Source organism: Macaca thibetana, chromosome 11 (assembly GCF_024542745.1).
Source record: "Macaca thibetana thibetana isolate TM-01 chromosome 11, ASM2454274v1, whole genome shotgun sequence".
Lineage (NCBI taxonomy): Eukaryota > Metazoa > Chordata > Mammalia > Primates > Cercopithecidae > Macaca > Macaca thibetana.
The window spans coordinates 88,732,103-88,804,191 of NC_065588.1; the positions used below are offsets into that span (position 1 = coordinate 88,732,103).

Consider the following 72,089-nt stretch of genomic DNA (forward strand, 5'->3'; position numbering starts at 1 on the left):
GTGGGCATTTCAGCCTGGAGAGTAGGACCCCAGAGCCCTGTTTCTTAACCACTATGCTCTCCTGACTACCAAAGAGTACAAGTAGATGCTAAAACATAAGCAAACTAATGACTTTCACACTTAATTTTAGTTCATAGGCCTGTTCGAACTTGTTTTTCAGGTCACATTATTTTGAAGATATGAATAAGCCTGGTGTTCATCCATTTCCTTCATTTGAATCAAGTCAGTCAGTCGCTCATGGAACTCAACCTCGAGTCTCTCAGATCCCCAGCCCATTCATGGGCTCTGAGACCTGAGTGCCTCTTTCACACCCAAGAACATATAAACGACAACGACATATGACCAGACCATCCTGAGCCTGGTGTCCCTCCTCACAGGCCTGCCTTTCGCGAGCATGCCTGGGGAGAGATGACTAATGCTGTTTCTCCAATTTTGTCCTCTTCTAGGTCATGGGAATGATTTATTCTTACTCAGCAAACCAGTAATTATGTGTTATATGTGAGTGGTAAGATTTTTAAGGAGATGTGGAATCTGACTGCCTGATGTGATTCTCAAATGGCCCCAACATTTTACACAATTGTTTGTAATTACATAAAACCCAACTTACATTTGGGATGAGGAATGTATTTTTTAAGTTCTTTTGTGTTTGGAAGGACAAGCAATTACCATGGCTGTTTCTGATTCATTTACACTTAGCTCCTAAAAATGTTGCCCTCAGGAAGGATGGCTGTTTGTTTGCCATGTCAAGAACATTTTATTTGGTTTCCTTTTAGAGAAAAATCCACATGCAGCCAATTTTAAACTGACTAGAATGTCTCAAAGATGTTTGGAAATTTCAAAACTCTGTTTTGCACCAAACACCTTCAAAACCTAAGTGGGGGCTCTGGAGAGAGATGCAAAGGAGATGGAATGTGGAGTCTCATGAAGAGAAGGTGCAGAAATCAGAAAAATACAGTGAAACTCAGAGAAACTCATGATTTCTATTAAAAATGTTTGTATTAGTTCATCTTGTGTTGTTATAAAGAAATGCCTAAGACAGGATAACTTATAAAGAAGAGAAGTTTAATTGGCTCATGGTTCCACAGGCTGCACAGGAAGCATGACTGGGGAGGCCTCAGGAAACTTACAACCTTGGAAGAAGGTGAAGGGGAACCAGGCACATCTTCACATGGCCAGAGCAGGAGGAAGAGACAGAGAGCCGGATGCCACACACTTTTAAACAACCAGATCTCGTGACAGCTCTATCACACTAACAATACCCAAGGGATGGTGTCAAACCATTCTTAAGGACCACCCCCATGATTCAATCACCTGCCACCAGGCCGCACCTCCAACACTGAGGATTGCAATTAAACATGAGATTTAGGTGGAGACACTGATCTAAACCATATCAATGTTCATACTTTCTGAGGACCGATTTTTAAGTTGCATCTGAATTATACTTAATTTTAGTGACTATTAGTACTCTCACCATATAATATACATATACACTTACAGACTTTTTTTTAACAGACGTTAATCACTGTGCATTGGTTTTGGCCTACAGAGTACTGGAAAAAAAAATAACTGCACTGATATGACAACTTACTAGTTTATTTGATCCTGACTTTGGGGTTGAAAAAGGGTAGCTATGATTATCCTCTTTTACAGATAGGAAAATGGATCCCCAGAAAGAATATGTGACTTCCCCTTGATTATACAACAAATGTATAGCAAAATCAGAACTGGAAGCTAGCTGTCCTTAATTCTCAGGAGAGTTTTCTCCCCTGTGACACCCACACATTGGCAGACAGTTTGGAAAAAGAGGCTGAAGGAACTTTAACATGCAAGATTTGTCAGTGTAAAGTTATCACCTTAAATATTTAGTATTAATTAACTGAACTCATTACTGCAATAAACTATAATGCCTTTATAGAAATCTGGATGGCTTGCAACAAATAAACCAACTGGGTTCTGCAATCTCTAAAATGTCAACTGCAGTGTATTTCACAAGACAGCAAGAACTGCAGATAAATAATTGTCTGTGGTTAGATGACACCTGTCAAGTTCAAAAAGGGTAGAGCTTGCAGGAAGGTAATGTTCCCTCCTCTCTAAATCTCAAAACCATGTGGTTGTTTCTCTTATTTCTTTGTTTCTTTTCTAAGCAGAGAACCTAGAACATCCTGCTATTGTGAGCAGAGACTACAGCTGGTTAAGTACCTTCATTACAGATTCCCCACTAACTTAGTGTAAGGTTTTATGTTTATCCGGCTAGGAGTTAGGCTGTGGTTTTACCATTTGCTGTAGCTGTGGTATCAGGGGCTAATATTACCCGTGCCCTTGCTTTTGTCTCCCCTGTTGTGCTTGAATTTTCCTAGAGACTCCTGACATAGGGACTGAGGCTTGCAGTTCTTCGAGCTGTAATCCCTTGTTATTTATGTGGCGCATCATTGCTGTGTTGGTACTGTATGCGGGGAGAGAAAGAATTCTACAGGCCTGTGATTAGATTTGTCTTTTAGTGAGCCTGAGTTGGGTATTTCCCTTTCCCAGGTCTGTGAGGCCCCTGGTAAAACACCTGTGGGATGCGTTCTTGTAAAGTACTTTCCCTTGAAGGAAATCCTTCTTAAGGAGAACAGAGAGCTCTGGGCTTATTTCAACACAGAGCTCTGGGCTTATTTCTCCACGCCAACCCCTCAACCCCAAAGGGAAAGAGGAGAGGATTTTTCTTCAGGTTCCATAGTGGAAATCTGATGTTACTCCTGGAGGTACAACTCAGGAAGGTATGGGGAGGCCCCTGCGATCGGGCCCCCTGGGAGTTTTTAAGTCTCAAACTTGTCCACACACAGCTTATAGCAATTTGTCAATTACTGTTCAGTTTCCTGGCTTCTGCTCCTGGTAAACTGAAATTCTCTGTATCCATCCCTCTGACTCCCCTGTTCTCTGGGAGGCAGTTTGGTCTGCGACCTCAATTCTCTGAAGGTTCTAAGAAGAATTGCCGGTTTTCAATTTGTTCAGTTATTTTTGTTTTGTTTTGTTTTTGTTTTTTTTGTGTGTGTGTGTGTGTGTGTGTGTGTGTGTGTGTGTGTGTTTTAGATAAGGGTGACAACTTCCAAGCTGTTCACTCGTCAGATCTGGAAACTAGAAGAGCGCTCAGTTTTTGTGCACATTTCTTTTTCTCTGACTTCTCCTGAGCCTGAAATCTTTCCAAATGGTAGTTGTGGTCCCAAGTCGGAGAACTGATTAAAAAAAAAATAGGAATTAAGATTTTAGATAGAACAAACCGAATGAACCACAAGGCAGGGCCCCAACTTTGTAACTGCCTCTCTCTTCTCAAGGTGTTCTGAAGCCAGACAGGTCCGTTGAGGGCAGCCCTGTCCTTCCAAAGCCCACTGCTGAATTTGGGTGATGCTAGTAACACAGAACGGTCTCTTATGCTCAGGTCAGGCACATTTACACATAGGCCAATTCTTTAGGACTGCCTCCTGGGAAGGCAATTGAATTGTTCTATGTTGTAGATATTTGGGTACAAAACACATTTTCTCCACATTCTCAAGTGTGACATTCACAGATCAGTGAGTACCAGTGAAAAGGAAGAAGCATGACACACAGAAGTTTCAGAAAGAGGATGTTGGGTTTTAAGCAAAGCAGCAGAAAGGGAGCACCACGAAAGGCCCTGAGTTTACCAAGAGCCACCTAGGCCTCTACACAAAGAGCCGGGAGAGAAGGGAAAAAGAGGACAGAGTGGCAGAAAGAAGGCATTCTAGTCCTCTTCGGCCTTATTTTGGTATCTAGAGGAAGAAAAATGAGAGGAGTGAAACTACTTGTTTAAGGAAGTTCTCAAACTTTCATTGTGCCTCCAAATCACATGAAAAACCATGTAAAAATGCACATTCACATCCAGTGGATTGGGTGCAGGGCTCAAGATTTCTTCCTTCCTTCCCTCCCTCCCTCCCTTCCTTCCCTCCCTCCCTCCCTTCCCTCCCTCCCTCCCTTCCTTCCTTCTTTCCTTCCTTCCTTCCCTCCCTCCCTCCCTCCCTCCCTTCCTTCTTTCCTTCCTTCCTTCCTTCCTTCCTTACGTCCTTTCTTCCTTTCTCTCTTTCTCTCCCTTTCTTTCTTTCTTTCTTTCTTTCTTTCTTTCTTTCTTTCTTTCTTTCTTTCTTTCTTTCTTTCTTTCTTTCTTTCTTTCTCTTTCTTTCTTTCTTTCTTTCTTTCTTTCTTTCTTTCTTTCTTTCTTTCTTTCTCTCTCTCTCTCTCTCTCTCTCTCTTTCTTTCTATCTTTCTTTCTTTCTTTCTCTTTCATCTTATATAGAAATGAGGTCTAGGCCGGGCGCGGTGGCTCAAGCCTGTAATTCCAGTACTTTGGGAGGCCGAGGCGGGTGGATCACGAAGTCAGGAGATCGAGACCATCCTGGCTAACATGGTGAAACCCCATCTCTACTAAAAATACAAAAAACTAGCCGGGCGTGGTGGCGGGCGCCTGTAGTCCCAGCTACTCGGAGGCTGAGGCAGGAGAATGGCGTAAACCCGGGAGGCGGAGCTTGCAGTGAGCCGAGATCGGGCCACTGCACTCCAGCCTGGGTGACACAGCGAGACTCCGTCTCAAAAAAAAAAAAAAAAAAAAAAAAAGAAATGAGGTCTTACTGTGTTGCCCAGACTGGTCTGGAATTTCTGAGCTCAAGCAATCCTGTCACCTTGGCCTTCCAAAGTGCTGGGATTACAGGCTTGAGTCACTGTACTCAACCAGATTCTGCATTTCTAACAAGCACTCAGGTGATGGTGACAGCACTGGTGCTCATACCACGCCTTGAGGAGCAAGGGTCTAACACACCTTCCAAAGGGGCATTTCTTAACTCTCACTCTATGCTCACCTCTGAAATAACAGCAGCCACAGCCACTCACTTTGTTTCCTAAAAACAGCATGTGTATTCTTAGCTCAAGGTGATCTGTCTTCTGGGACAGCTGTTGGCCTCTTCTCCACATCTGTAAGTCCTCAGCTGTCTTTTCTAAGCCCCACCCAAGTCTCTGTCCTTCATGAGAACTCCTCCACCACGTGGAATCTTTGTAATCAGTGGCTCCTTTGGACTTCTGTACCTTTGTTGGGCTTAGCATTTTTGCAAGCATCGGTTGCTACTACTGACCTTTTAAATTTGTCTCCTAACTAGATTTTAAGCCTCTTGAATACAGGACACACACACACAGAATACATCTTGTCACTCATTCCTCAGGCCAAAAACAGAGCCCTGCTCATTAGGAGATTGTGCAGTGTAGTGAAAACAGCCCAGGGAGATATGATTTCAATTATCAGCTCCACCACGCAACAGCTGCTGGACCCTACATAGAGTATTGCTCCTTCAGTCTTCATGGTAATGGTGGTGGTGGTGGTGGTGGCGGTGATGGTGATGGTGGTGGTAGTGGTGGTGGTGTGCAGGTAGAATGTTTATACTTCACAGGTTTATTGAGAGGAATGAAGAAAATAAAGTTAGCCAAGTGGGAAACCAAGTGCCTGGTACAGAGTCAGAATCAACCCTCAGCATGTGTAAGTCTTCTCTCCTCCAATTTCTTTTGCTTTTCTCCTTAATGTGGGTTGTGAGGGTACATCCTCACCCTGACAGACTCTTCTTGAAAAATATTATATCACGTGTGACAATATTGGAAGATTTTCTTCCATCTCATTTAAAAGGCCCACGGACATTCAAAAGAAGAGTCCCTATATCATTAAAAAAAAAAAATACTCAGACTCATAGCTCAGAATAGCAACACATACATCAATTTCTGATCTGATCAGGAAAAGGGATGTTTTAAGCCAGTGTAGTCAAACCACAAGAAGCCAATTTTCCACGTGTTTCCCAATGTTTGCCCTTTCCATCAAAGGTTTTCATCTGTGTGGTAACTATCAATGTACCCAGTTCTCTCAGGTTGGTGTTTATGCCCAAGCAACGGACTCTCTTACTTTCAGTGGTAAGAAATACAAAGGTATAGCCACACTGGGAAAGTAACCTGCAAAAGCAAATTGCCCTTGCTTGGGCTGGGACTCACTAACAATGTATGGGAACAAAGATTGGTATTAGGAGACCATTTTTGGGTAAGCTGTGCTGACAGACAGGCTTACCAGGTTGCAAAGGAGATACCAGATCAATCTCCTGACAGAGCAGAGAAGGTGAAGTGCATGTGAGATGATGGAACAAGTCTAAGTTTGGCAATCCAGACATGCAGATTTAAATGTCAGATCCTCTCTTGTTAGCCGTGTTACCTAGGGCAAATTTCTCAACCTCTTGAACTTAATCTATAAATATGGAAACAACATTGTCTACCTTATACTTTTGTTTGAGGATTAAATGGAACTATACATCTAAGCCATGTAAAGTACCAAAGAAGGTAAATGACTGTAAGAGGAGCCCAGTGAATGTTAGCCCCCTTCTAGCATTTCAGGGAGAGATGGCACTTGGATGTATTACGGGGATGGGAAATTAGAAGGGTCTTGCTGTCCTATATTCCTCTGTCTAGCAACACCTGAGATTGGGTGCCTGAGATGGAGGGAGGACTAACAGATCCACTTTTTGATTTCTTAACAGATGGTATCATTGTTATCCCTCTCCTTTCTCTTCTTCTCCTTATTTTTCCACTACCTCTTTTTCTTCCCCTCACCTCTCCCTCTCCTTCTTCTTCATGTTCTTCTTGTTTTTCTTCTTTTTCCTCCTTCTCTTCCCCTTCTTCTTTTCCTCTTCCTCTTCTTCAAATTTGATTTAAAGGTAGAATTGATTCCTTTCAACTGAAATACATGGCTTTTCTATAGCCATTAATGACATAATAAACCCAGAAAATAATCAATGATTACTTGCAAATTGAATTGGATTCTACTAAACTGTTGGTTCCTCTGCAATACAGTAGCTTTACTCAGTCTTTATGAGCAAACTTTCGTATGCTAGGCTTTCTTCACAGTTTGAAGATCTCTTTTGGTATAATTTAAATTCAGTTTATGAACTCCGGGCATCACCTCCGACAAAGCAAAGGAGAATGCATCCTTGGTAGTTTTTAACTTAAGGCAAGTACATATGGGAATTACAGTGATGAAAGATGACTACCAAAGTCCTCTCAGTGACAGGGGACATGAAAGCAGCAGTTAACCACACAGGAGAGGCTTGGCAGAAGTTAGGGAAGGAGTTTTCACATTTCCTTATGTGAACTTTTGTGCCGGAACCAACCATTTAGGTGACCTAGAAGTGTGCAACTAAAAATTGTTACTTGTTTTTTCATCACAAAACAATATACCCCGCTGCAACAAATTCAAACAGTATACTCTATTATGGTTTCTTTATTTATTTCTTCTGCTGACATAAATTGTTTGGGAGCAATCTCAGAGAGTTTTCTTCAATAGAATTTTAGTCAAAACTACATTACATCTGCTATCAAGCAAAGTATTCTCAGGCTGCAGGTCCCCTAGCTGTCATGGATAGAAGCAAGGTTATCACAGTGGAAACTATGCCCTTATTCAAGAGTAATTCACTTTATAGCAGCCGAGTCTCTAACTGCAGTCCAAGGATAAAGAAATCAGGAGCAGTGATCAGATGACATCCAAGGCTTGAGGCAGGTTAAAGATCTTCCAGCAAAGTCAGACTTTGTTGTGTGACTTCTCTCAAAGTCTTGGGGATTAGCTTCCAATGTGTTTCTATTAAAGGGAAATGTTGAGAAATAAAATAAAGTGGTGAAAGGTTGGGATTAAAGACGATTTTGTTCAATGTTGAGTCCTGTGAAAATATCACATGTCCAGATGAATTTGAAAGAGTCCAGTAGACTCTTAGATAAAAAAGAAATATGTGTAGATAGAGGTGGCTGATCAAATGGAAGCATTAATACTGCTGAGATAGATGGTGACTGATTAAATGGAAGCAGCCACACACCCATTCATTTCTCTGAAAATTAGCAGCTGTTGGCTGACAGACACCTTTCCTTCACATGCTCTTGCTGAAGTGATAAGAAGTGAAAAGAGCTTGAGGCAGGACTATTTTGAGTTCCAGGAGATCTGTGTTGCTATGAGATCTGAGATTAGTGGTTAGGTTGGTGCCGGATGTCATCCAGCAGCTGATCATGAAACCACTAAAAGTTAAGTTCATTTCTCAGAAATCATCTGAGCATGTGGGCTGTTCAGGAAGGTGATTGAATTGCTGTTTCTTGGGATTTCCCCACCCTCAGTCCAAGTGAACTAAAGGGATTAATGGTCTTGACCCTGTAAGCACTTTTTTAATGCACCATGTCAAAATGCAATATGTTCTGTCCTTTTGTTCTTTGAGATGCCATTAATTCAATTGTTGCCCAAAACTTTATGCTGATTACTTTGTAATTATATCAAAATACCATTTTAGCTTCTTATTAACCACTGAGTTAAAAGACATTTATGGAAGCATGATATGTCAAAGTCAGGTGAATTAGTGAAAAGTAGGCACAACAAGTTATGGGATTCATGTAGCCAGAGATTTACATCTGTGTAAACCTTTGGCAGTTTGGTAGCTAAGTCGGTAGCCTGAGGGTGGTAAATGGCAGGAACTATGCCCATGTGTGAATGGTAATTTGTATTCTATAGTTAGGAGTGCCTATTTATCTGCCTCTGGCACTATGTAATTTTCTGTGCCTCAGTTTACTGTTCAGTAACATGTGGTAGTTAGTAATACAGTACCTATGCCACAGTATGTTCCTGACTTGTAGTATGTGCTCAATTAATATTAACTATTAATATTGCTACTATCATTGTTGCTATTACTACATAAAAGGCCCATGCATCTGTCTCAAACAAATCATACCAAAAACTGACTTTGTAAATAAGACCAGGGAGCTTAAGGATTAGGCTTCAGAGTCAGGCTTTCGTAGTCACAAAGATAGTGACTGGGGGAGTAGTGATGACGGAGGAGCTATTAAGAAGAAAGAGTATCATTCTTGATCTGAAGAGAGAGTACTTAGAACGAGTATTTCAAAAAAAGAATGCTACCATTTCCTAGGTTGGTACATTGAGGCTTGTGGGGCTGGAATCTGCTTATTTATGAGATAGACTGTGAGAATCATAGGTTTGTAAGGAGCCTCCAGGGTCACCTAGTTCAGCCACTGCTAGGTGAGTTTTCTTCAATAAGAATTTTAAACCTGCCTGACGTATTATCTGTGGTATCCACTCACTTCTTTTGCCTTATCTTTGGTCTCCTGTCTTGTCCTTCTCAGCCCCACATAATGTGGCAGCACACACAGTGAAACTCCCTGTCCAAAAGGAGAAAAGGCTAAAGGAATTCACATTGAAATAGTTGTGCTAGTCTTCATTCCAAGAATAAGTGCTGGTGTATGTGTGGTTTTTGTGTTTTTTAAATAACTTCAAAAATAGAAAAAAATAAAAAACCCTAAACATCAGCTTAGTAAATTTCCCTGACATTAGTCATTTATAATGCCAGGGAAAAGACATCTACACTAACAAATGAGTCTTGATCACTCTCCGTGTGTTCTAGGAAGCTGTATTAGCCACCGTTAAGTAGTGGGAGGACTTCGAGAATGCAGTAACTGCCATTTAGATTGAAAATACAAGATCAAATAGAATATACTAAGAGTATATAGGCATAAGTATAACAATCTTCTCTTGAAATATAAAACCTTATAGCAATGCAAGAAATTTGGCTTAACTATTACATTTATATAAAATTAAAAAAAATTTTGTAGCAAGTAAGAACAGTGTATATTAACTGGGTGAAGTGGTGAGTGAAAAAAGCTAATGTGATCTTAGGCAGCATAGACAGATGTGCAGCTGCTGAAAATAAGGATGTTATAATTCTCCTGCTCTCTGCCCTGGTCAGAGCATATCAGAATCTTGTAGGCCGGGCGTGTTGGCTCACTCCTGTAATCCCAGCACCTTGGGAGGCCGAGGCGGGTGGATCACGAGGTCAGGAGATCGAGGCCATCCTGGCTAACATGGTGAAACCCCATCTCTACTAAAAATACAGAAAATTAGCCAGGCATGATGGCGGGCGCCTGTAGTCCCAGCTACTTGGGAGGCTGAGGCAGGAGAATGGTGTGATACCAGGAGGTGGAGCTTGCAGTGAGCCGAGATCGTGCCACTGCACTCCAGTCTGGGTGAGAGAACAAGACTCCATCTCAAAAAAAATAAATAAAAAATAAATAAATAAATAAATAAGTAAATAAAGAAGAAGAATCTTGTAATCTGGTAAGAACACCACATTCTTCAAAGGGCTATAGACATACTGGACCTTAGTCTGAGAATAGTGACCAGAATTGGAAAGGGACGCTAAATGAGATCACTTGAGGAACAGCTGAAAATTCTGGAAGATGCTTAGAATAAGGGCAGAGATACCTTTAAATATCCAAGGACAAGGATGTATCTCTATGAATACAACAGTTAAAACAAGCACCAATATATGGTACATTAACCACTAATGTTTGTTAAGAAGGTATTACATGTCAGGTACAAGCCGTGCAACACATGCATTGATTTATGAAGAAACAGACTCTGAGAAACAATTGTCCCAAGTTGACAGAGTTTGGATACAAACTCAAGCAGTCTGGCTCTAGAGCCCATGTCTTAAGTATTAGGTTATCTTGACAATGCAGCAAAACATATTTCAACTCAACAAAAGAAAAACTCTCTAACTGCCCAGGATGTTTAAAGGTGAAATATATGATCTTACTCAAAAAAGTAGTGAATTCCCTGTCACTAGAAAAATGTTAGGGGAGGTCTTATAATGACTTGGAAGGCTAAAAAGAGATAGCTAGTTTTCTCCACTATCTGTGTTCTCCTTTTTCCTGGTTGTACACTTGGCCTGCACATGCTGGTCTCCTTGCTGTTAGGTATGGGCTGGTGACTGAGTTCTGGTTGATGAAATGTGAGTGACAGTACTACCTGCCAAATCCAGGCTGCCCTTTAACTGACCCTTCCACCCTACCAACCCTTTGTGTGAGCCTCACCCCCTTGCCCCATCTGCTGGCTGAAAGGGGAATACCTTGATTATCTAGAAGAAGGAAGAGCCACAAGATGGAAGGAACTTGAATCCCTGAATGGCACAGCCTCTTCCTGCTAATCTGCAATGAAACAAGACATGAGTGAAAAACAAACTTCATTGAGGTGAAGCCAATAAAAGTGTGAAGTTTTTGTTAAAGCAGTCACTCTGTTATGATAAATACAGAGGGCAGAATTTAAGCACTTGATGAGAGATTAAACTCATTATTGTTTAATGTCTACTCAGTCTTGACATTCTTTGACTTTTGGATCAAGAAGCAAAGCAGATTTTGAGAATATCCTAATTTAAAAAAAACTAATAAGCCCCAATATATTCCTAGACACACATAAAAATATGTTTGCTATCACATGTAAAAATCAATGCATTGAAGGAACAGTTCCTCATTCTCCTTAGAGACTATTCTTTAATAAGTTCTCCTCTAACTGAATAGTCAACCCAGCTACAGTTAAATTAGGAGGAATGTGCATGGCTGAATCTGAGCCTGGCCCTAAAGACCTTTAGACAATGTCACTTGTCTAGTGAAGTTACAACTGAACTGGCAGGTCACAGTCTTGCTTAGCTTCTTGAGAAGTATTTGTAAACATGGGAGGTGTCTGCACCACATCTCCCAGAGCATCACGGCAGCTCTGAGCTCCACTACTTATCTACCTTTGTACCAGGTAGGGTTATTTGTCATAGGGAAGGGAATCTGACTCTAGTGAGCTAAAACAATAATGACAAAAAGGTTGAGAGGTAACTCAGAGAAAGGTGAATTACCAGGCTTCCGAAAGAAGAGGGACCAGAGCATATGGATACCATGTCTTCAAGATGCTACTATTGGAATGGATCATCTTCAAAATGTCTTGTTCCCTGTATCACATAGCTCAATATTCCAGTTCCTGGAAAAGAACATCTGACTGGCCAGCTCTTGACTGTATTAGTATTCTGTTGCTGCTGTGACAAACTGTGACTAACTTAATGGCATAAAACAACCCAAATTGACCACTTCAAAACTTCTGTGGATTAAAGGCTGAATGAACTCAGCTGGGTCCTCTGTTAGGGGCTCATATGGCCAAAAGCAAGTTGCCAGTAGGGCTGAGCTCCGTACTGGAGTCTCTGGAGAAGAATGTTCTTCCAGCATCATTCAGGTTGTTGGCCAAATCCAGTTTCTTGTGATTCTAGGACTGAAGTTCCCATTGCCTTGCTGGCAATGAACCAGGTTTTGCTCCTAGAGACTGCCGACATCCTTTCTCATGCATTAACTGTAATCCTCTCCAGCACTGGTGAATGAATCCCTTTTATACATTGGGTCTCTCTGACTTTTCCTTCTGCTGCATCACTCTGACTCCAGCAAGACAATGTTCTCTACTTTTAAGGGCTCAAATCATTATGTTGCACCCACCAGGTTATCCAGAATAATCTCCCTATCTTTGTTTTTTGTTTCTTGTTTTTGTTTTTGTTTGAAACAGTCTCATTCTGTCACCCAGGCTGGAGTACAGTGGTGCAATCTCAACTTAGTGCAACCTCTGCCTCCCAGGTTCAAGCAATTCTCCTGCCTCAGCCTCCCAAATAGCTGCAACTACAGGCATCTGCCACCATGCCCAGCTAATTTATGTATTTTTAGTAGAGACGGGGTTTTACCATGTTGCCCAGGCCAGTCTGAAATTCCTGATCTCAAGTGATCCACCCACCTCAGCCTCCCAAAGTACTGGGATTACAGGTGTGAGCCACCACGACTGGCCTAATCTCCCTGTCTTAATGTTTGCAATCACATCTGCAAAGCCCTTTTTGCCATGCAATGTAACATATTCACAGGGTCCAGGGATCAGGGCATGGACATCCTTTGGGGACTGTGCTACCTATCACACTCACCCTTTCACTGATAAGTCCAGCAAGCTGGCCTTCCATAAGCAGAAGTCAGTCCTCTAAGGGAAATCAAGGTGCCACTCCTAAAAGAAGAGTGCATGGGTGCTGAGAAGATGACAGCAATAGCTCTCTTTTACTTTACTTTCCAGTTAGAACTGACATCCACAGCCAATCTCTGAAATAAATAGATCCTTAACTTACAGGTATCTGAGCAGCTAGGCTCAAGACCAAACAATTAAAAAGTATGAAAAGATGAAAGACAATAAGTGATGGGTTTGCTCTTCCTAAGTCACTCTGAACAGTGAGTTGGGAAATTCCTTTCTTCATTAAATCATTAACCAACTCCACATCAACACCATGATGTAAGACACTTTGTTATGGACTATGAAGTTCCAAAAAATCCCATGCTCTGTATTTGAAGAGTTCATAATACAGGTCAGTGGTCTGCAAACTTTTGAGTACATAAAAATTATCTGGGAATTTGCTAAAAATGAAGATTCCTAGGCCCACTGCTATGGTTTGAGTGTGGCGTCCCCTTCTAAATATCATCAAGGTAATGATATTAGAAAGTAGGGCTTCTGGGATGTGATGAGGTCATGAGGACTCCTCCCTCATGCACAGATTAAGGCCCTATCTAACGGGGCTGCGAGAGTGAGTTGGCTATTTACAGCTTTTTCCATGTGGGAACACAGTGTTCCTCCTCTCTGGAGGATACAGCATCAAAATGCCATCTTGGAAGCAGAGCAGCCTTCCCCAGACAACCATACCTGCTGGGGCCCTTGATCTTCGACTTCCCAGACTCCAGAACTGTGAGGAATACATTTCTGTTCCTTATAAATTACACAGTCTCAAGTGGTCTGTTATAGCAGCACAAAACACACTAAGACATTCACCACCAGAGACATTGTCTCAGAAGATGTGGGGAAAGGCCCCACAAATCAACATTTAATATAATGTCAGCTACATAATAGGTGCTCAGTAAACAGTTTTGATGAATGAATGATTATAATCTTTTTTTACAGATGGGGCCTGGCTCTGTTGCCCAAGGTGGAGTGCAGTGGTATGATCATAGCTCACTGTAGCGTCAAACTCCTGGACTCAAATTATTCTCCCATTTCAGCCTCTTGAGTATCTGGGACTACAGGTGCATGTCAGCACACTCTGACTTTTTTTAAAAAAGTTTAGTAGAGACAGGGTCTCCCTTTGTTGCCTAGGCTGGTCTCAACCTCCTGGCTCCAAAACTGTTGGGATTACAGGCATGAACCACCATGCCTGGCATGGATTTAATTAATACATCCATTTATTCTAATGCAGAAAGTCCATGAAGCACCTTGTGGAGCAAAGTCGACCATCTGGGCAAAAACTCAATCAGGCAGTTAGTGGAGATCAACTGAAAAGGGTGCTTTAGCTTTGTCATTCAAATCGTTCAGGCAAAAAAAAATCAACACCCCTTATTTATGAAGTTGATTCCTGCTTCCTTTTAAAGAAACTGAATTTAGTCTAAAATAAAGTAAGAAAAAAATCTGGAAGCAGAGAGGAAATAAGAGACATATCCAGGAATTTTAAGCAGAATGAGGTCATAGGAAACTGTTGTTTTCCTGCATCTTTTTATTTTTTTTTTTTAAGCAGGAAAATTCCACCCAAGAAACCGATCAGTTGATCTTGCACCTGTGCTCCTGTATCTGGCACTTATCTGGGTCAAGTTGGGAGGGCAGACCCTGGTCCTGGAAATAGGCAACCAACCCTGCCACTGGGACACACAGCACGTACAGCCATTCTTATCGCCAGACATCCTCACCCAGCATCCGTCAGGGAGCAGGTTCCATGCCATTTAGGCAGCATACCAGATGGACGAAATCACACAGGGCTGTCTGACCGAACTGCCTTTCCCTTCACACATCCATCTCCCAGGCCCAGATCCTTGAGGTACCTCCCTTGATGTTCTTGTAAATGTATTGAATATGATTTGCTTTCAGAAGGGTTAAGAGAGCAGGCTTTGAATTCAGATGGCCTGGACTCTACTCTTATTGGAACGTTTCTAGGCATGTGGCTTAGGATAAATTACATAACCTCTCTGTGCCTCAGTTTACTCATCTGTAAATGGAAGATGCTAGCAATACCTACTTCATGGGGTTCCTGGGAGGATTACATGAGATAACGCATGTAAAGCACAGTGCCTGGTCTTCTTAAGTGCTACAGAATAGGTAAATGGTGGTGAGATATCATCTCTCAGGGTTCTAGCCTCTTCTCTTTCACCACTTTAGGACAAGCCCTGACTTCAGAGTTGCACTGGCCAGTTGCTATATAGCTAGAAATCCTGGTCTGGTGATGATTCTGTCCCACCACTGCCCACTGAAAAACACTGGGTACAGTATTTTTCACCATGCACTACCACAGGTGAGTACACCTAGGCTATGAGTGGCCCTCAGCCCACCTCATCATGGGCCTTTGTTATAATAAATATGTATTAATTGTGTTTTTTTTTAAATAGAGGAAAGTCCTGATGTTAGTTGTCTCGAAGTCAGACACCCAAAGAGAAGCACAGGTTTTCAGATTAATTCATCGCTTGATTCTTACCCCTGAAGTCATATCTTTGGGTCTCTGGTTCTCACATTGTAAATTTCAGTGATTCTTTTTCTATACGACCATGTCATTCCTATCCCGTGTAATATGGGGAAACTGAGGTATGAATGGCATCATTCAAAAAGCACCTGCAATTTTCTTTGCCAAGCACTTACAGCTTTTTATCATGCTGCTTTCAAAAAGCCATTGAAAAATTGTTGCATATATTTTACAGATGAGGAAATGAATATTCAAATGCATTAGGTATCTTGTCCAAGTTCTTACAGCCAGAAAATGGAGAAATGAATTTGAATTACAGATCTTCTACTTCTTGGCTTATGCTCTTTTCATGACACTGGGGAATTAATGTCTGAACAAGCATGCCTTCGTGTTTCAACTATTTATCAAATACCTCTTTTCTACTAAGATCTTGCACTCACTCAGTGGGATCCCCTAAAGCCTGCTGATTATTTGTCCTTTGGTGTTTATCACTCTCTGTGGGACCTTACTCTCCTATGGTAAAGTTTTATTGTTATTAAAAAGTATTATTTGACAATAAATGTAGAAATCCTACAGATCATACTCAACAACATGTCTAATGTCAGCACACAATGTCTAACAATCATTTATGAATTCTTTATTTCAAACATGAGCAATAACTTAATTAAGGAAGGTATTTTTAATAAATTGACTTTTTTTGACATAGCCATATTTCAAGTGGCTCCATTGTTTCACTGTTTTCTTTCTCTTTTCTTTTTTCTTTTTCTTTTTTTTTTTTTTTTTTTGAGACAGGGTATTACTCTGTTGCCCAGGCTGGAGTGTAGTGGCACCATCACAGCTCACTACAGCCTCGACCTCCCTGGGCTCAAGCGATTCTCCCATCTCAGCCTCCCAAGTAGCTGGGACTATAGGTGTGTACCATCATGCCAGGCTAATTTTTCGTATTTTGTAGAGACGGGATTTTGCCAGGTTGCCCGGGCTGGTCTCGAACTCCTGGGTGTTCCCCTGACGTTAGCCTCCCAAATTGCTGGGATTATAGGCATGAGCCTCAAGTAGCTACTTTTTAGGGTTGAAATTTATATTGACTGTCAACTAGCTTCTCTAGTTAGTATATGGGATCTGCTAACTAATTTCTATTACCATCCAATTTGTCAACATTTGTTGAAATATAACTGTCCTCACTTTTCTTGTGTCAACATTGAATAAATTTTCAGACTAAATTTGGTTTATTACTTAATGTCTTATTCTTTAGTAGAGTTAATAATATTTCTTAACACTTTGCCTTCCACAAATGAATGACCTGTTTGTGATGGCTATCTCTTTTTTCCCTTAGCCTGTCACAGATATTACGGATAAAAATTGGCGTGGCTGGGCAAAAACAATGAAAGAAATACACTTGCCTGGGAAAACTGGGGAGGGGGAAATGAATATAATTCAAAATAGCATGTATTGATTGAACACTGTTGGAATATATGTCCTGTTGGAAATGTAAAAGTGACATATGCTCTCTTCCTGGGTCTCAGACTTTTAGGATCTAGTTGAGGGAACTGGACTTATACACAAAATACAATTCAGCAACATTATGAGCTAGAAAATCCATGAGCTAAAGTCTTTGGCAAAGACATTAGGTATTATGAGGAGTCAGGAAAAGGAGAAATTACTGTGGGCTGGAATGGTCTGGGAACATGAGATGGGGGAATTGGCGTGTTACTGGAGAAAGGATGAGGTTCAAAGAGATGAAAAAAAAGGAGAGAAGGAAGAAAAGAAATGAGGAAAAACAGGTTGCCAGAAAGAACAAGGAAGAAGAGAGGCAGGTAAGCAGTGGATTTTGCCCTAGGGAAGGTAATATAACTAGAGGCGGCAGTTTCTAACAGGCCATGATGAATAAGATCCACTTTAGCCCTCATTGGTATGTGCAGAAATTCAAATTTGGAAATTCAAGCTTTCATGACAGTAAATACATGTTTGGAAAAAAAAAATAGCCGGTAAACATTTACATCAGCTCTTTTTCCTAAAGAGAAACCTATTCCATGCTATGAAGTATTTGTCACAATTCTGGTTTCAAAATACTTGCTCTACTTTTCCAAGCCACAAGAGGAAACATTTTCTCTGCCAACACTCTCTGACCTTAACCAGTTTCTCCACTACGTCTACTCTTAAGCTCTCCTTAGAGCTGTGTATCTCGGCTTTATGTAAACCTCCTAGATGATGTACTTACAGAGAGATTCAGGCAACTCAGCATCTACTTTTTCATGAACTTTACCAGGAAAGACATTTCTAACAGGAGAGCATGAATAGAAATGGACTTTTCCCCAGTCTCTGTTGGCTTCTGATGGTGGTCACTCGATAAAAAGTGTGTAAAGATCATGAACAGATTATTTTGTTTCCTTGGGGTCCCTAAAAATTTCGAGGTATCTGTATTAGCACAGGAAGATTTAAATTGATTTCTCAACACATTCAGGTTTCTAATGAGCTTTATTAAGATAAATTTCCTCCAGCATTCCGAAATTCATATATTACAGAATACAAAATAAAGCAGAAAATTAGAGTATCTGGCTAAAAATGAGAGCAGGGTTCTGTCTCATTTTGGAAAGTCACCGAGAGAGTAATAATACCATTAATCATAAAATGTTATCATTAGTTAATTATTAGATGTGTTTTTGTATGCCAGTCACATAATATATACCCTTATATGTACCACCTACATTTCTAGATGTGAATGTGAGGGAATTATAGTAGTATCTACCTCATATGATTGCTGGATGATTTAAATGAGCTGTTATCTCAAAAACTTGGTACAGAGAGCAGAAACTTTTAGTTATTAAGATTCTTACTATTCCAATGTTTGAATAAAACAGTGATCTGCTAAGAAATCCCAATAATATTTTGATACATCAGAACCTTCTGGCATTAGATGTTTCTAATCTAATATCTTCATATTAATTTTTTTATGTTTTGATTATCTACTTTCAGTAGTAAATGTGTTTCTAAACACTGGATGCATTTTTAACTAAATGTGTTTTGTACCACATTTTGACAACTTTTGTTTTAACTATGATTCAGCTTATAACAAAACAAAACAATGCATCTTCTCTCCACTGTTAATAAGGTTAATGAAAAGTTGACTTATGAAAAATATCCTAATTTATGCACGTTCTCATTGTTTTCCTTGCTAAGGACATTAGTACTTGATGATTCTGTAACAAAGAATTATCATGGGATGAAACTTTGATACAAATATCTTCAGTCAATACAATGTGCTTGATTTTACCTAGATGAGATTTTTCTTTTCTTCTTTCTTTTTTGAGACAGAGTTTTGCTATGTTACCCAGGCTAGTATCAAAACCCTGGCCCCTGGCCTCAAGTGATCCTCTCACCTTGGCCTCCCAAAGTGCTGGGTATTACAGGTGTGAGTCACTGGATCCAGCCTCACTTAGATGGCTTTCTTAGTGAATTATTTTATCTGGTTCTAAAACTTTTTGACAATACTCTCAAATATTTATGGATTTTATAGCATAATTTATGGATTACATAAATCATTATGAATTTCATAAATGATTTTGTGGTATTGCCATGGATCATCACCATTATACAAGATGTATAACATAACCATGGTTTAATATATTTTCATAAATTATAGACTAAACAAAGGCTGGTCAGGACCAGGGCGTGCATGCATTTTATATGTGTGGTGCCTTTTGGAATATGCCAGGCCTCCCGTGAAAAAATCAGTAAGTGCTTATCTCATAGGACCAACGGCCCGACATTCCTGAAGTCACTACCACACTTTGCACTTACCTCCATGTGGAAATAGATAGCCACTGTTAAATTCTGGTGAGAATGACACGTCTGAAATCTCTCAGCTTCACAACCCCTATTACAGCCCTCAGAGAATCTTCTCACATAGCACCAAACAACAACTTTAGGAAGTGATGTTCCTAGAATGAATCAGTTTCTAAAATTAAAAATGAAAACAATGACGAGGAGATGGGAGGGTCAGGGAGGAAAGGCTGAAGCTACTAAAAGACAAAAGACAGTATAACCTCTTATGAGGATGGTCCAGACACTCAGGGAAATGCAGGAAGAAATAAAAGATAGGAATTTGAACCACACTGTGATGGCTAACTTTATGTGTCGACCCAACCGATCTATGGGACACCCAGATAGCTTGGAAAGCACTATTTCTGGGTGCATCTGTGAGGGTGGTTTTGGAAGAGATCAACACTTGAGTCAGTAGACTGGGTAAAGCAGATGGTCCTCACCAATGTGGGTGCACATTGTTTAATCTGTTGAGTGCCTGGATAGAACAAAAAAGGCAGAAGGGTGAATTCCTTTTCTCTTCTTAAGCTGGGACATCCATCCTTTCGTGCCATCAGACATGAGAGATTTGGATTCTTGGGCCTTTGGTCTCTAGGATTGACACCGGTGGCCACCTCTGGTTTCAGGTCTTTAGCCCCAGATTGTTAAGTTGCACCATCAGCTTCCTTGGTTCTCGGGCCTTAAGACTCAGGCTAAAATACACCACCAGCTTCCCTAGTTCTCCAGCATAGGGACAGCAAATCATGAAACCTTCTGCCTTCGTAATCATATAAGTCAATTCCCATAAAAAATATGTGCTTATATATCTATAGCTTTCCTTTTGGTTCTGTTTCTCCAAAGAACCTTAATGTACACACTATACGACCTAACCCATAGTAATGATAACCTTAGGCAGGTTAGAATAAGATGATGGTATTCTCAGTATCTGGGGGGTATGAGCTGGAGTGATGAACCACCCCAGTGAGCCTAGGACTGAAGGTATTTCTGAAATGTGGAATATTTGGTGTCAACACCAGGAAATAATATAGCCATATGGAAAACAAATAGAACTACCATATGATTCAGCAACCCAACCACTGGGAATTTACCCAAAGGAAAAGAAACCAGTAATAAAAGAGAATCTATACTCCCATGTTTATTGCAGCACTATTCTCAATAGCCAAGATACAGACTCAACCTAGGTGATCAGATGAATGGACAAAGAAAATGTGGCATATGTACACCATGAAATACTTATCAGCTATAAAAAAGAATTAGCCAAAGCAGTGGTGTGTGCCTGTCATCCCAGCTCCATGGGAGGCTGAGGTGGGAGGATCTCTTGAGGCCGGAAGTTTGAGACCAGCCTGGGCAACGTAAGACTCGGTCTCTAAAAAAACATTAAAAATAGGCCTTCCTTAAAAAAAGAATAAAATCCTGTGATTCACGACAACACAGATGGGACGGAGGACATTAATATTAAGTGAAATTAGCCAGGAACAGCAAGTTAAACCCCACATATTCTCATTTATATGCGGAAGCTAGAAAAAGTTGATCTCATAGAAGTAAAAAGTAGAACAGACGATACCGGAGACTAGAAAAGGCAGGGAGAAGGAAGGGAGAGGGAAAGATTTGTTAACAGATACATAAACAAAATTACAATTAGATGGAGGAAATTAATTCCAGCATCCCGTAGCACTATAGGATGACTATAGTTAATAATGATACATTAATTAGTCTCAAATAGCTAGAAGGAGGATATTGAATATTCCCAACACACGAAAAAAAATGATAATGTATGAGATGATGTACATTTTTAGTATTCGAAAATTGTAAGTTTTAATAGGTTTGATTTTCCTCTCTATAATCTATGTTTTCTTCCTTTATTCCCTCAGTTAACAAATAAATAAAAAGGATAATAAATGTAAAAATAAAATAAAAACTGAATTAGTGTTCCATGCAAACCTGGATGAACTGGTCACTCTACGTCTGCCCATCTAGATGGCTGGTGAAAGTTTCCCAGGCTCCACGCCAAGTTCTTCCACTGCTCACTGGAACTTCCCTAGTCAGGTTGGGCAAATACTAATTTGCAGCAACGGTGAATTTATCACTGACGTTTCTTCAGTTCCCCTCTTTGGCATCTGCTTCTTCTTTTCTGTAATGCTGTTTGTTGAAATGCCCAACATTCTTTTTCTTCCCTAGAGCTATTCAGGGTGACCTTTCTTTTCACATTTTCCCATGCCACTTCCATTATGTCAAAATAAAACAGTCCTGTGTGAACACTGCTCATGACCTTGTTTCCTGCCATGTGAAGATAGGATCGCCTGCTCTTCCTTCTCTTCCTTTTTTTTTTTTTTTTTTTTTTAGAGACAGGATCTGTCTCTGTCACCCAGACTGGAGTGCAGTGGCACAGTCATAGCTTGCTGCAGCCTCGAACTCCTGGACCCAAGCGATCCTCTCGCCTCAGCCTCCTGAGTAGCTGGGACTACAGGTGCGCACCACCATGCCTTCCTAATCTTTTATATATATATACATATACACACAAACACACACACACACACACACACACACACACACACACACACACACACATATATATAGAGAGAGAGAGATGGGGTCTTGCTGTGTCACCCAGGCTGAAGATCAGCTGCTCTTTCTAATGTGTGGTTAGATAAGAAGATCTATCTCCCAGGGGATAAAATACTACCTGGAATAAAGGTATCTTTAAAATAATCACAGAGAAGAAAACATTTTTATAGTATGACAGAGGCAGAGAAAACAGAGAACATTTGTTAAGGCGGGACTTTCACCACTCCCAGTACAATCATCTGTCTGTTACCTGCATACCTTACACGGGTTGGCACTGCTGGGGGTACAAAGTAGATGCCAAACTTCACAATGGTTAGATTCATGTTTAAAGAGCCATTGGATCAAACCTTTGTGAAAGTTTCCAGCTTTTTTCTGTTCCAAATATGTGTCCATTATAAAAGAACCTCAAGAGCACAATTGCCAAGATAGTCTATGTCCGTGAGTATTTCAATGTCTCTCATGAAATCTGTTCCCATCATTACTCAAGATATTATATGAACAGTATTCCACACAAACTAGTCACTCAATAATGATTGATTGGCCAATGGAGGGTCATTATCTAATGCACTACAATCTTTTATGCAAGGGGCCCACAGGAATCAGTATGATCCCATAGGAATCCTTTTCTTTTCCTTTGAGAAAGAAACAGATAGTGGCTTGTATTAGATTTCCTGTGTGTGTTGTGAGGGGGAAAGATATAAAAAGAAACTTGATCAGAGCATAAATGTGAGCCCATGGGATAGGAAAGAATGATGGAATAAAGGAGGAAAACATAGATTATAGACAGGAAAATCAAACCTATTAAAACTCATATTTTTCGAATACTAGACATGTACATTCATTTGAACAAAAGGATGCTGTAAAGCAAGATTTCTCTGTTCTTCCCAGCACTAGCATGCCCAAACTACCTTAGGAAATGAATAGCAGAGTCAAAAGCACCTGAAATTTAAAACAAAAACCAATTTACATTTTATTTAAGAAAAGCAAACAGATGGGACTGCTAATAATGTCAAAGTCTAGTTTACAAAGAGAAAAACAAATCTGGAACCTTAAGTCAAATGAGTTCAAAATAAAAAGCAAACCAATAAACAGAAACCAACATAGACAGAAGTTCCTACCATCTCCCTCAGCCTGTGAAATTCTAGAACTTCTCTTTCCTTCTCCCCTTCTTCTTCTCTCACCTGGAAGATGAGCAGAGTGAACCCTCAGGGGTTGTCAGTTCCCCAGATGGCACCACATTCATAAACCACAAACTCCAGGAGAATGTAGGAAGCTTAGCCAAGGCCAAAGTTCTCTTTGGATCTTCCATATGGGCTTCAAGACAAAAGAAAAAAAAAAGTTTGCTTGAGAATATCTTCATATCTATTAGTTTGAACCATGCAAAATTATAGTTTTTATAGGTAAAATGAGTGTATATTGGCAATTTCAAATGATTGACCCTAATACATTATGCTTTGGGGTATAGAAATATTCAGATCTTAAATATACACAGTTAAATACAAAATCAGGTATATTCCTGTTTCCATAATTAAAGCAAAGAGTGTTTCCTTTGGTCACTACTCCCTCTGACAAGAGGTGTGAACCAAATTCAGAGGCCGGAAAGGTCCAGGTCTGGGTCATTTCTCCATGCCTCACTTGTCCTGCTGTCTTGGTCGGTCATCGTGTTAAGCTGTCTCATAAAACATTTGCTATGGCTTGACTTTCTCCTGATAGGGTGGCTTTCCATCCTTGGCACTTCGTTGGCCTTCTTGGTATGCTTTATGCACTGGTTCTTGTTTCCAAATTGGCATTATTGTTGTTATGATTCCTGCTGCTTTCCCACATTTCCCGTCTTTCTTCTGATCTCTCTCTCGCCTGTACATTTCTTACATTTTCTCCTGTGCTTCCTTCTTCCCATAATCATTGCCCAAGCGTGTCTTCTTTCTTCTCCTTGGCACATTTCCTTTGTCCACTCTCACATATGCAGAGATGGCTCTTGGTTTTCCTTCTGAAATCTCATAGTTTGGAGGTAAACTTGTTAGCAAGGCCACTAAGAGAACAAAAGGGAAACAAACGGGAAACCAAGTCACTATCTCTCTCATTTCCTGGTTTCTAGAAATAAGACCCAAAGAACTCACTGTCTCAGCACTTTCAGCTCAGGCCACACTAGGGTGATCAAACTGAGCTTCTGAGTGCTGATCAAAACCTATAAAACCAAGTAGACCATCTACAAATCTTCACTGGTAATACCATAAAGAATGAAAAGGTCACTAATTGGTAAGACTATATGTGTGATAATTAAATTTAGGTATCAACCTGGCTAGGTTAAAGGATGACCAGGTACCTGGTAAAACATTATTCTGGGTGTGTCTATAAGAGTGTTTTGGGAAGAGATTAGCATTTGAATTGGTGAACTTAGTAAAGCAGATGGCTCTCACCAACAAGGGCAGGCATCATCTAATCTGTCGAAGGCCTGAATAAAACAAAAAGGTAGAGGAAAGGAAAATTTGCTTCTTCTCTTCTTGGTCTAGCATATCATCTTCTCCTGCCCTTGGATATTAGTGCTCCTGGTTAGTGGGCCTTCAGACTTAAACCAGGATTTACCCCTTTGGCTTCCCTGGTTCTCAGTTCTTTGGACTTGGACTGAATTACACTGCCAGCTTTCCTGGTTCTCCAGCTTGCAGATGGCAGATCATGGGACTTCTTGGCCTCCATAATTGTGTGAGCCAATTTCCATTTAATTTACATATCCAGTCATGCATTGCTTAACAATGGAGATATGTTTCTGAGAAATGCATTGTTGAGTGATTTCATCATTGTGCAAACATCATAGAGTGTAATTACACAAACCTAGACAGCATAGACTACTATACACCTAGGCTACATAGTGTAGTCTGTAACATAATGATAAGTATGTATATATCTAACCATATCTAAATGTAGAAAAGGTACAGTAAAAATATGGTATAATCTTATGGGATCACCATCATATATGCAATCCTTTCTAGACTGAAATGCCGTTGTGTAGTGCATAGTTGTATGTGCACGCACACACACACACACACACACATACACACACATCCTATTGGTTCTTTTTGTCAGAAGAGCCCTAAAACAATATGTTATACATTTATATTGACTCTGTTTCAAAATTTATGGTTTTGGTGAAACATATGTGGAGATGGGGTATAGGCATCTGAACTGGGATAGTGTCCTGCTAAAGAATGGATGGGAGGCATCATTTGGGACAAACCCAGGATATCAGCTTATAGGTATCAAGAGCTCAACAAGAGCACTTTATGGCAAAACCCCCCACAAGATCTCTCAGAAGTTGTGAAAAATGTTTCTGCTAAAAGTTTCTTTATGACAGATGATGTTTATGGATAAAATAGGGATTAGCAGGATTCTTTAAATACTTTCAAACACTGACTTTCATTTCTACCAGGCAGTGGGGCCCCAAGTGCAGGGCCGTGGGAAGTGCTAGTCTGAGAGATATTAGGCTGCACTGTCTGTAGAGAATCTGAAAAAATAATAGAGTCAACTGAAATGTAGTTTGGTATCATTATTGCCATGCATCATAATTCTAAATCATACTAGTGGTCAAATACTCTGCCCTGAAAAAAACCTTTTCTTGGTTTGCATTCTAAATAATTGTTGTGGTCACCACTGAGCTTTCAAATATATAAATAGTTTAAAGTTTGCACATTTTTATTATCTGTTCCTTAACAAACATTGAAACTGACATGAAAATTATTATCGGAAACATCCAGGTATACAGTCCCTGACTCATAAGGACTCAGGTAAATACTTAGGGTAGTTCATGGCCCTAGTCTCTGGGGTACCACATGTTTCTTCTTCAAATCACAGATTCAAAATCAAGAATGATAACACAGTGATTGTATAGACAAAATAACTGAACCAAAATTTCTTGCTTCTGTCATTCTGTTGAAACACTTAGAGTTTTTACTAGTGCTTCAAATTCTGAACAGTAAAACAGAGTGTGAATGTCATGTTGGAATATTTTTGGCTTTTTAGACACAAATTTTAAGTATGTGAAATATTTTTACAAGACTAAGTAACATCATTGAAATTACAGCTTTCTTCTTTTTAAAACTGGTATTTGTTTTAAAATGGAAGAGTAAATCAAGAAAAATATAATTGTTACTGATTATTACAAGGTTATTACTGAAAAAGAAATGTATGGAATAGAGGAGGAAGGGGTTAACACACGATCTGGCCTGGGTGTTGAACATACCAATAAGCCACTGCTTCCAGGGAATGCCTAAGACAGAGCTGGCTCGGCGTGTTGGGTCACGGCATGTAAGGAAACTGCTGGGCTACATGCCACCGTCCTCAGTTGTCCAGATAAATAACCCCATAGCCCCTGGGGAAATAATAATCTTTAATTATGATATAGCTGACACCATTCAAAGCACTACACTAAGTCCTTTATGTGAATTAACTTTCGTCAAATTTATTTTTCACAAATAACCCAAATATGTATACCATTATTATCCTACTTTACAGAAGGAGAAACTGAGCTCCTAAAGTTAAATACCTAACCCAAGTTAAGACTGCTAGTCACCCTAGGCTATTAACTCAGGCAGTCTAACTCAGGTATGATAGCATTATGCTGCTGTCTCCAGCTTTGACTATGCCTGAATTATAGCATCATACATCTAACTAAAAAGCTAAAGGAATTAAAATGAGCCATAGGACTCAATTTAATAAAAGGAGAGAGGCCGGGCGCGGTGGCTCACGCCTGTAATCCCAGCACTTTGGGAGGCCGAGGCGGGCGGATCACAAGGTCAGGAGATCGAGACCACGATGAAACCCCGTCTCTACTAAAAATACAAAAAAAATTAGCCGGGCGCGGTTGTGGGCGCCTGTAGTCCCAGCTACTCGGGAGGCTGAGGCAGGAGAATGGCGTGAACCCGGGAGGCGGAGCTTGCAGTGAGCCGAGATCACGCCACTGCACTCCAGCCTGGGTGACAGAGCAAGACTCCGTCTCAAAAAATAAAATAAAATAAAATAAAATTAAAAAAATAAATAAATAAATAAATAAATAAAAGGAGAGAAAATATTGGGGTTAAGTGATAATGCAGAGTTTTAAATATTTTTGTGAAAGGGCCAGAGATTATTACCAGTGTGACAAAAAAATTAAAAGGTTGGGGGAAGAAGAAAAAAAAAGAGGGAGGTCTGAGAAACAGAAATATCAGAGGAAGGAAATAAAGGAGGGTGAGACTAAATTCTCTTTTAGCATCCAGATTCCACAGATTCCACAAATCACATTTCTTTTTTTACCAACTAAGGAAAAATAACACTTGACCTAACATTTCATTGCAGTTGGCTAAAGGATGCTAGAAAAACTGTATTTCAGTGGTTTGCTCTAACTTCTTCAGGAATAAAGAAAAGTGACAAAAAGATCAGAGAAGAGAAGAAAGGAAACTATCAGAAAAATACAGAATTGGAGTAGGATATGACATATTTGGGTTTAAGGTAAAATTTTACATTGTAATCTTAAGTATCTTGATACTTCATTTTGGTCCCTGGAACAGCAGCATCAGAATCTGCTGAGGGCTTGTTAAAAAGGCAGAATCTCGGGTCCTACCGCAGACTCACTGAATCAGAATCTATGTACTGACAAGAGGCCCCGGGATTCATATGCACAGTAGAGCTGGAGAAGTTGCGTTGTAGCCTGTGATTGTTTTCTGTAACTTAGTATTTCTGAGTTTTCCCAAGGAAGAAAACCCAGGCCTCAGCTTCTGACAGACTTGTGTTTCTCCTTTACTTACTAGCTGCATGACTCCTGAGCAAGGAAATCAATCTTTATGTGCCTCAGTTTCCTCATCTATAAACTGGGGACTATAATCATCATCTCCCAGACTTGTTTTGAGGATGCTCAATAAATGCTCCTTTCATTCCTCCATTTACAAACTTGCCGCAGACAATTCTGCTAGCAGCCTTTGTGCTATTATCTGTTTTCTAAACTTAGTAATTGAGTGTTATCTGGAGACTAAACTCTGAAATCAATAAGCTGATTATTTATTTATTTTCTCAAAACAACAGAATATGATTTAGCAAATTACCTCTTAAGATATTATTTTGCACTTCTATATTCTCCTACCCTGAGTTGATGTGTGAGCAATATGTCACTTCCACAAAGCCAGGTATATATACATTACGGACAGGTAAGTAAAAACATATTATTTATTCTAGGTTTTTGTCCAAGAGTTTTAAATTTCAACTGTTGTGCATGTGTTGGTAACGTAAAACAAATTCAGTACGGTAGTATTCAGTACAGTATTTAAGCCCCTGTACTTAAACATATTTCTTGTACCAGTGAAGTTACGTGAAAACCAAATTTGTGTGATATATTGTAGATGAAAGTAAATTAGTCTTTATGTTCCCCACAAATTGAAATGCATTTCAAAAACTCTGTGTTGTGTATGTGTGTGTGTGTGAGAGAGAGAGACAGAGAGAGTGTGTGTGTGTATGTGAGAGAGAGAGAGTGTGTGTGTGTATGTGAGAGAGAGAGTGTGTGTGTGTGTATGTGAGAGAGAGAGAGAGAGAGAGACCCTTTGGTTGCCTCCATAAGCTGGCTGCTATGATTAATAAGACCAAGTTTTCCAAAGAAAATGAGATCATAACAAAAGCCCTCTTTATGCCTATCTTTTATCAGGGGCAAAAAGGAAAGAGACAAAACAGCATGAGATGATGAGACCAAGTGATGAAAATTCATTCACAATGATTACTTTCAAGAGTAATTTCTCTTGGGTAATTCAGCAGCCTGTTACTATGGCTCTCTGGAGTGATAGCTAATGTAAATGAAGCCACTAAAAGTGGATTATCCTGACAAGAATATACTCAACCAATAATGCAACAGAAATCCATTCAAAGCATTCGGGAAAAATTCAAAAGAATAAATATTCCTTTTTTTTTTTTTTAAGTTAATGACCTATGATCCATTTCTTCCCTAACAAGCAGCAAGCACTTAAAAATATCCAGCCAGGATGAAATGGAAACCCACCTGACTTGTTAATATTTTTGTTTGGTTCCAGGGACTCAGATTCTAAGCCAAATTCTTTGACTGCACTTGGCAAACATCTCGAATTATTTTTGCCAACTTTTCTTTATCTTGGAAAAAAAAAATATTTCATGAATGGGTGTCACGGGACCCAAAATTGATTAATTTTTAAAAACCTTTCTTGCAGATACGTATGACACCCTAAAAAATTTATCAGAAACAAAGTAAGTACTGTATAGTGTGAAAAATTCTTAAAAGACATCCTCTTTTACAAACTCACAAAAACAGCCTTTGGAATACCCACATGAAGTAGCTGTTGTTTTTGCTTTCTATATACCTACATCTTGGCTATTATGAAAAGACTGGTTTTTGGCCAGGTGTGGTGGCTCATGCCTGTAACCCCAGCACTTTGGGAGGTCAAGGGGGGCAGATCATCTGAGATCAGGAGTTTGAAACCAGCCTTGTCAACATGGTGAAACCTAGTCTTTACTAAAAATAACAAAAGTTAGCCAGGCGTGGTGAGAGGCGCCTGTAGTCCCAGCTACTCGGGAAGCTAAGGCAGGAGAGTCACTTGAACTCAGGAGTCAGAGGTTGCAGCAAGCTGAGATCATGCTACTGCACTCCAGCCTTGCGACAGAGCAAGATTCTATCTCAAAAAAAAAAAAAAAAAAAAAAAAAAAAAAAAAGACTGTTTTTTCCAACAGCTATTCCAACCCCTCTGCATGGAAATATTCACCCAATCAATTGTTTTCCTAGTTTGGGTAAAGGCCTTCTGGGCAGGACTGGAGTGGGACACACAGAGGAGCAGCTGCAAACTATGTTTAGAAGCATGTCTGGGAAATGTCATGCCAGAAAAGACATATTCAAAGGTAGGCTTTGCATGAACGGAAAAGGAGGGTAATTCTATGTAGAGCAGAGCCTCTTATTTGGAGTGAGAGAAGCAGAAGTGGGGAAGCCATGGGAATTATGCTTTTCATTAGCCAAATTTGCAGGTAGGAGGATTGGCTAAGAAAAGGGAAGTCATCTTGGCTGAGGCTCATGAAACCAGGTGTAAAGAAAGCGGACTAGATCAATTTCATCCATTACAGGAAGAGGAGCCGTGAGAGATAATCCAGAAATTGTTGGGATTTGATGGTAGACGGTATTTTGGGACTATTCCATTTGAAATGAGAAGGCACCTGACATTCTTTGAATTCCTTTCAAGCAAAAGATTAAACTCACCCATGAGTTGACTCAGAAAAACATAAAAAGTATTGTTGCTCTGCTCAAAGTTTTATCTAACTCATTCTCACTTCTTATTTCATGATGAAATGACATAAAAGAGGTGTTTTTTGTTTGTTTGTTTGTTTGTTTTCTGGACCCAAGGCAAGGCAGCTACCTGGTCAGAGCTGTTTTATTTGTCTATGCTGTGGGGAGAAAATGGTTAACTGACTATGGAAGGCAGCCATTAAGATGTTCCCATGTGAGTGAACTTTCCAGGGTTCCCAGCTTCTGCATCCTTCCCCGTCCCTCATTTCCATTGTTGGTGATGACAAGGTCTCTCCCATTAGCCTCATGGAGTTCTCTCTCATTTATTAAAATTTGCTTTCAGGAAAAATTTTGAAAATGTGCCGATAATGCCTGATTGGCCCTTTATCCTAAAGGCTTAAACTGGAGGAAGGAAGCTAAACTGAGAAATTTTGCAAATCATTGAGCCAAAAATGTATTAATATCAAGATCTATCATTTATTGACTAGTATGTGGCAGGCAGTGCCCTTTTATTTAGGCAGGGAGGGTTGGTTGGGGGGAGTGGGGTTCACACCTCTTAAAGAGGTGCTATCTTCTCCTATATAAATCATGTAAGTCAAGAGAATAAGAAGTTGTCTTTGGTTGGTTGTATTCAGGACATTAGAGTATGCAGTAGAAGATCCCAAGAGATCTTCAGATCATTTTAGGGTAAGAAATGCCAATACCGCCGGGCACGGTGGCTCATGCCTGTAATATCAGCACTTTGGGAGGCTGAGGCGGGTGGCTCATGAGGTCAGGAGATCGAGACCATCCTGGCTAACATGGTGAAACCCCGTCTGTACTAAAAATACAAAAAATTAGCCTGGCGTGGTGGCGGGTGCCTATAGTCCCAGCTACTCGGGAGGCTGAGGCAGGAGAATGGCGTGAACCCGGGAGGCAGAGCTTGCAGTGAGCCAAGATAGTGTCACTGCACTCCAGCCTGGGGGACAGAGTGAGACTCCATCAAAAAAAAAAAAAAAAAAAAGCCAATACCAGTAGAAATAGAGCCAAATCACAAACATAAGCTAAACAAATGTTGGCAGTGTAGCCTGGTGGTTAAGAGAGCAGACTCTTAACTAGAACCCTGCATTCCATGTCCTCACTCCAGACCCTCACTGTGGGTTTCTAATTTAACCCCTGTTGCTTACCAGTGGCAGTCTTAAGGCATTCCTTAAGTTGGTTGTGTCTCAATTTGTTCATCTGTGAAGGGATACGATGACAGTAGTGTCTACTTTATAGGATTACTGTGAGCATTAAATGAGTTAATAATGTATTTGTAAAGTGCTTAAAATGCTGCTCCAAAAGAGTTTGTTAAACACTTAAGAACTGATTTACTTGCATGTAGACTGACAGTTCTCAATAACTGGAAATGACCAAGCATAGGCCCTGGAATATAAGCAGATCTCCATGAAGGCAAAAATGTTAATTTCTTTTGTTCAGTCCTGTGCCCAGATCAATACCTAGTGATCACACTCAAGAGATATTGTTGAATGAATCAATGAACCTACCAAGGTAGTTACATAAAAGAGTTCTGCATGAGTAGAAATCTGGGCAAAGTGACCTCCAAGGAAATTTCCACTTTTAGATTCTGTGATTTCCTTAAGGAACTGAAAATTGGTGTGATACAATATAAAAAATGTGCCTATATGATTTGAGAAAAACTTATTTTCTTTCCCTCTTTTTTCCTTCCTTTCTTCCTTCCTTCATTCCCGCCTTCCTTTCTTCTTCTTTCTCTCTTTTTTTCATTCTTTCTTTTCTTTTTCTTTATTTCTTTCTTTCTGTCTTTCTTTCTCTTTCTTTTTCTTTCTTCCTTTCTTTTTTCCTTTTAAGAAGAACATGTCTGTTAGATGAATGCCTGTTTCTAGTTAAAAGGTTAAACAGGAAAGTGAAGCACAATTATCAAGGGTCTCCAGTCATCCCCACATGTTCCTAATCATTATCTTCTTTTACAGTTTCATATCTCCAGTCTTTTCATTGGGTCAGGTTGGCATTTCACTGCCCTTTGTGTGTGTGACAAGTGAAAATAGGGAAAGAAAAGAAACTCAAGTGAAGAAAACCAGAATCTGTGCAGCAGATCCGAGATGTTTCAGCTGCTTCCCACGTACCTGCCTCATCAAGCCCCAGCATCCATCTCCTTGCTCATCTTACACCCCGTGTGCAGGACAGGCCCACTATTCGTTTATCAGAACAAAGCCTCTCCCACTATTCTGGTTCACCCTTCACTTAGCCAGATATACAAGAATATCTGCCCAGATGACCTGCCTCACCTGGGAGCTCAGAGGAGCTCAGATTCCATTACTATCACACCAATGACAGATCTCCCAGCAACAATCACAGAAAAGACTAACTGCCCCCAAAATCTCCCTTCCAAAACACAGTTCTCCTCATTCTCCCAAGAAACCGGAATGTGACTGCTCACTTCTCTAAGGACCTGAAAACAATTGGCCATTTCAGTTATTTAAATCAACTTTAAAAATTTCAACCCCCAAAATATTAAACCATTTTGGTTGGAATGATAAAATAACTAACTTGCTGACAGTTGCTTGGACTATTTGCAGAAATGGAAAAAAATACTTCTAATCAGGTCAAATCACTCTGCCTTTGGGATTCTAAATTTACTCATATTCTCAAAGAAATATATTCAGTCATAGTAGGGAAAATAGGATTATTCCTTTAGCTCAATAAGCAACCAGAAGTTATTTCTTCAAATCTTGACATTTAATCAATTAGAAATTGATTTTCTGGAAAACTGTTTCCTATGAAACTATCTCTGCCTGCAGGATTTTTCTTTTACAATCCAGACTATAGAAGGAAATTCGCAACCTGGACTTTCACCTCCATTGGTCAGAGTTTCACTGACCAATTCCCACCTCTGCGTTACACCTAACAGAAGTTTTTGCCTCTGTTTTCTCTTCACATACTCCAACAGTTACAAATGGTTGTTATTATTAGGCATCTTTTATTTTGTGACCCCTGATTATATGGTCCACTAAATTTTGACCTAATCACAAAAGATTGGTAAAATTTTTTAACATATTAATAATATTTTATGTGTCAATATCTTAGCATGTATCGATTAAGACAGAGGTCTTAACATTCTCTTTTTGAAAAAGAATATTAAGATTCAGAGATATTAAGAGATTCTCCCAGGATTACAGTTAGGTAACAGAGCTGGATTTTAGTCCAGGTCCATCTACAACTCTAACATATGTATACCCTTTTTATAACATGGCATGAATTCAGCGTAAAGGGGTCTTCAGTCATCTAAGTCAGGGATCAGCAAACTTTTGCTAAAAAGGACTAAAAAGAATATTTCAGGCTTTGTGGACCCTGTGGTCTCTATCACAACTGTTCAAATCACCATGTAGTGTAAAAGGAGCTATAAACAATATAAACTAACCAATGTGATTATTTTATGGAATTTTTAAAAACTCTTTATTTACAAAAGCAGCTGGCAGGTCAGATCTCACTTATGGGTCATAGTTCTCTGACCTCTGACCTGATAAAATCTTATATTTGTGGACAACATTTAGACTGTGACCTGCTGCGTAAGAATGAGAAGCTCTGTCAACTGAAGATCAAGGCTGGAGCTATGAAAGCAAAGAGCTGCCTGGTGTTAATGATAAGAGGGATAGTTAAAGTTAGAAGATTCCAACTGTAAGATGCACAGAGAATAACGACCATAGACTCCTGAACAAGAATGTCTGGACTTCTGGCTTGGGTACTCTGGTTGTATGGTCTTGGCCATGTTACCTAATCTCCCCAGGCCTCCTTTTTCTTATCATTAAATGAAGATAATAAAAGTATTTTCCTCAGAGGGCTGTAAGAATAAAATGAGCTAACACATGTCAAGTACATAGAATAGGGCCAAGCCTATATTAATTTATCAATAAATGCCAGATACATATTAGTTCTTTATGTTTTTATTCATTATCATAGAATGTTTATCTACAGATTGGCATTGTAAGGATGGAGTTAAAATTTTATATATATGAAGGGAAACTATTCCTGTTACTATTGATCTGCATCACATTACCCCGAATTTGATGGCTTAAAGTAACAACATTCATTTTGCAAACAAATTTAAAATTTGAGGAGGGCTTGTCTGGGAAGACTCGTCTCTGGTCTATGTGGTATCAGCAGGGGGAGGCTTGATGGACTGGCACATGTACTTCCAGAATGGCCCACTTGCATACCTGCCAAGTTGGTGCTGGCTTTTGGCTGGGAGCTAAGCTAGGGCTGAGTGCTAGAGTTCCTGGGAGGTTCCTTGTGGCCTGAGCTTCCTCACAGCAAGGCAGCTGCGGTGCAACAGTGAGCATTTCAAGAGAGAGCTAGAATGACACTGTATTACTGTGTAAGACCTAGCCTGGGAATTAATGTAGCATCACTTCCATCCCATTCTATTTTTTAAAAGTGAGTTATTAAGGTCACCCTATATTCAAGGGGATAGGAATTAGACTTCATCTGTAATAAGAAAAGTGTTTTTAAAAATTGTAGACATGTTTAAAAATTCTGAAGTCCACTTACTGGTTACAAATTATTTATATATACATGCAAAATACACTCCTACACTCTCACCTTAGAAGACTCAGTAGCAGGTACAGACGAAGTCCTTCAGGAGAGATTTCTTATGTATTTATCCTCTCAATCTGAAGACTTGTAAACTAAGAGACAAGTTATTTGCAACCTACATACCCAATATTCAATGGTAAAATATATATAGGACAGCCACTATAGACACTCTTGTTTTAAATAGAGGAAAATCAGAGCACATGACAGTCATTGGCTCATAGTAACTCTGATATCCAGACAGCAAACACTACAGGTCTCTTTGTAGGTCTCAGTCCTGCTGCCTGGATTCCCTACTGCTTCTTGGGTCTTCCCTCCAGGTTCTTGGTTCTTGGCCCTCTTTTCATTTAATACTATTTCTGTTCCTTTTAGCTCAAGCTGTCAAAATGTGTTTGTACAATTCTGTTTAAAATTCCGGGACTTCCTGTGATTCTTATTAGAGAATACTCCATTAGACAAAAATCTGTTTGACGTAAGTCATTCTCTACCCGAGATCCCTGTAAGGCTGTGATGGGACTACATAACCTTAAGATTACTAGAAGATTTATTGTTTAACTGAGAGAATCTGCCTAGCATATGCTTAGATCCTTAGAGGAACTCTGTTTCAAAGGGCTTATGAGACATTACCTTATATCTTTCTAAGGTCCAAACAAAAGGTCTTTGGCTTTTGAATTTGATCTTTGAGCTGATATCTTTTCTTAATTTGAGAATCCTCTGCTCTGTGGAGAGACTGAGAAAGAGAAATAGTTTTATATTTGAGTGTAACATCAATTAATATTAAACATCTTGGATCTTCAATAGATTATCTTAAAATTTTCCTGAAAATGTAACAGTTCCTGTTTTTAAAATTCATTTTCCCCACACACTTATTATATATGACTAAAAGAATCTCCCTGGCATTTTCAACATTCTGGTTGGAATTTTTCTTAGCCCAATCTACCAGTTTATTAGGTATATTTTATATTTTCCATGTCACTGCAGGTGACAATCTTGCTAAACTTTCTGCCACTACATAACAAGGATTCCTTTCTCCAGTTTTCAGTAACAATCTACCAATAGCCTGCTCAAGGTCTACCAAGATTCTACTAAAAGTCTCTTTCAGCCCCTTCCAGCTTCTGTCCACCAACCAGTACCAGAAGCAATATCCATGTTTTAGATTTCATTATAGTGGCATCTAGTTTCGAGTTCTCAGAACCTGTTTTGATCACGTTTCACTGTTTCCAAAACATCCCAAAACAGTAGCTTAAGACAGTAACACTTATTTTGCTCACAGGCTGTACAGGAAGCATGGCTGGTAAGGTTTCAGGAAATATACAATCATGGTGGAAGGCAAACGATGTATGTCTTACATGGCGAGAGCAGGAGGAAGAGAAGGGGAAGGTGCCACACACTTTTTAAAAACCTAGATCTCATGAAAACTTACTCACTATCATGAGAATAGCAAAGAAGAAATCTGCCTCCATGGTCCAGTCACCTCCCACCAGACCCCTCCTCCCACACTGGGGATTACAATTCAACATGAGATTTGGGCAGGGACACAAATCCAGACCATATCAGTTGGCAAACCTTTTTTAAGAAAGTAATGACATCAACTCCTTGGGGAATGTGGATTGGGAGAGAATATTGGAGAGGATCCAGGGAAAGTGAAGATATAAAGTTCTTTAAACATAAATAGATCTATCTTTTTAGGGAAGTAGAATATGTCATTTAGGATAGGGAAAGTTGAAGATGTTACTCTATTCAGCTTTAGGGAAACTCCAGGGTGCAACCTGATGTCCTATGAATATTAGGCTTGTGGAAAGTGCTCCATTGGAAGAAGGCAGAAAATGTCCCGCTGCACAGGGATCAATATCTTCATGCCACGTCTTGCAAATGCAGACAGGGAGCTTGCTCTAAATTCGTGTTGCATTTTAGAAAGTTACAGAGAATATTTCTTTATATCTTCTTTATTTTTGCCTTTGATAGGAGATTGCCAGGGATTCAGTTATTATAATTTTACATTTATTCACCCCCTTCTGGGAGAATCTCATACCTTTTTTACCAGAGAGGCCAAGGTCACAATTAAGATTAGGGAGACAATACAGAGTCAAGACACCTGAATTTTGCCACACTAATCTTGGGCCACTTTAATTGGTGTTTCTGGGCCTCATTTTTATTACTATTATTATTAATTATTTTATTATTGTGTGTATAGGGGCTGGAAGATAGTGACTTCTATTAGAATTTATTCTTATAAACAATGCTGTGTGGCTCTTGGATTAAGAAGTAAATAGAAAACAAAGTGTCTTTGAACTGTTGTCTCTTCTGGGTCTTCCCAGAGTGCTACCATGGTGGGATTATATGGGTGAATTTCCTGTTTCTTTTTGTGACAGGTCTAGATTTTTGAAGTATCTAAACCATCTTTAGATCTAGGTTAATCTCCAAAAAGCAATATTGCCTGAAACATTCCACTTCTAAGGAAGTTTGCATTTCTCTGAGTGTCAGGGTCTGGTCTGTAACTCCTCGAGAACAGGAATATGTCTTTGTATCTCCATAGTTCAGTGCCTTCCCTACAAGTGATCATTGAATGAAGAAAGGAATAAATTCCTTCTTGTCTAATACACATCAGAGACCTCTGACCCTCATTGGGTCCCCCTTCCCTGTTGATACCTCTCCATCTCCAGACATCCACATGGCCTCCTAGGGGTATGGGATTCTTCAGTCTTCTCCTGGTAGAAGCTCCTCGCCTGAAATTTTTCTGACCCACTCCCATTTCTAACCATCACAGGTTTAGATTTCCTGAAGCAAACATACAGACAGAGTTCGAGGTACAAGATGTTTAATAAGAATTGACCCTTGTGAAAGGAAGGGAGGAAAATGTCACATTGGGCTCAGTGAGAAGCCACACTGTGACACAATGAAAACCTCAGCCCACCCTGCACAGAGCTCAGGAATGAGTGTCACCTGTTAGAGCTGACCTGGGTCAGGTCAACATTGCTGGGTGTTTCTGCTTCTGCCTGGTTCAGTTGTCAGATGCAAGCTGTCCTGGGAAGGGTTTGACTGGACAAGATGGCTATCTGCAGATAAGATTAATCAGAAGGGCCTGACAGTGAAAAGTGATTTGCTCATCTCACTACCCACAGCTGGTGGCAAGTCCTTCAAGAGGGAGCTGGACGATGCTTCTCCACCTCTACCACACCAAACAAAGCATTCCTTTCTTCTTTTTCTCCCTCTCTCCCTTCCTCCTCCCCCTTTTCCCCCTCCCTTCCTCCTCCTCCTCCTCCTCCTTCTTCTTCCTTTTCTTCCTCTTCTTTCTCCTTCCTCTTCTTCTTTAGAGACAGGGTCTTGCTTGGTTGCCCAGGCTGGAGTGCAGTGGCAAGATCATAGCTCACTGCAGCCTCAACCTCCTGTGTTTAAGCAATCCTCCCACCTTGGTCCCAAGTAGCTGGGACTATAGGCATATGCCACCATGCCCGACTAATTTTTTAATTTTTACTAGAGACAGTCTCACTATGTTGCCTGGGCTGGAGCATTTCTATTCATGGGTTTTGCCCCTCTGGAGCTGTGCTCTTCTCTTTAATAACATGAATATGGATTTGTATTTACCCCCTTCTGGCCATCTTAACTAATGGCCCAAAGGAAGGCCAGTGGTAAAGATGTTTCTCTACAGGGAAGTTTCTAAGGGCATCTCAGGCTACATATGTGAGTGTATTAATGGGAATACTGGGGATAATTGAATAGAATGTATGAAATTAGGATTGGCCTAAACTATCTGGCCCAAAGTTTATCCTAGTGACCCTAATAACATTTCCAGTAATGGTCTTCCCTGAGGTTATAGAATGAGCTACAAGAAAGAGTGATAGTACACAAATGAGAGGATTGGATCATCTTTTCTCTTTGTTCTATTCCTCTATGATTATTTGAATTTTTTTTTTTTTTTTTTTGAGATGGACTCTCACTCTGTCGATTATTTGATTTTTGTTTCAGATTTAGGCCAGCTTTCTTTCACTGAGCAGACCCACTTATATTGGAAACAGCCACACACCAAATTAGACCATTCACTGATACCCAGGCACACCCATTTTCACCACTCTGCTCTTGCCCATGCCACTGCCTCTGCATCCAAGGGATGCCCCCTTCTGTGGCAGTCTGTATGACATCTTTACTAAAAAGGCCTCCCTCAGTGCCCTTGGCTCTCTCTCAGCCCTTCCCATGGCCTTCTCCACTAGACTGTGATGAACCCAGTGTCTGGAACAGTTAATGGCATGTTGTTAGTGTTGTCATTTTGTTGTTAAGCCTTCTGCTGTCAGTGGTCGTTTCATATATTTGCATATTTGGGCTCTGCCTCTTTTTGGTATGCAGTGTGGACCCTATTGCACGGCTGTTGTGTTTCAGTGGCTTTGTCCTATTCCACCATCTATGCCACTTGCTCTGAATGCCTGGCATATTGGTAGGTGCTCAATACCAACTTGGAAAGTGAATGAATTTGTTTTCTCATTACCTTTTGAAATGCCTATGCAGATGTTCCTCGACTTATGATGGAGTTCATTCTGAAAAGCTCATCATAAGTTGAAGATATTATGTCAAAAATTCATTTTATTGTATTTTTTATTTTTTAATCTTTCTCTCTTTCCTTCCTTCCTTCCTTCCTTCCTTCCTTCCTTCCTTCCTTCCTTCCTTCCTTCCTTCCTTCCATCTTTCTTTTAGTAGAGACAGCGTCTCACTACATTGCCTAGGCTGGTCTTGAACTCCTGGGCTAAAAGCAATCCTCCTGCTTTGCTCTGCCAAAGTGCTGGTATTACAGGCATCAGCTACTGCACCTAGCTCAAAAATGCATTTAATACTCCAATAAACCCATCATAAAGTCAAACCATCAGAAGTCAGTGACTATCTGTATACATTAGGACTAAGTTAGAAGTTAGAGATGGTAAAATTTCTAAATTAGTACAAGCACAGGAGCTCTTATTTCTGTCATTTTATGAAAGTCATGTGAGTACTGGTGACCATCAGAAATGGACTGGTAGAAACTTTAGGACCAGTTTGTCTTAGTCAGCTGGGCTGCTACAATAAAAAACCATGGACTGAGTAGCTTAAACAATGGACATTTACTTCTCACAGTTCTGGAAGATGGGAAGTCCAAGATCAAGAAGCCAGCATGGCTGGATTCTGACGAGGGCTCTCTTTCTGGAATGCAGATGATCACCTTCTTGCTGTGTCCTCACATGGAAGAGAGAGCAAACTCTCTAGTCTCTCTTTCTCTTCTTAAAGGACAATAATCCCATTATGGAGGCCTCATGCCCATGACCTCATCTAAACCCAGATACTTCTTAAAGGCTCCAACTCCAAATACCATCACACTGAAGGTAAGGGTTTCCACATATAAACTTCAGAGGGACACAAACATTTGGTTCATAATAAGTGCGTTCTACAGGACTCCAGGTAGTGTGTTGGCTACCCTTCATCCCACACAGCTGCAACAGTCCTAATCCACTGATATCAAGTCACCATATATTTGAAATTCACTCAGTTCCCAAGAAACTATCTGCTTTCATAATAATTTCTCAGCTAAGGAATGAAAGCTATGATAAGAAAGTCTAGCATTTAGTGCCAAACCAACTTGAATTAGGCCAGGACCCCTTAAATATTGTCACTATGAAATCTAAGGGCAGTATTTACATGCTTTTCCTTCATGATGACCTGTTAGATTTGGCTTCTTTATGCTGCAGTCAACTGAAAACATTCCATTGTTGGTAATCCCTTATGTTCTAACAAGTCTACATTAGCAGATCTTGTTACTCCTTATTTTTGAAAATATTAAACTAAACAATAAGTGATATTTCAGGGAAATTCTGCAAGGGAAGTGGCTTCTAGAGAACGCCTCTTCTCCAAAAGGCCTAGTTCTATTTCTGATATCTAATCAGTTCTGCTGCCTTTAAATAATTACTGAGAATAGTTTATTGTTTAAATGACCTCATTTGGAAGTGGGACTTTCCCCTTTGCCTTCTTCCCTTTTAATTTCTGTTTTTAATTAATGTAAATGTAGTCAGAACTGACAGTGTCGACCTTTCCTGTAACTGTAACTGTGATTGCCACTTCTTGTGGACATTCTGTACTCATTAAGAGTGATTCTCACAAGTTCTTTAAGAGTTTTGGAAGTGAAACCCCAACAAGAAGAGAGAATAGGACTCCCTGCATTCTATTTTGCCCTGCAGTGAAGATGCGCTGTTGAGTAATTTGCTTTAGACTCAGATATACCCGGATTCCTATTTTCCTAAGCCACGTGACTTGGCTAAGTTACAACTCTTTATAAGCCTCAGTGCCTGCAACTAAATAAGAAAGTGGTAACCATCTCATGGGGCATTAGGTAAATGAGATAATACTTATGAAGTATGCAGCAGTCAGCCAAGAGCGTAACGAGTTCAATCAATGATATCCATTAATATTACATGTCAAATCACATCTGACTTCTATGATTCTACTGGGGAAAAGGATGCCGTTGGGGTGTCAAATATTTTAGCACTTACTTCCAAGTTCATTGGAGGGGTCTTTCCCTGAAGTTTACAAATGTGGAATACACCATTCAGGCAGGTTTTCTTCAGTAATGAAGGTCATTTCAGGGGCTCTCTACATTCTAGAATAATTTTTTTTACCCACTACAGACACATTTACTGGCAAGGCCCATGATAACAAAATGAAATTAATACAGGCTTTACAGTCAGAGACCTAGGCGACCTTGGGTAATTCATTAATATCTCTGAGCCTCTATTTTCTCAGCTTTGAAGGAGGCATAAGAATTGCTCTGAAGAATAATGATGGGCATAAAAGAGGATAAATTAGATAACTATGTAATATGCATTAGTTTAGCACAAAGCCATATAGAAAGGCACAATAAAGAGAATCTATTATGTTTCATTTATTCCCACTGCTATGAACTGAATGTGTGTGTCTCCCGCCCACTGCAAATTCATATGATGAAGCCCTAATACACATTGTAAAGGTATTTCGAGGTGGGGCATTTGGGAGGGAACTAGGTTTAGATGAACTCATGAAGGTGGAGCCCCCATGATGAGATCAATGCCCTTATTTAACAAAAATCAGAAACAACAACAACAAAAAGGAAGACAACATGAAATCTCTCTGTCTGTCTTTCTCTTTCTCCCTCTCCCTCTCCCTTCATTCCCATCACCATGCGGCCATGAAAGAAAGGCCATGTGAGGACATAGCCAGAGCCCTCCCGAGAACCTGACCATGCTGGCACTCTGATCTCAGACTTCCAACCTCCAGGACCATGAGAAATAAATGTTGGTTGTTCAAGCCACCCAGTCTATGGTATTTCAGTGTTGCAGTTTGAACTGAGATACCTATTAATAGGTGTTCCTTTCCTTCTCCCTCATTGTTATGGCACATTACCAGTGTTTGGTACCAAATACTAGTGGTAATTCTCCCTTAGTAGAAGACAATAGAGTAATGCTGAGTTGGTGTCAGCTACGGGAAACCTTTTGCCCAGAGAGAAAAATTAAGTCTCCTAACAGAAAGCTGGCACCTTCCCTTACTGGGCTTTAGCAAAAACCTGATTCCCATGGGTAAAGTGAGTAATTGCTAAAGGGAAACAGACCATGTGCGTTTACATAGTCAGAGATGTTTTATGGGATTAGGTGGGTGATGAAGAGTATCATTATAATAATTTTATAACCCAGACATAAAAGAGAAAGAGCAGAGAAAGACCAGTTCTCTTGTGAAATATTTGCCATTTAATATCTTTTTATCTTGGGGCAAGTCAACTTATTTTCTTATAAATAAGCAGTAACTAGACACAGATATTTAAGAGGAGACATGGACCTTAGATGTTCTGTGGTACAATTTTCCTTTCACATAGTGGAAAACCAGGACCAGAGGGCGGATGAAGATGCCAAGATCAGGTACTGCCAATTGTTTTGACTACCTCTAGGGAGATCTTCTCATGACTCACACATTGCCTCTCTTGAGAGTGAGTAAAGAGTTGCCCACCCAAATTCTTGAAATAAAGTCAGTTATAAATGCCTATAGTAGCTACCTTCATTTCTATTATTTAGAAAATGATCATTGGAACTTGTTTTCAGAAGACACAGGCTGAGAGGGAAGGGATGTATTTTTTCACATGTCAAGGAACGAGGGGTAATATAACATTCACATTCTAGAGAAAGGTCAAATAATAAATTGCCATAAAATACAAACTCCTCATGAGCTATTTTGAAATCTTGGCTTCTTGTCAAAAAACTAAAGGCAGAGGACAGTAAAATCCATAACTATGTGCTTTTTGTGTAGGTGTGTTGGATTGAATGTACATATGATTGGATCATAGAGATGATCAAAGAAGTATATACTATTCCTCAACAGAAAAGAACAAAAAATGAAATTGACATTTGTTGACATTTCCTTGGCCTTAGGAGTGTTTGTAAATGGCAGAGTTAGGATTTGAACCCAGTTTCAGCTGAGTTCAAAGCCCAGGTTATTTCCCAATAAGCCAAAGAAATTTCCAATGCCAACCTATTCCTGGCATCTTCATCAGCAAGAGTGATTATAGTTTCCACAGACAGAAATTGTGTACAGAGTTCGGGGAAAGAACAGTAGCTCCAACATGCTTAGCATCAAGGCTGTGACTGCATGAACTATTCCAGGCAAATTAGTCATCACACGTTATTGAAAAGAGAAGGTATCTTTTAGCAGACTAAAATCTGCATGCATCTTCATCACTCCTTAATGTAGACAGACAAAACTGATTGGCTAGACTAATAATTAAGATCAGACTTTGTTTTGGAACATAAATGTCTATTAAGACAAGAGAGAAGACAAGATTTCCTGAAGATAGACTATGAATAGTCAAGAGGGAGGTCGAGTAAGAGGGAATTCCCCTTAACATGGTAGATCAAATACTTAAATTTTAATGACACATTAGATGAAATATAAGAAATTTTCATGTTATGAAAGTAATAAAAAGAACTCATTCTTTTAAAAAGCAGCAATCCAATATTTATACACATTCTTCTATCTTATAGAGTGACTGAATTCCAAGTGTTCTTGTTCATGTCTCCTTCTCTGAGAAAGGGCACGAGCTTCCACAAACACATCCACTGGGAGTCCAGAAGTGGAGAGTATCGTGTTTTCACTGTTCAAGGTCACATAGTGGTTCCTGGCCCAAACAAGTAGAAGCTTTCTAAAATTAAAGGCAACTATCCACAAAGGTTCCTTCATCTGCTGTCTCCTAGTCCACTGGCAGGACTTGGCAGGGAAAGCGCTCTTCTTGATAGAGATATTGGAGCTCCAACCTGTCTCTCCATCTTCTCCCATACCTCTCCTCCATACAGGGTTGTCAGGCCAGTAATCCCTACTGGCCATTTAGAAGGTGACATTTATCAATTATGATTAAGTGAGTTAGGAGGCTTACTCAACTCCGCAGAATCTCAGTGTCCTCATCTGTGAAGCTGGAAATAATAAAGCCTATTTCATAAACCTAATTCTGCATATTAAATGGGATAACATATATAAAGCACTTAGCACATGCTATGACCCCCAAGATACAGATTCACAGAGCAGATGGAGCACTGCTGTGTCTCATGATACTCAAGCCTGAATATCAAGCTTGACTCCCATTCTGCTGATTCCCATCCCCCTGCCCCTCACCCGACTACTAGGACACCTTGACTTTCAGGCTCTGGACTCTGGCCGTGAAGGGAAAGCTGAGACTTGTCCTTGTGTTTCTATCTTATGTAGGTAGAAGCTGATCTGCATTAGGGCTGCTTGTTCCCTTCTCCCCATCTCAAGCTCCAGAATCTCTTCTTGTGTTAATCTTTCTACCAAAGTTCTTGCTGAGGTCAGATTTCATAGTCCTGTTTTTTCAGCACCCGTTCTTAATTAGTTCAAACTTTTGCAAGTTTTCTTACAGGCCATATTTTATTTGTTTCCTCAGAAACTCCTCTTAGTCTACATCCTTTATCTCCAGACACCTGGGATCCACATTGATTCTTTTATTTTCCACAATTTCTAACCCTGAACAGCTGCATGAACGTAAGCGAGCTTCTAAACATAGATGGGTGGGTGGTTGGAATGTGTACGTATTATTCATTCATTCAGTAATACATTTATTATTTATAAACTACTTATTAAACACTTCTTAGTGCTTGGAATTTTTTTAAAAAATCTCAGATGATACGCATATCAATACAAAATAATTTCAGTCCTCAATAAACTTAATCTTGGGGAGGATAAACACAAAACTTATAATACAATATGTTGCAAGATTTACAATAAAGCAGTGGTTCTCAGCATTGGCTGAATAACAGAACTACCTGGGTATATTATATAGTGATGCTTTACTCCAACCCAGACCAATGAAACCAAAATCCTTGTGAGTAGCACCTGGGCATTGCTGTGTTTTGATAGCTTTCCAGGTGATTCCATTCTGCAGGGAGGTTTGAGAATCCTTTGGATAGAGGGAAGTATGGGCTGCCTTGGGACCACAATTAAGAGGTCCCTACTCTGACTGACAAGATGTTAAAGGCTGCAAACGGAAGATGACACCTGAGCTAAGTCTTTTTTTTTTTTTTTTTTTTTGAGACAGATTCTCCCTCTGTCACCCAGGCTGAAGTGCAGTGGCACAATCTTGGCTCACTGCAACCTCCGCCTCCTGGGTTCAAGCAATTCTCCTGCCTCAGCTGCCCCAGTAACTGGGATTACATGCACCCGCCACCGTGCTTGGCTAATTTTTTGTATTTTTAGTAGAGATGGGGTTTCACCATGTTGGCCAGGCTGGTCTCAAACTCCGGACCTCAAGTAGTCTACCCACCTTGGCCTCCCAAAGTATTGGGATTACAGGAGTGAGCCACCGCACTCGGCGTGAGACCTGAGTGAGGTCTTAACAAATGAGTTGCCCAAATGAAGATGTGGGAAAACCATTTCAAGGGCAGAGGAACAAACCATTTCAAAGGAAGAATGGACAGGCTAAAGCATTTAGCCTGTCTCTGGCAGGCAAAAGGAGAGTCATTGAAGGATTGTTAGCAAGGAAATAATATGGTATTATGTACATCTGAAGTACCAAGACATCAGTTGGGGAGCAAATTTTACTTTCACTGCAGCTTGCCCCATCAGAACTATATCCCTTTAATAAGACCTTTAAAACTGTTGGCACCTCCCTGGCTTCAAATATTACAAACAGGAAACTCTACCCATGAGCTAACCTTCACCCCATCCTTTCCTGAAACAAAGAACATCTGTTCTCCCACTTGGATGTGCCTGGAGTAAAGAGGGGCCCCTCAGTATTCTCAGCTGACTACAGAGAAATGATTGGCGTCACATAGATTAGTCATACATACATGCAGATGATGACATAGCCAAATGCATTGAGACATTTTAGTTTCAAAAAGTAAGTGTTTTGTCTTTGATACAGTGCTGTCACCCTTGGCCAGGGAAACCCAGGGATCATAGCTGCTACAGATAAATTATAATTTATTCCTTGGAAGAGGGCCCAAACTCCAAAGAAATTAAGAAGTAATAACACTTAAAATGCTCTTTCTCCAATTTTCAGTATGCAAATCTATTTACACATCAACCAAGTCTTTGGGACAGGTTAGTTATTGTTTGTGGTGGTAGTGGTTGTGTTGTTTATGTTTGGGTTTTGTGTTTTTCTTTAATTCTGATATACATTATCAATTTAATGACAACTTTGCAGGATAAAAAAAGGAGGAGGAGAAAGAAGGGGAGGAAGAGAAAGGGGAGGAGGAGAAGAAGGGGAAAAAGAGAAAAAATTATTAAATTTAATTTATGTTCGAATTGTGAAACAATCTGATTTCAAAAACGTTAAAATCTATGTGTGGGGGTCAAAGTGGGAAAGGTATGCTGTATAATAAAAAAAAAGTCCCCGGGAGGAAAATGAAGTATTTTTAGAGGTACTAGGAATTCGATAGTCAATAGGATCCAAAGCTCTATTTTTGACAGAGAAATCTGAGGTCCAGGTAGATTGAGAAATTTGCTTCAAATTCTCGAGGGAATTACTTAGTAGCAAAGCTGGAATCAGAAACCTCATTTCTCAGCCTCAAGTTTGGTTTGCTTTCCATGACATCCTAGAATATTCCAACTAATATCTTAGAAGAAAAAAAGCATCTCATCCTTTCTACTCATATTTCTGGCTGAGGGAACTATTCAAAGGGATAAAAGTATGTGAATAAATAAAAAATATATGTCACAGCTGAGTACCTCTTAGCAAAGAAATAAGCAAAGGACTATGGTGCCTCAGTTCTCAACACTCTCTTTTGTTCATTTATTTAGTGGCTGTTATCTTGAGTAGGTGATTCTTGCAAATCAAATTGCATTTTGGTGTGTCAAAGTGACTTGTTTTACTTGTTTGTTGGTTCCTAAAGCTAATTATTATTTTTAACACCTTTGGATATTCTAAATCAGGCTAACGAGACTAAAATGGGATTTCTCATGGGTTTATTAGTCATCACCACCATCTCACATGTGTGTATATGTTTAATGCTTTCAAAGTGTCAATCAATGATTATACTTGAGCCTCATACAAATATCATAAAGCAGCTTTTTCCTTAGCATTCTTCCTAGAAAATAGGTATTTCATTGGCAGAGTCATGGTGAAAGATGTGGTGTCAGACAACAAAGTTACTTGCCAGCTGTGCAAGCTTAAGTTACCCAGTTCTTTTCTGCCTCAGTTGCCTCCTCTGTAATACGGACTGATAGAATTAGGGGATCTCACATGCCTGTGTTTAGAATTAAGTGGGATAATTTATGTAAAGTGCTTAGCAAGTCACCTGGCCTATCATAGCTAGTCATTATTGTTAGCTAGAACATTTATCCGTTCACAAATCATGCATTGATTGCCTATAATAACTAAACTTGAAGAATGCTTATTATGTACCACGTACCATTCGAAGCGCATCACAAGTAGTAACTCATTTCATTTTTATGATGACTCTTTGAGGTAAGAACTATTATTACCATCTCTAGTTTACAGATGAGGAAATTGAGGCACAGAGACATAAAGTCACTTGTTCAAAGCCTTGCAGCTGGGAAACAGTAGAGTTGGGACTCAAACTCAGAAAGCCTGGCTATAGGCTCTGGTCTACTGTCTTCGGGGTTGGGCCACGTGCTAAGCATTGGGGCAACAGCAATGAGGCCCACAGGGTTCCTGCCCTCAAGGAGATCACTATAAATCAGCCCAGGGAGACGATCCCTAAAAGAGAGTACAGCCTTTGCAAAATGACAGCACAGATGCACGAGTTCTGAACTCTTCCTCAGAGCTTGGGGAAGTTGTTTAGCCCTGCTTTCTGCCCTCTCTATGGGTCACACACATACTCCGAGTGAAGAATGATGGAGTTACCCATCTTCTGGCTCCTTCCTGTGACACTGGCTACCCTATGCTAAAAACCAGGCCCCAGATTCCACATCCCTGAATATCTTATTACAGCTTCTGTCATTTTCATGATAACCTTTCTAATGTTCTAAATTTCCTTTTTGTGGGTTGTCAGGCAAATTCATTCTTGGCACTCAGTAAGAACTCCTTGTTCAAAATGCCACACATTACAGAGCCAATGATTCTTAACACATTTTTTTTTTTTTTTAGTGCATCTAACTTATAAGCTGCAGTGCTAGAAACAAATTCACACTCCTTTTACACTACAGTGCCATCTTTCCCGAGGGTGGGGCCTGCGTTTCTTCACCATCCAGTTTCTCATACATAGATTATGATTTCTGCTTTTGCCAAACAGGACATTGTTTAACCAAGTCCTTATGGGAGGAAGCACAGCCCAGTGAGCAGAACAATGATTTGAAAGTCCTGGGTTCTATTTTCAGCTCCTCTGTTGACTAGCTGTGCATTCAGCCCTAGGAAGGTCAAAAGCAGAATGGCCTTGCATTGACGACTTTCTCTGCATGTACAGGTCTAGATGGAAAACAAATCAGGCATCTGGCTCTCAGCCTTGAGGAGCTGGTCTTTGGAGAATACATGTGTAGTCACACTTTGTTTTCGTTTTTAAAGCAAAAGAACAAAACAAACTCTCTAGGGGGAGAATGGGCTGGTAGAGAATGGAAGAGAGAAACATAATAACCTTTTAAACAATCCAGGAGTTAAGAGATTGCTTGAGTCATTCAGATCAAAGAAGGCTCTTTGGCACAAGTTGGAGTCTCCGGCATTTGAAAATGGAAGAGGCAAAGAGGAGGAAGCCTTGACAGACTTTTTCAAACTGGGATGATAGCAGATACTCAGAACTCTGCCTGTAGGGACCAGGCTGGGAACTCAGGCAGGTTAAGGTCTGTGGGGAAACTGGAAAGCCCAGGCCACCTGTGAAGTGGTCTGCTGCTAGTGATACCAGATGCTTCTCTCTGGTAACCAGAAGGAAGTTACTCTTGACAGAACAGCCGAATTTTCAAGAGAAACTGAACATTTCGATTTTTGTATTAGAACCCCCGATTTTTTTTATACGGTGAAATCTAATCATCGTTTTTAAACTTTTAAAGGGGCACTGAGCAGGCAAGAACAAACATATAACCTAAGCAATGTACTCCCTATGTCTCTTCTATATGTAGTTAGGGTGTGGTTCCTTAAGGGTTTTAACTGTATGTTCTGTGAATGAATAGAGGCTAGATTCCAGACAAAAGTGATTAGCAGTGACTCAACTTCAGCTGCACTTTGGAATACCTGGGTGTTACCTGGGACTACAGCCTGAGCACTGGCATTTTATAAACGCTTCTCAAGTGATTCTAACATGCGACCCTGATTAAGAACCACTATGTTAGGGTATTGCGAGAAAGTTTAAGCATTACAGAAAGTTGGGTTTTAACTTGGTAAGATACACAGGTAATCTCTGAACATGGATCAGAGAATTGACATTCAATATAAATGGCATTTTCTTTTCATTTTTTAGACTCTTTTGAGAGTCCCAGTTAAAAACTCTCTAGCATCATTGCTGATGGCCTTAATATCTTTGGACTCATTAGGAATCAGCTAACAACAGACACCCACTGGCAAAACAAGGGTATAGTTGTAGAGGTCAAACACAATGAAAGCCAAAGGACAAGTGCAAGCCCTAAGCACAGGAAAGTATTTACAGGGAAAATTAACTTTTTTTCTGATGGCCATGAAGCAAAGTGGACAGTAGAGCAAAAGAAGCCTATTACAAGAGCAATTCAATCTTTGTCCACATTCTAATGGCTGTAAAACTCACCATGAAGCTAGTAAATGGTGCACAAAACTAATACTTTCAGTTTTTTCTTCCTTATTTCACAGGTCTTATGCACTATAAATAACACGACTAAGTCTCAGCGGTTGTATCCATGGCTAGTTCTTATTTCAGCTTTGGTTCCTCTTGCTATTTACTACGTTTCTCATAAAAGATGTTAGTGTGGATTGGGTATATGAAATCATGTACAATAGAATGTTAAATGCGGCATTCCCTCTTATCTAGGTATATCAGAAGAGGCCCAATACACTTGGTGCCAAGGAAACTCACCTTCTAAAACCAGATGGTAGCTTGCCTATAAAAGGACACACTAAGAGGTTCTACCCAAGTTATCACATGGGCAACCTCCAGCTTATCAAGAGGGACTTTAAAGAACTTGGCCTGGGGATCTTTCTGGAGGGCGTTGTCAATTTAGGAGGCATCTTCATCTTCATGCCTCACCTTTCCAGATACATCTGTTTCTTCCTTAATGCAAACAAAATGAGAGACACTTTGATGGGACCACTTGGAGAGCTTGATATGTGTCCTCTGAATTTTAACAGATAGGTATCATTGAGGTCTGACTCATACCTGAAAACACTATAACTAGAACTGCTCTTTTTTTAAAAAAAAATGTCTGAAACAGAGCTATGTGGAGGCTAAGCAGGACTTCCAAAATTTGAAGCAAATAAGGACCCTGTTCAAAGAAGGCAGACTGAGGCATCTTGAAAGAAATTGCCTGGCAGGGTGTCACGACTCCATTAGGGGGAATGCACCATTTGAAGCCGAGAGAATAAAGAAGTCATGGATGGCTAGCTTGAGAAGGCATAACTGGAGTCAGGGGAACAGTTACTGAGAGAGATGTCCTGCAATGTAGAGAAAAAGAGGGAACATCCCCAAACTCAACACAATGCTCTATGAAACACACATCAGTTGGGATGTTCCCTGCACCCAGAGGATCACAATGACAGATTATAAGAGCACCAGTCAAGTTAGAACTTCTTATTCCATCTTATGACCTTGGAGAGGCTCCCCCTGCTCCCCCACACTCCTCTATACTCTTCCTCTTGCTTCCCCACAGCCTCTATACCTTGAGAAGCAGTCTCTTGCCCTGTTCCCTCTGTGAATTGTTATTTCAGTTATTTCAAATTTCTCACTGCATTCTCTGTCCAGTCGGTGTGAGTCCTGGGTGTCTGGGAATCTCATATATGATTTCTTGTGGTCAGAATGCAAAAATATAGGCAAAATCATAAGATAGTAGTTGAATTTATATAATTATTTGGATTATTGAAATACATCTATAGAAAGTACTTCATTGTTTTGAACACTTTGTCTTTGGAGAGGCCAGAAATCACAGACAGGAAAGGAAGAGGAGATAGAGAAAGGAGAAGATTGGGGAACAAACCCGGCCTCTTCTCCTACTCCTGGATTTCCAATCTGATAACAGAGTTGTGAGAAAAGACAGAGCTTACGTTTACACGGATTAGACTTTCGACTAGACTTTTTACTACCTTGGAAAAAAGCTTTTTAAAAAAATTTATTACCTGTTGGTAATCAGAAAAGCCAATAGAGAACTACTCAGAATTTTATTAATTAGAGGAACCTAGGGACTGAGGGTGAGTAGTCAAAATGTCAGGTTTGGAAGGGCAGAAGCAAAATTTTAAAAATGCTTTCTAATTGCAACCTATCAAGTCCAGTTGATACAATAACACAAAATAAACCAATTTAATTTGAACACATAAAATGTTTTCATGATGTGGATTCAATTTAACAAGGGCACAACACGATACCACCATCGTCTTTCAAAATTCTCATCTTTAGGATTCAGCTTTGGTACCTTAAAGATACACTGGGTCACAGCAGCATTTCTGCAGGAAGCTAATAGGTATTCCTTACAAACAGTTCCATGATCAAAGATAGTGGTGGCAAACTTGTTCACTCAAAAATTAAATAGGGGCCAGCCATGGTGGCTCATGCCTGTAAACCCAGAACTTTGGGAGGATGAGGCAGGAAGATCACTCTGGAGCCCCAGAGTTGGAAACCAGCCTAGACAATATAGCAAGACCCTGTCTCTAAAAAAGAAATAGCTGAAAGTGGTGGCATGTGCCTGTAGTCCCAGTTACTTGGGAGGCTGAGGTGTGAGGATCACTGGAGTCCAGGAATTTACAGTTGCTGTGAACTATGAAGGCTCTGCTGCACTCCAGCATGGGTGACAAAGCAAGACGCTATCTTAAAAAATAAAACAAATAAAGAAATAAATAGGGATTTTTTTTTTTAATTGTAGACCTTCTCAGAACCTTTTAATGTGTGTTGTAAGGGAACAATTCTATAAGAAAGAATATCTGGTGTGGCATTTTCAAGCTCATTTGTTCAAAGACTGTTATTATTCCCAAATATTTAGGCTTCCATTCATTAAATATTTGCTGAACATCTACCGTGTGCAGGCATGGGGGATGAGTGTTGAGGTTTAATTAAATATATCAAATGGGCTCCTCTCCCTCAAAGATCTTAGGATCTAATGGATTGCTTATTTTAGTCCTCATCTTAGTTTGAAATTCTCTTTGGAGAGATCTGTTCTATGTCACTTTTCAGATTCCTGGCACTGCAAAACTATTTGTTAACACAAAAATACAAATCACCTGAGGAAGAAGTGGTATTGCAAAAGAGATATGTTTTTATAAGACAAAATTTAAAAGTGCATTCACAACCAAGCATAACAAAAATGCTTTGGTCACCTTTCCTTTCTATCGTTGATCGATTTTACCTGAGTATGGAAAACTCTCTATAAAGTTATAAAGTCATCCTCCTCTTTTGTCTCCTTAGGTCTGACTCCTTTCCCTGTATTGGACATCAAATCCCCACATTTTTCTCTTTCTGTTCCCTCAGAAAAGATCTAACATCAGTCATTTGGATTGGTTTGGGCTTCCTGTGAGACATTTTGACAAAGGTTTTCTTTGTGTGTTAGTACTAAACAGGTTTTGGCAATTTTATTCCCCTTCACCAGCCTACTACACGTGACCACACAGGTGTTTACACTTGTACATACACACACATGCACACTTACCTTCCTTCAAAACAGGCCAAATCCAACATCCTGTCTCCTTCTTGCAGGCGAAGTAAGAGACCTGTGTTAAGTGACAGAATTCCTTTACCTTCTGGGCTACAGTATCCCAGAGAATGTCCTCACCTGGGAGTTTTCTATGTGTGGCTTTCCTCGATTCCCAAGAAGATCTACATCCAGTTAACTTAACTATGGCAACTGAATCCTTACAATGGTGTGAAGGAAAACATGGTGGATACAAATGAATACCATGGGTACAGCTTGATGATGTCCAACTTTCTGCATAATGTGGACTGGCAGGGCCTTTGATCATGCCTGAATAGCTGTGAGGATAGCAGATGGCAAAAGAAGTGGTAGGTTCTAAGTAGGTTCCCTTTCTCTGCTGGTTGCCAAAGGCTCAAAAGGAATTTTTACTGCAGGAAGGGACCCAAATGTTCTAGCCTATCTACTCTGAAAAGCAATCCCTTGCTCTACTCCCTCTGTGAATTGTTACTTCAATTCTTTCAAATTTCTCAATGGATTCTCTGTCTAGTGGGTGTGGGTCCTGGGTGTCTGGGGATCTCATACATGATTTCCTGTGGTCAAAATACAAAAACATAGGCAAAATTATGACATAGTAGTTGAATTTATAGTCATTTGGATTATTGAGATACATCCATAAAAAGTATTGTATAAGTTGTTTTAGGGCCTTGACCTGTTCAACATATTTCTCAAATGTATCTCAATTCCTTTTACCTTTTGCTATCATACATATCACCATTTATGTCTAGTCCACCATCATCTAAGACCACAATAATAGGTACCAATTTATCTTCCCACATTTGTCCTCTGCAATTGAAAAATAAATCAGGGTTTTTACTTCTGACCAAAATGGAGGTCTCAGGTGTTTGACTAAAGGTAGTATAGCACTGTGATGCTAAAATAAGGGAAAGCAATGACGTGACATTGAGTGATTGAGTGGCCAACCATCCCCATTCTCCCAGTTTGCCTGGGACTTAGGGAGTTCCCAGAACATGAGACTTTCACTGCTACCACTGAAAAGGTACTGGCCAAACCACGATAAGCTGTTCATCTGAAAGCCCTGTGTTTTTACCATTTGGCAGCTTGTAGAAAGTTTCCAGTCTGTAGCACAGGAAGGAGAGACCCCATATAGCTTGCCGGGCTTGAGTTGAGGAGATAGAGGGAAAAGTTTAGAGAGGCAAGGAGGCTAGAATTTGAGGGGTAAGTAGCAAAAGGAAGAAAGCTGCACAAAGAGTGAGACAGTACACTACAGATATGCAGAAGGGTTCCTTTCAGTTAATTGAGTTCTGATCTGACTATTCTTGAGAGGTGTCTTAGTCTGTTTTGTGTTTCTATAACGGAATAGCTGAGACTGGATAATTTATCAAGAAAAGAGGTTTATTTGGATCATGATTCTGGAGATTGGGAAGTCCACAAAGCATGGCACCAGAATCCACTTGTCTTCTGTTGAGGGCCTGTGCTGCAACAGAACATGGCAAGAATAAGAAGGGGAAGCAGACAGAGATCAAACACAAGAGGCACCCCACTCTCCTAAGAACATATCCATTCCTGTGAGAGTTAATTCAATCTTGTGAGAGCAAGATGGCACTTCTCACAGTCTTGTGAGAGTAAGAACCCACTGACTACCATGGGAGTAGCACCAAGCTTCCCATGAAGGCAGAACCCTCAAGACCCAAATGTCTCCCATTAGATCCCACATCTTAAAAAGTTCCACCTCCCAGCATTGCTGCACTGGGAATTAAGGTTCCAATATGAGTTTTGGAGGAGACACTCAAACAATAGCAAGAGGCAACTCTCTGAGACTAGGGAAAGAAATGTCAGAAAAAAGTAAGAGGGAAAACCCTTGGACCCTCACACAGGGCTGCGATTAGTTTGTGATCCCAAAAGAAAGAAAGGAAATATGTCATAATCCAATAAACATTGGGTAGCATATTCAGAGGAGCCCTATATTAGTAGTGAGGATAAATTAGCATTAGGCTAAAGACTGTTCTGAGCCCATCCTAACAAAGCTTACAGGATAGGACCCAATTGCTTCCAAATAACTGTGTTTCAGAAAAACAGAAAACAAACAGAAAAACTAACACTACTTAAAGGAATATAACAAAATCCATAAATCAAGGAACAAGTCAAAAAATAGAAAAAGAATCAGAAATGATGGAGATGCTAGAACTAACAGACAAAAATCTAAAACTCTTATAAATATTCCCTATGTGTTCAATAAGGTAGAGGAAAAGATGAGCATAATAAAGAGAAAAATTGAAGATATAAAAAATACTCAAATGGAACTTCTAGAGAAAACAATTATAATTGAGTGATCAAAAAATATACAGGGATTTATAGAAAATTGGACACTGTAAAAGAATATTGGTGAACTTGAACATAAAGCCAAAGAAAATGACCCCAAATAAACACTGAAAGTAAAAAAAAAAAAAAAAAAAAAAAAAAAGACAAAAAAAAAGACCAAAAAAAAAAAACAAACCAGAAAATCAGTGAGATACGGGAAAATATAATTGTTATAACCTACACATAATTGAAGTTCAGAAGGAGAAGTGGAAAATGGAATATTCTGAAATAATGATGGTTAAAAATTCCAAAATTTGATGAAAAGTATGACCCAAAGACTCAAGAAGTTCAATGAACCTCAAGCAGAAGAAAGGCTTTTAAGCAATAAAGCACACTAAGAAAAATCACAGTAAAATTGGCAGTAGAGTGGGAAGAACAGTGAAAAAAACATTTTTTAAGAGCAACCAGAGAAAAAAGATAGGTTGCATAGTGAGGAACAAAGGTGAGAATGAAGTCATCCTTTTTGTCAGAAATTATTTAAGCCAAATAATAATAGAGAGATATCTTTAAAACATAAAAATGAAAAAAAGTTAATCAAGAATTATTTATACAATGAAAATATCTTTCAAAAATCACGTCAAAGACAGATTTTCAGACAACAAAAGGAGGAGATGACTCATAATCAGCAAATGTGCACTTAAACAAATATTAAAATAAATTCTCTAGGCAGATGAAAAATGATAACAGGTGGAAATTTGGGCCTACACAAAGGAATGAAGAGAGAAATGAATAATATGTGAATAAATATAGAACAGATTTTTTATTCTTTTAGAACCTCTTCAAGAGATGAATAACTCTTAAAAGTTAAAAACAAAAATGAACAAATTCTGGACTTTATGTCATACATAGAAGTAAAAAGCATGGCAACATAGCACAAAAGATTAATGAGGAAATGGATGGATACTAATGCAAGGTCCATACACCATGAGTGAAGTGGTATAATATTATGTGAAGGTGAACTGTGATAAATTTAAAATGTATATGTACTGTAAACCTCAGAGGAATCACTAAAAATAGTTATGTCTAACAAGACAATAGTAAAAATAAAATAATAAAAATAACTAATAAAAAATAATAACAGGGAGAGAGGCATAAACAACAAAGAGAAGACAGGTAAATAGAAAACAACCAATATAGAAGATTTAAAACCAACAGTATCAATAACTACACTGCATATTAAGTCTAGACACTTGAATTAAATGGCAGATATTGACAGGACTGGATTAAAAGGCAATACCCAACTATATACTGCCTGAAATATAGTACTTACCAAGTGGATTTTAAAAATTAATAATAAAAGAATGGCAAAAGATATACCATGCAAGCACTAACCAAAAGAAAGCTGGAGTAACTATATTAATATATGACATCTTATAGTTCCAATACTTGTATTTGGAAAATTGTCACCTCAATCTCAGCAATTGATAGCAAAAGGAGACAGAAAAATCAGTGAATATATAGAAGACTTGAATAACACTGTCAATCGACTTGACCTAATTAACATTTATAGAACATTCCGTACAAGAAGAGGAAAATCTACATTCTGTTCAAGGTCACTCAGTAAGATAGACAATATCCCGGGTCATAAAACAAGTCTCAATCAATTTAAGAGAATTAATGTAATACAAAGTATATTCTCTGACCATAGGAGAATTAAACTAGAACTCAATAACGCAAATATATCTGCAGAAAACTCCAAATATTTGGAAACCAAACGATAGGTCAAGGAAGAAATTACAAAGGGTATCAGAAAAGATTTTCACCTGAATGAAAAAAAACCACAATATATCAAAAATTGTGGAATGCAACTAAAGCAGTGCTTAGAGAATTTATAGCATTAAATATTTATATTAGAAAAGAAGATTTTCTTGAATCAATGATCTCAGCTTCCACCTTAGAAAACTAGAAAAAGAAGAGGATATTAAACAAAAGTTAAAAATAAAAATAAAAGCTACCTTTATCGAACACTTACCAGGCATTATCTTAAGTGCTTTATACTAAGTGTCTTTTCTAATCTGTTCATAACCTTATGAGTTCATCATGATTATTATCCCACATTTCAGATGAGGAAATTGAATCTTGCTGAACTTCTGTAACTTCCAAATTCATGTAGTTAACCAAGAGCCAGAGTTATTATTTGAACTCAGGTCTCCATGCTGTTGTAACTTCAACATCCTACAGATTGAGTGTTTTTATACTGTTAAGCATATTTTATTATCTTCAGGTTTGATATTTCTTTGTTGCATATACATTATACATATATTTAAATACTAAATACACATATATACATGAATTCTTCATTTACCTAGAACCAAAAGGCCGTTCTAGCATGTTGGAGAATGTCTAGAGACCAGACATTGCTATTATCGTTTCTGAAAACTGTGGCATCAGTGAAATGACCTACCATGAAGGATGTTGCTGGGAAGTCTGTGACGGCTGCCCATGAATAATTTCCACTTGTTCCTGCCAGTCTTTCAAGCTACATGACCTGAGTCGTGGAGATATGGGGGAGCAGCTGATTGTCACAGTGTTCTCCATAGCCACCATAACTCACTCAAGTCTTAATATCTTCTCACAAGGGTAAACCCAGCCTCCCTAAAACAAAATCAAGCTCATGTTCTTTACATGAGAAGCCAAATTCATCTTTCTCCAAGCACAAAGTAGTAAAGAGTGCTGGACATCTGATTTCTATTTGCAGAACTGCTAGGCAATTATTGTGTGTCTTGGGCAAGGGGCTTGATTTTCTAAATCTTCAGTTTTCTCCGTTGTAAAATGAAAGCAAAAAGATCTCTCCAATGTCCTCCCCTTGTTTACTGTTTTCTGCATCTTCTCTCCTACACAATTGACAATTTTAACTGCCATATTGGTATAACTACTGAAGAATCAGTTCCCAATATCCACAAAGGTAAAAGTCAGATAATATTATTCATCCACTCCAAATGCTCCAGTGGGTTCCCATTTCACTAAAATAAAAATGTAAGTCCTTACGATGTCCTCACAACATAATTTCTCCCATTCCTCTGGACAGCCTGTTATTTCTTTGGCTTTATCTATTATTCCTTCCCTCTGTATTAGCCAGTTGGGCTGCCATGATGAAATACCACTGACTGAGGAGCTTCAACAACACAAATTTATTTATCTATTTTTTAATTTTTATTTTTTAATTTTATTTTATTTTTGAGATGAAGTCTCACCCTGTTGCCCAAGCTAGAGTTCAGTGGCACAATCTTGGCTCACTGCAACCTCCACCTCCCAGGTTCAAGCGATTCTCCTGCCTCAGACTCCTGAGTAGCTGGGACTACAGGCATGCGCCACCATGCCTGGCTAATTTTTAGTAGAGACAGGGTTTCTGTATGTTGGCCAGGCTGGTCTTGAACTCCTGATCTCATGATCTGCCCGCCTCGGCCTCCTAAAGTGCTGGGATTACAGGCATGAGCCGCCGTGCCTTGCCACAATTTATTTTCTCACAGTCCTAGAGGCTGGAAGTCTAAGATCAAGGTGTCAGCAGATTTCATTTCTTCTGACGCCTCTCTCCTTGACTTATAGATGACCGCCTTCTTGCTGTGTCGTTACATGGTCTTTCCTCTGTGCACACACATGCCTGGTATCTCTGTGCATGCATGCCCCAATTCCCTCTTCTTATAAGGATATCAATCAGATTGGATGAGGGCCCAACCTAAAGGCCTCATTTTAACTTAATCACATCTGAAAAGGCCCTGTCTCCAAGGACATTTAGATATACTAGAGGTTAGGGCTTCAATGTGTGAATTTGGTAAGGGGGGGGACATAATTCAGCCCATAATACCCTCACTTACTGTGTTCCAGCTAAACTGGTCTTCTGCATAGTCTTCAAACACATTCTTGTCTCAAGGCTTTTGCACTGGCTATTCCTTCTCCCTGTGCCACTGCAAAGAACAATCATTTTTGCTGCATTCTTGTAGTTTTAAGGAACTTTACATAACCTAATGCATATTTCAACCCATGGCCAGAACCCAATATTTGTAAGATTTATCCCAAAATTTATTTTCTGGCTTCCTTGCTCCTCTCTTTTAATTTGTTCCCTTTGGCTTCCTTAAGTGTTAACTCTAACAGATAACAGCTTTACAGCTTGGCTTCCCTTGTTTTATTCAACTCAGTTTCAGGCTTTTATAATATCTTCATTTCTGATGTGACCACCATATTGGATGGTGCTGATTCACCCATTCAATACATTTCATTCAAAAGAAATGTATTGAATGCCAGTTTATGTGCCAGTCATCATTAGTATCTAGAAATACACAGGAAAATATTAGGGTTAGGATTAAGGAAGACTAATGAAGTAGTGGTATACACAGAGTATCATCAGAGCCCGAAGAAGGAACATTTACACGAAAGAATATCAGGAAGGCATCTGAAAAGAGTTGGCAATAGAGCTAAAGTTTGAAAAATGAGCAACTTAGCCAGGTATGTAGAGGGGAAAAGAATTTTCTAGACTGTGTGAGCATCATGCATGAAAGTGTGGAAGCATGATATGTTTAGAGTAAAGGGCATGCAGAGAAGTGTGAAATAATGGGACTTGATTGATAGAAGGCTAGAGAATAAAAACCATGTGTGCTAAGATAATTTATCTTGAAAGGTCTAGGGAGCATTTAAAAATTCTTAACAAGGGAATCATTTGGTCAGATCTCCAATTTAGAATGTTTAGTATTCCATCATTGAAGACAGTGACATATAAGAGTGAGTTCTGGACGAAGGAGGCCAGGTAGGGAGTTACTGTAGTAATTCTTCTGTGAAGAAATGAGGACTAGAACAAGAGCAGAGGCAACACAAATATAATGGAAGATATGGCTACATGACACAGTAAGGAAACTGAATCTATAGAATTGGTGCTGGGTTTAAACATGAGAATTGAGCAAGAAGAAAACTCTAAAATAAATCCCAGATTTCTGGGTTTGGCAAAGAGAGAGATGATGATATTATTCATTATGAGAAGGAAGAGAAACAGATTAACTTGCAGACACGTTGAGAATAGTGAGACTTCCATAAGAGCTGTCCAGTGAACAGGTATTTTTATACATTTTGTCAGGGACAAGAAAAGTTCCAATTGATTAGGGCCTATATAATTGCCTTCTTCTTCTTGCAAGAGTACTATTTTTCTCATCACACCTTGTAATCTTAAGCAAAGGGAAGAATGCTTTTATATAGAGTTGCTTTTATATGAGACCAAGTATAACTAAAAAGATATAGCATATCCTCAACCCCACCCAGCCCCCATTCATTGCAGCACCTCCTAAGGTGTAGATGTCCCCCATATCCCAAAAATGTGAGTGGTGACTAAGTGTGATATGGCATAAACGTTGACCACACTAAAGTGACCACATAGTACTTTGCTGCTTCCACTGGGAAACAAAACATAATACAAATATACAATGTTTCACAGAGTAGCAGGCGATTTCTTTTTTTTTTTTTCTTAAAGTCAGATTTATTGAGGTATAGTTTACACTAAACAATTTACTTTTTGTAACTTTTATTTTAAGTTCAGAGGCATCTTTTGACCTCAAAAACCTAGTTAAGTAGGCAAATAAGACCATTTTTTGTTGTTGTTTTCATTTCACTGATGACGAAGCTAATGATTAAAGAGGTTAAATGACTTGTCCCAGGGTCATACTTAGTCTTGAGTAAGCAAGATTAAGTCTTCTGACTCTTAATCCTGCTTTTTCCAAGATATCACAGAGGATCTTCCAGAACGGCTTACTTAGAAAGGACATATAATCTGTTCCTCATAACAGTTTTATGGTAATAGGAATTTAATCTTCTAAGTAATCAACTCAGGCTTTTCCACTTACGAGTGAAATTGCAGGAGGAAACCATAGAACTTGAAACACTATCTTCCACATTTCTGTATTGATCCTATTTGATGGTTTGTGATATTAAGGGAATACATACCTATCATCCAGTGTTTCAAAACCAAGCCCTTCAAAGTAGATTAACCCACAACATAAAATGTTCTTAGTTACCCTCTTGGCTCCAAAGAGTCATTAAATCCAACCTTTCTCTTCCATCTAGCTGCTTAGGAGTAGCTTTTGTTTTAATCATCATCATTATTATTTGTGTTAGTCTGTTCTCGCATTGCTGTAAAGAACTACCTGAGACTGGGTAATTTACAAAGGAAAGAGATGTAATTGACTCACAGTTCCACAGGCTGTACAGGAAGCATGGATGTGGAGGCCTCAGGAAACTTACAATCGTGGCGAAGGCGAAGGGGAAGCAGGCACATCTTCACATGGCAGAGCAGGAGAGACAGAGTGAAGGGGAAGGTGACACTTTTAAACAACCAGATCTCAGCCGGGCGCGGTGGCTCACACCTGCAATCCGAGCACTTTGGGAGGCCAAGGCAGGCGGATTGCCTGAGCTCAGGAGTCTGAGACCAGCCTGGGCAACAAGGTAAAACACCGTGTCTACTAAAATACAAAAAATTAGCCGAGAGTGGTGACACATACCTGTTGTGCCAGCTACTTGGGATGCTGAGGCACAAGAACTGCTTGAACCCAGGAGGTGGAGGTTGCAGTGAGTCGACATTGTGCCACTGCACTCCAGCCTGGGCAACAGGGTGAGACTCTCTGTCTTATATATATATATACACACACACACACACACACTATATATTTATTTGTGTGTGTGTGTGTGTGTGTGTGTGTGTATAAAAACAACCAGATCTCGTGAGAACTCTATAATGAGACAACACCAGGGAGATGGTGCTAAACTATTAGAAACCACCCCCATGATTGAATCACCTCTTACCAGGTCCCACCTCCAACACTGCGGATTACAATTCAACATAAGATTTGAGTGGGGACACAGAGCCAAACCATACCATTATTTTATCATTTCTATTAAGAGTTCCCTGCATTTCAATCTGGCCTAGACTACCTGCTGAGATCATATTCTTATAGGTATTAAGTGATAGTGTCATAAATTACCATTTGCAAAATACTATTTCAGAAGCTGTAATTCTCTGTCAAGTTCACTGTTATGTTGCTACACTCCATAGATTTTTAGAAAGTTAAATATTATATATGTATATTTCTGCATTAATGGCTTTATTTTGATTCTTGAGGTATCTCAGGAATATAATATGCAAAGTTTATATAAATGTTTTTCTTTAGTGTAGTAAGTTATTAGGATATGACTCTTTCGTAAAAGGTAGAAAGAACAGTAATTCGAATCCCTGCAGAGATAGCAATGTATTCAGAGACAATTTGAAATGTTTTATCTTTATCTACTAAAAATTCCAGGTTGAAAAGAATAAAATCAACTCCTCTCTCTAAATGCTTTACTCTGGTAGTAGTATTATGTAATTATTCACAAAAAGGTGTGTTCTTGTTACACAATCATTACCTTTTCCTTGGAGATTTCAAAAATAAATAGATGAGAAATTATGTCCCTCAAAAAAGACAACAGAAGTTTATCCAGAAAATTTTCTCTTTATTGATTTTTCTTTAATAAATGAAGCTACATGTTTTCATTTTTAAGAAATATAAAATCTTAACTTGTTCTTCTCTCTTGACACAGCTTAGGAGGTCTTGCCTGCATTCGCTAACCTCACCTCCTTCCCCTTTCTCCAACTACACTGTCCTCTTTCAGTTCACTAAAGACTGCAAGCTCATTCATGCCTCAGGACCTTTGCATATCCACATGTCTCCTTCTGCTCACTCCTTATTACCACCATGGTCCATGTGAGCTGGATCCTCTCAGTTTTTTCTCTATCACTTCACCCAATTCATTGCCTTATTACAATTTACAAAAACCAAAAAGTGTTACTTCTTATCTCTCTTGCCAGCTCTCAGAGAGCTGCTACCACATCTGTGTTGGATGTCATGTACAGCCAGTGGCTAGGTCCATGACTGGTACATCATTGCTCAATATCTTTTTGTTGAATGAATGAATGAATGAATGAATGAATGACAAAAATTCCTACTCAAATTTTCTGTTGCTACCTTTTATACTTACAACTTAATATTATACCCTTATACTCTAAACTCACACATATTTCTATAAATAGGAGAAACTTTACCCACAGAAATAGCTCACTAAGATTGTAAGCAGGAGAAAGATAGCTGAACTTTTTGAAATTTAGAATCTATTCTGGTCACTTTCTAATGAGTTCCTGAATCTATGTTCCCATATCTTTGGGAAGCAAATAATTGACTGTTAATAGCTTTTCAATTATGTCATCAGAATGGCAGATGAGGCCTGAAATTCTCAATGGATTAATAAAAAGTCCCTGCCCCTTTGGTAGAATGAAACAGTACTTGTAATACTTTCTTACTTCCCCCAAATTACTTATTCTTTAAGTTACAGAAAAGGAATTTCACAAACTACAATGAAAACTCAAAGGAAGTAATTACTCTGGGTAACATCTAAGTTAATACTATGTCTTTTGTTTGGTTTATCTTCATGACAGAGAATAACCTAAACATTTTTTAAATTCATTCTTGAATTTTATAAACTGTTGTTAAAGTATTAATCATTTGTGAGCCATCCATAGATTGAGTTTATTCATCCCTTCGTTAAGTTCCTCTCAACAAACTTAGCTGTGTTTTATGATGTATAAAACATGCTAAAATATTTTTAATCCAAATCAAAATGTGTCAGTATGCTGACCCTGAGCAGTCAGGATATGACAAGGAGACCAAAACAACTCGACCAGTTCTGATTTTAAACAAGTTCCTTGCCTTCTCTTTCAGCATATATCGGAATTGCTACCTTAGATGGTTCTGTGTTATGGGAAGTTGACAGACAGAAAATGCAGTATTATATTAAGTCAAAGGTTGACAAACTTTTCCTGTAAAGTGAATATTTCAGACTTTGTGAGACATGTACTGTCTGTCACAACGACACAACTAAGCCATCTTAGAGGGAAAGCAACCACAGATAATATGTAGGTGAATACGCATAAGTAGGTGCCTTGGTTCAGGTTGCTGTCACCAAGTACCATAGACTAGGTGGCTTCTAAACATATTTCTCACTGTTCTGGAAGCTGAGGAGTCCTAGGTCAGAGTGTCTCTCTTCCCAGTTACAGACTGCTGTCTTCTGGTATCCTCACATGGCAAGAAGAGGGCAAGAGAGCTCTCTGGAGTCCCTTTCATGAGGACATTAATCCCATTCATGAGGGCTCCACCCTTATACCCTAGTCATCTCCCAAAGGCTCCACCTCCTAATAAGATCACATTGGGGGCTAGAATTTCAACATATGAATTTGGGGAAGAACATAAACATTCAGTCCACTGCAGTGTGCTATAATAAAGCTTGATTTACAAAAGTACACTGTAGGCCAGACATGGCTTGCAGACCGTAGTCTGTCAACCCTTGCATTAGGTGACCACTACAACATGCAGATGAATATGCATAAGTAGGTGTCTTAGTTCAGGCTGCTATAACAAAGTACCATAGACTGGGTGGCTTACAAACATGTTTCTCACAGTTCTGGAAGCTGGGGAGCCCTAGGTCAGGGAGTCCCTCTTCGGAGATATAGACTATTGTCTTCTTCTTGTATTCTCACATGGCAAAAAGAGGATAAGAACACAATACCTAGATGTATTCATGATGGAGAGTCAGCCATTTTAACATTTATTAAGCACCCACTAAACTCCAAGGTTTCCAGACAGTGTTATAATTAAGCTTCACAGCTGATCTGTATTCAGTAGGTGTGAAACTGAAACTGCCTGGTTATTAAGCTGTGTGGCCAGACCATGAACCCATTCTCTTCCATCAGGTTCAGCCCTTAAGGACACATGCCACAGAGTCAAAAACAACCTGGGTTTGAATCTTGCCTCTGCTATTTATTGACGGTGTCCTGTATGGAAAATTACTAGACCTCTGTGTGTCTGAGAGTCTTCCCCTATCTCATGGAGTGGCTAGGAGGATTAAGAAATAAACTGCAAACAGCACTTGCTTAGAACAATGCTCTCTGCTCAATGCATGTGGCTAGCTTTGACCACAATTCTGCAGACACTTCAGGGTCCACAGAGTTCTTTCAGAAGTTCTGCAAATATATGATTTAAATGCTGTTAAAAAATATTTTTCACTACTTAAAATACCTTAATAAAAAGAAACATATATTCATGCAACGTATACCAAATTTAACACATATTCTCACTCTATGTTTTAACTGGTGTTGTCAGTTAACTTTTACACAGACATTGAAGCAAAGCTTTTCCTGTTCTTTGTGTTTATTTAAAAAAAATTGCAGAGAATTCAAGGTAAGCCGATAAAAATAATTCTTACCATTTGTAACCACTTAGCTGTGTGAATCAGAATTGTCTTGACACTTTGCAACTGAAGTAAAAACAATCTAAAATTGGAGGCTGAGGTGGACATAAGGTTCTCATCTCTAATATTGTATTAATCAGAAAAACTTTATTATTCCCATTGATTGGCTTTACAATAAGTAAATGTTATAATTGTTTTTAAAGCCTTTATATGAAAATAATTCACTTTTTTCTGTTTTATATATTTAAAGTTTCATGTAAATTTTCATTTGGAGCTAAAAAAGATATTTTTCAGCAGAAACATTTAACTAGTACTTAACTGATCAAGATCTGCCTCTTTAGATTGGGGCTTTCTTTTAGATCAAGGCTTGATTCTTATGTATCTTTTTTTTTAAATTAGACTCTGATAATTAGGTCAAGACAAAGAGTTACCCAAGCAGAGTTCTTCATTCTCCTTTACTCTCCTACCAACATCATTATGCCCTAGCGGCCCTAATAGATATTTTCTCCTTTGATCTTTATAATAATCCTCTGAGTTTGCCAGGCAGGTGGTATTAGTCTCATAAATGAAGAAGGTAAATGAGACTCAAAGAATATAAATGACTCCCAAGGTCATATGACTAAACAAGTGGTAGGGTCAAGACTCAAATCAGAAGACTTCTGACTACTAATCCAGAGCTTTTCCCACCCGTTTTGATGTCAAAGATGGCTGAGACTTGGGGGAGGGGCTTTGGGAGTTCAGAGGTGACCCTTTGGCCACTGCTGAAGCTGATAGAGATGTAGGATCACGAAACATATCTTATTCCTTGTTTGTTTTTCCATATGTTGACTAGGCTTTCTAGTGATTTAAAAAAAAAAAAAAAAGCAATGTAGACACTTGTAAAGTGTTTTAATTTATTGTTCTGGACTCTGTCTCACTTTTTGCAGGAGTCATTTGACATGACGCCTTTAAGAAATCCACACATAGGTCTCAAACTCAGGCCTGGTTGATCTCCTAGGGCCTGTGCTCCATGAGGGCAGGGACAGTACTAGATATTTGTGTCCACAGCACATAGAGGCATCCAATTCTTATCTGTTGCTAAATATATGATGGAATCAACCATCATTCTATACTTTTTTTTTTTAGATCTTTTTTTCCTTTTGCTACCATTGTTTTTGGACCATTATTGCAGACATATTATAAACTTCCTTGGTAATTCTTGACATTTTGGTCCTTCCTCCCACAGATTTTTTCTGCATACCATCATTGGTGTAATCTCAAAGCATCCAGCAATGCTTCTCCAGTGCCTCTCAGAATGAGGCCCAGATTATCCTCCTAGGATTCAAGTTTCTTCATGATATGGGCATGCCTTATGAATACACATCCGTTCTGGTCTCATCACCATCCCCATAGTCCTTTCTCTATATAGGGCATGCTTGCTGCTTTGTGTCTCTGCCATTGCTTGTCTGTTTGCCAGGTTTCATTTCTCAACACAGATCCAAATTGTACCCATTATTTCCTACCTAATTCAACTCTAATTTTCTATGATCCCTGCCCCAGTAATTTTAGCCCATAAGTATTTTTATAGCACAAATTTTGTACTTAATGACACTTGTATTATTTCATGGGTTAGTTAGTCCAATCTCTATGATGCTATAGGCAACCATGTAAGATATTTAAATTGTACCCATATTGTCCTACCTTCCCACACTGTAAACATCTACTAAATTGGAATAAATGTATAATAAAATAATTTATAGCTTTAACTAACTGAAATCATCCCAAGGCACAGAGAGAACAAACAAACATATTTCTGAGACATGTCTAATTCATGTGCCGTGGTTATCTTGAGATAGTTTTCCACTGTACTTTTAATAAAAGAGACACCTAAATTATAATTTTATAGTTTGTTTTTGTTTTTCCTCCTTGAGCATTGCCACGGTTATTGATATTTATTAAATAAAATCTGCCACTGAAGCATGCATAACCACTCAAGAATGAATTATAGCAAATATTTAACTGCCTGCCTGCCTTTGAATTGGTTAATCAGAATGAGTGATGCATTAGCTGGTTCAACTCCTTTCACCTGGAAAGATGGCTATCGATTTCCTTTATTGTGATCTAAAAGATTTCAGGAAAGTCTAAAAGCATTTCAAAAGATTTCAATGAGTAAGACATAATTCTGCTTTTCATAACCACTGAATGAAAAAAAAAAAACTAAATACAAAAAAGATTCTTTGAGTAAAATTCTGTCATTCTGCACTTCTTATTGTGTTAAAAAAAAATCAACTATAATATGAGTGAAAGTCGAGTTCGGCTTGTATGTATGAAATGAGAAGAAGAGAGGTGCTGTAGGTTATTAATAACAGGGGATGTTTTGTACCTCTTCTGGAAAATGAATATGCATTTTGTGTTGGAGCCAGTCCATAAGCCAAATTCCTTTAAAACAGGCAGAGGCCAGCCTGGTTCTGGCTGCAGCCTGCACAGCCAGAAAAACAGAGGAAGAAGGGCCTTCCACAAGCATGAAATGTTATCCACTTTGATATGTAAACATTCTTCCTTCACCTGAAGTTGATGTCAGGGTAACTAAAACACAAGAACTTGGTTGACTGAGCAGAAGCAATCTGTTGTATTCTTCTGTTTTTCAAAACCAGAGATAATCAAGGACTGTTATTTCAGATGCTGGCTGACCTAACTTTTGAGTGGAAAATGAACCAGGAATCTGAGATAACTGGATAGTCTCTGCATATTTTTAAAAAATCAGGATGTCTCTTGAAACTGCTCAGACTTAGCTGATTTTTTTGTTGTTCTCTTTATAAGTTTTTCTTTTTCCTTTTTTCTCTGTATTCCAGACTCCTGGAATTTAATCTATTGGGTGGGAGTAAATGACGTAAACTGTACTCACATTTGCAAAAATCCCAAAAAAGATGTTAAGGCTGCTAACAACAGAATTCTACACTACAGTTGAAATGGGCTAGGTGAATTGGGACAGAAATCTATGAAAATTTTATGAAGCTTTCCTTAAATTTCTAATTGAAAATTGCTAGAGTTTGTGTTACTCTTGATTCATTTCATTTAAGTCTTGGTCCTGTAGATTCTATTGATACCCCATTCTTGGGGGATGAAGAACAATGTTAAATGCACACATTTTTTAGGAAAATGAGCTGGGTGGGAGACGGAAGGCTTTGGCTGCCATCCTAGGGCATTCCTGTGCATTGCAATGGTCAGCATTTCTGTATCTAAACATCGAGAAAGTAAAATAAAAATACAATATTAATCTGGAACCACTATCATACATGCAGTCTTTCTTGACCAAAACATCCTTATGCCGCCCATGGCTGTGCTGAGAAGGAGGAGCACTCGTCCTCTCCAAGCACGTCCAACTTGCCTCAGTCCTCATGACTCCTACACTGTTCCCAGAACTGAGCTCATTTGTTATTGAAGTTGCTTTTCTTATACCCAGCCCAGTTTTCCATTGATGCTCCCACTTATTCTATGTAGGTATTTTCATTTATCACACGATATCCCTTGTCTAAGATTTCATTTGGGCGGGGGGGGGGGGCGGGCGGGGAACTCTGCTGCTAAAAATAATTTGAAAACTCCTAGACAAGAGGACCTTTCAAATCCCTTACAATTCTAACAACCAGTGAATTCATGCTTCACAGCCATTCAGACCTATATGTATGAAATACAAGACGTGTGTGTTCAACTTTCCTGCATCGCCTCCTTTAAACTTTCTTTTTTCTTTTTTGAGTCAGTCTCTGCAGGAACAGACCAAGTGAGCCCATTAAGAGAACAGTTCATTCCCACCTGCCACCTCAAGCCAGCCAACAATCTCAACCTCACCACTCCATTCTTGATTATGTAGAACAGTTCCAATCCTGAGTGACAGGATTTGCAAAGACAGCTGTTGGGCTCCACAAACATTTGGAGGAGGGGAAAATGTGAGGTTGGTTGCTACATTCTCCTACTTCTTTTTACTGAAAGGAACAGCTGCGATCTTCACATGTAAGATGAAGTAAACAAAAGCTGACAATGCCCAGCACTATTCAGCAGTAAGCATTCAAACAGATTTTTCCTCACCGCGTTTGCAGGCCCGGCACAGTCTCACTTCCCCACAGCGCAGAGAGGAAGCGAGGTCTTTGCATGCCCTGTTCACTTGGCCAAACATTGCCCTAGATGTGCAATTCAACCCGTATAAAGCAAGTGTAATTCAAGAGCCCTGACTCTTTCACTATTTCATGATTGCTTATTACTCGCACACGGCGTTGTCAGGTTCCAGCAACTGTGTGTGCAGCAGGCAGAAATGCAGTATTTATCTCTGACAGGGAAAAATTCTTAAGCTCGTCAGCATGAGTATCCACACTGAACTGGCTATCAGGGAAATAGATCCCTGCATGGGAAAGTCAAGGTATGTTTAGAGGGACTTGATGATTCAACCCCATGACTGACTCATTCCTTTTGTTTCCTCTGCCTTTTTATTTGCTTACACAGAAAACAGAGTATTCATTTATTTCTTTTCCCACTCTCATCCCTATTAACCGCTAGGGCCATCTGCCCATCTGAAACTGTCTTTGGCTACACGGTTGTGAATCCAGGTGACAGACAAAATGAAGAAGTGGTGATTGCCCCTGCATATTTTCTCTGAAGGGTTAAAAAAAAAAAAAAAAAGCCTTTGTGTCTGTTTCGAGTTCTCCAGTTGAAATACTGTACTCATTGAACTGCAAGAAATAAAACCTGCAAGTAGGCACTGTGCTAATGTAATACAAATGTGTTAGACAGGCGCACTATTTCTTAAATATGCTTGAATTAAGCAAATTATTTTAAAAACTGGGTGGGACTTTTGATGTTTTACATAGTTATATTTTCAATTTCTTGCGCTCAGTTTAAAGCTCAAGATTCTTTGTTTCTGTGTGTGTCATTAGGGCAGGTGTTGGATGACAAGTAAATGCACTGAAAAACGAAAAAAAAAGAATTCTTTGTGCCCTGACCTCCATGAATTCAGTGACTTCATACATCCATACAGATCTGACTTTTAATCCAAGGTGCTCACAGATGGGGTAAGGGATAAAGAAGGAATTTGTCTACAGGATTCTTTTATCCTAAGATACCTTACAACATCCAATTGTGCTACCGTTTTGTTTGTTTTTTTTTTTTTTTTTTTTTTTACAAACCCATTGCTAGGCTAAGAAGTATTGATTCCATCTAGTTAAACATGTCGAGTGAGAGGAAGTGATCAATGGATTACTTCTTCAAAACATTTATCCCCCGCAGTGGAATCCTCTGATTTGTATAACCTTAAAGAGCCAGGTACAGGAATTGGGAGAAGAATTTAAAATTTGAAATGTCTTCTTTTTTCAACTCTGTTAATGAAAACCCTAGTTAATGCATGCAATTTTCTGGGTCTCCTTCTCTACTTCCTTCCATTATCACCACCTTTTGTTGCTGCTGGGGCTGTGGGTGCCCTGAAGGAACATGAGATGGCCTTCCTCAGATATCTGGGTTTTAAATTCAGTTTGTATCTCTTAAGTGAAGTGGGTAGGGCCAAAAATGACTCACTGCCCAGTGGTGCCTGGAAACATTATCAGTAAAGGCATTCACCTAAGGAGAAAATAAACACAGAATTCTCATATGGGCCCCTCTTTCCAACCATCTCCTGGACTCTGGTAGCCTTTTCTGAGCCAGAGATCTTTCTAAAGTCACTCGCTGTCAGACCTTTTTGTCTCATATTTAGGAAAGGCTGAAGTTCTTTATAAATCCCAGATGGAACAGAAGGAAAACTACTTTGAATTGATCATTTCCATGATCTCTAAAAGTCAACAAACAGTATTTCTTAAGATTAACAGATGTGAGCTTATGACAGTTTCAATGTGGGACCAACTCAAGGGAAACTGATGACCGAAGTATCAAAACACATTCATTACAACGCAGTTTCACCTGAAAAGGGGGTATCCCCCAGTAGTGCTTCTGCAGCAGAATTGCTTAGAAACTGCAGAGCATCCACAAGGCAAGTACCCCAGGCCATTGTATCTGACTGTCTTTCAAATAGAGGAATGGCTAATTGCCACTTGCTGAGGGCAACTCCTGCACTGAGAACTGCGTGCGTATATGGATGGTATCGCTGAGACTCACAAGTATGCAAGACAGAAACTAGGTGCATTTTTTTCAGATTAGGAACCTGAGAATGGAAGATAGACTGGGAAGGGGAGCAGGCGGAGATCAGGAGAGATTGGGCAATGGGTACGAAGTTACAGTTAAATAGGAATAAACTCTGGTGCTCTATTGCACAGTAGGGTGCCTGTGGTTGACACCATTGCATGGTCTATTTCAAAATAGCTAGAGGAGAGGCTTTTGAATGTTCTCACCACAAGGATATGATAAATATACGAGGTAATGGATATGATAAATACTCTGGTTTGATTATTACATACGGTATGCCTGTATCAAAGCACCACATTGTACCTCATAAATATGTACAACTATCATGTGTCAATTAAAAATAAAATAAAATAAACTTTTATTGATAAAAGAATAAAAAATAGCATGCTTTTGGCCACACTACTTGATAGGCATCATTTTAAAAACAAAAGCGTATAAGACCGGGCATGGTGGCACATGCACCTGTACTCCCAGCTATT

General features: G+C 39.3%; 1 protein-coding gene and 1 long non-coding RNA gene across 3 annotated transcripts; one reads left to right on the plus strand and one right to left on the minus strand.

Annotated features, from left to right (window-relative positions):
• Positions 1-22,713: 22,713 nt before the first annotated feature.
• Positions 22,714-57,302, minus strand: LOC126930315 (putative uncharacterized protein CLLU1-AS1). Of its 2 annotated transcripts, none has more exons than XM_050747216.1 (4): positions 31,194-31,247; positions 25,183-25,272; positions 23,628-23,802; positions 22,714-23,087 (listed from the first exon to the last, which is right to left on the minus strand). In XM_050747216.1, the coding sequence occupies exons 1-3, from the start codon at positions 31,243-31,245 to the stop codon at positions 23,639-23,641; spliced, it is 306 nt and encodes a 101-aa protein (XP_050603173.1). In that variant the 5' UTR covers positions 31,246-31,247; the 3' UTR covers positions 22,714-23,087; positions 23,628-23,638. The 2 variants fall into 2 exon arrangements, with proteins under 2 accessions (XP_050603173.1, XP_050603174.1); XM_050747217.1 differs by lacking the exon at positions 31,194-31,247 and adding an exon at positions 57,194-57,302 and having other exon boundaries at positions 22,767-23,087; positions 23,643-23,802.
• LOC126930326 (uncharacterized) lies at positions 24,152-33,959 on the plus strand. Its single transcript, XR_007717575.1, has 3 exons — positions 24,152-24,473; positions 28,435-29,003; positions 31,998-33,959. It is a non-coding gene; the product is annotated as an uncharacterized LOC126930326 (long non-coding RNA).
• Positions 57,303-72,089: the final 14,787 nt, after the last annotated feature.

Excerpts from the sequence above, each read along its gene's own strand:
- LOC126930315 (XM_050747216.1), bottom strand. The coding sequence starts at position 31,245 with ATGAACAAATTGAGACACAACCAACTTAAGGAATGCCTTAAGACTGCC. Across the intron at positions 25,273-31,193 it reads ATGCCTTAAGACTGCCACTG|ATTCTCTACAGACAGTGCAG; the intron begins GTAAGCAACAGG and ends TTATTTTTTCAG. Across the intron at positions 23,803-25,182 it reads ACTGCCTGGTAGAAATGAAA|TGGCCTTGCTAACAAGTTTA; the intron begins GTCAGTGTTTGA and ends TTGTTCTCTTAG.